Source organism: Euphorbia lathyris, chromosome 9, assembly GCF_963576675.1.
Source record: "Euphorbia lathyris chromosome 9, ddEupLath1.1, whole genome shotgun sequence".
NCBI lineage: Eukaryota > Viridiplantae > Streptophyta > Magnoliopsida > Malpighiales > Euphorbiaceae > Euphorbia > Euphorbia lathyris.
In genome coordinates, this window is record NC_088918.1 from 1,394,663 (window position 1) to 1,448,862 (window position 54,200).

At 33.3% G+C, this 54,200-nt stretch overlaps 2 protein-coding genes and 1 long non-coding RNA gene across 3 annotated transcripts; 1 reads left to right on the top strand and 2 right to left on the bottom strand.

Annotated features, from left to right (window-relative positions):
* Positions 1 to 8,960: 8,960 nt before the first annotated feature.
* LOC136206534 (uncharacterized) lies at positions 8,961 to 13,988 on the top strand. Its single transcript, XR_010676308.1, has 3 exons — positions 8,961 to 9,833; positions 11,115 to 12,376; positions 13,533 to 13,988. It is a non-coding gene; the product is annotated as an uncharacterized lncRNA (long non-coding RNA).
* Positions 13,989 to 38,031: 24,043 nt separating this feature from the next.
* On the bottom strand, positions 38,032 to 48,552 carry LOC136205885 (uncharacterized). The gene is made up of 5 exons (XM_065996726.1): positions 48,444 to 48,552; positions 48,289 to 48,360; positions 39,473 to 41,024; positions 38,735 to 39,268; positions 38,032 to 38,575 (listed from the first exon to the last, which is right to left on the bottom strand). The coding sequence occupies exons 3-5, from the start codon at positions 41,010 to 41,012 to the stop codon at positions 38,373 to 38,375; spliced, it is 2,277 nt and encodes a 758-aa protein (XP_065852798.1). The 5' UTR covers positions 41,013 to 41,024; positions 48,289 to 48,360; positions 48,444 to 48,552; the 3' UTR covers positions 38,032 to 38,372.
* Positions 48,553 to 49,987: 1,435 nt separating this feature from the next.
* LOC136205886 (gluconokinase-like) lies at positions 49,988 to 52,207 on the bottom strand. The gene is made up of 4 exons (XM_065996727.1): positions 52,036 to 52,207; positions 51,112 to 51,154; positions 50,757 to 50,836; positions 49,988 to 50,676 (listed from the first exon to the last, which is right to left on the bottom strand). Exons 1-4 carry the CDS (start codon positions 52,055 to 52,057, stop codon positions 50,276 to 50,278), a joined length of 546 nt encoding a protein of 181 aa, XP_065852799.1. The 5' UTR covers positions 52,058 to 52,207; the 3' UTR covers positions 49,988 to 50,275.
* Between the last annotated feature and the right edge of the window lie 1,993 nt (positions 52,208 to 54,200).

Sequence of the window (54,200 nt, forward strand, 5' to 3'; positions counted from 1 at the left end):
CATTCATGGATGGTAATAAAGGCGGCTTTTGGTATTCTTGGATCCATCAAGGCGTATGTACGCTCTCCTTGAGAACAATGACAAGTCTCCATTACTCGCTCTCATCGGGCGTATCTCGTTATGGCGTATCTCGCCATGGTCCACGTGGTGTGGCATAATGCTAGAAACTCCTTTATTTTCCTCATTATTTACATATTCACCCATGCATTAATCCTGCATTAATTATCATTAATTCCACATTAATCATGTATAAATATCTATTTTAAAAGGAATAATGGTTTGTCATTATCTCAATTAATTTTCCCTTATTCCTTATTCAAGAATAATTTGGATTGTTATCATCTATATAAGAATAACATCTATATTGTCATAAAAAAACTCGGTCCCAACTTGGGCCAGTTATAAATAGGAATAACGTCTCAAACGTTATTTGTTATACACTTTTCAAGTCTCACCTTTAGAAACTATGCCTCTATATAGTAATAATTATATATATATATATATATATATATATATATATATATATATATATATGGGTTCACTTTTAATGGTGACATGTTTTTTTTTTTTCACCATGGATGATTACTACACTAACAACCATTGGATTAAGATGTAATGTTCTATATTAAATTTGAATTTGATAATTAATGATAACTTTGACTATTGGATTATTTTCATTCATTCCCAATGCATGCACGTCTCATATTATTTATTTGTGATTCATTACTATTGCATTAATAATCCATATTGTTCCAAATAAATGTATTCATCCAAATAAATATTTAATTATACATGGCTAATTAAATATATTTCATTCTTGCTTGGGTGGAAACAATAATAGGTTTTGAAATAATGGCTAATTAATGAAAGAATTTAGATTTGGAGTACTTTTTTTTTTTAAGAGAGACGTGGCTTTTCTTTAATTATTCTTATAAAATCTATAAGTTATGAATTTTATATATTTCATCCTCTAATTTCCTAAAACAAGCTTCTTATTTGTTCTAAAATCTCTAATTCAATTTTCATAATATATAATAAATGATCCGAACTTCGTCTACGTGTCCACAACAGCTTGCTGGACCTTCCGTGTATCAACCTATAAAACAGAATCAGAGGTCAGACGAGATCGAAGTCCAGTGAATCGTATCTTGTGATTATATTTGTCTATATATAGAGTTTTTAGCCCGAGATCTTTACTAACTAGGAATCCTTATGAGCTGAGGATTTTTCTAGCCCGAGACCTTCACATGGAACGGTCATCTGGGGTAGATCGGAGCATTGCGAGGTAGAGGCGTTGCTACGTGCAATGGTATAGCTACACACTCGGAATGTTAGAGGAGTTATCTTTGAAACAGATGCCAAAAAAGTTGTGGATGCAATTCTCTCCACGTCTATAGACGAATCTAAGTTTGGAGACTTAATCGTTCAGTGCAAGGAAATGTTAGCTACAAATGACTCTTACTCAGACAAATGGATCCGGCTATAAGCTAAAGGGGTGGCCCATGTAATAGGTCAATCGTCTCGTTTTAATAGTTGTTTTTTATTCTTTAATTCTTTATCGAGTTTTATTACACCAACTATGTTACTTTCTTACCAATTGAGCAAGGCTTGCCCTGGTCTAGAGCCCAAGGTTGTAGGGGGTTCAATTGTTTTATTAGGTGTGTGTATAGAGAGAGTAAAAGATAATTTATACTAAAGTTAATAATTGTTTGAGTAGTTCAACACAACTCCCATCGAAAGATCTTATTCAATTCCCTTTAAAGGGTTCAAATAATTAATATTTTAAACTTAAAAGAGGCCCAATTGGGTTTTTGAATATAGATTGGGGGTTAATTTAAGAATTAAATTCATGATTGGCCTCTACGATATTCAAAATTTTATCATCTCATTTGGTAACATTTAATCTATTTGTTGAATTTTTGACACGTGATATATACACCTGGCAATTGATTTAATTTTTTATCATATAGATTTAGTATGTAGATATAAGAAATTAATTTTTTTCTTATTTATTCACGTATTAAGTCTATATAGAAAATAAAAATGAAAAAATATTGGTAAAAGGTTTAACAAATCGGTTATTTTTTTTTATCCAAAATGAGTTAAATGTCACTTATAGAAATACTCTAATAGGCAAATGTTATAAAAAAGTATCATATTAGCCAAATGATAAAATTTTGAATACCACATGGGTCAAATAGGGGTTTAATCTATAATTCAAAGAAATTGTAAAACATCCTTTTGATTTTGATTAAACAATTAAAACATCCTTTTGTCAAATAGGGGTTCACTGAACATTATGTACCATATGATTATTAATGAAATACTTTTTTATTTATCATGTATTGAAATATATTTTAAATTTTTTTATTAAAGAAATATTTATTTATTATTTCGTCTAGGGTCCATAAATTACCAGGACCGATCCTGCAACTAAGGGCTACTAATTAATTTTATGGATTAAAAAAATTTTATCTTCTCTACTTATGGTATATTTTGGAGTTTTTTTTAATTATTTTTATATGACTTGGACAGGAAAAAAAAAAAAATTAACCCCTCTGCTTGTACTTTTGGAGTACTACTAAAGAGCAAAAATCAACTATTTTTCTAGTTGGAAATTGCGAATTCGCATTTAAATAGGAATGTAAACATATCATGTATTTTAGTGCCTAAATTATCTAAGTTTGAATTTAATGAAGAAAATCTACATGAAAAAAACAACTTTTTGGTAACATAATGTGAATTTATTATAAATCATTATGCTACATTTATTTACACATTTATTATATAGTTACTTATTGATGGGTATTACCCATTAAAAAATAATCCATATATATATATATTAAGAATTCAAACTAAATTATAAAATATTAAAAAAACTATTGAAATTATCTATGAGTTGGAAACAAATTACAACTTGCAATTATAAATATTTAGTATTATCATTGATGTTTATATTTTTCTCATAAAACTCTTCCAATTATCTATATATATTGAAAACCTAAACTCTAAATTAAAATTCTAAATATTTAATTTGTTCCATTAATGTCTATTGACATACATTATATATAAATCATACATGCCTATGATAAAAATTTAAAATTTTATGTGTTGAGAAATTTTATTATATCAAACTCTATTTAGTAATAACCTTCCAATTGTTATACAAATAGCCCGGTCCCAAGTATATTCCTGTATAGAGGTTTTACTGTACATAGAGTCTATATAGACTAATATTAGGGGAGGGACGAAACTACTCGTGACCATGGTGATTCCGGCCGCCAGAGGGGCTCAGACCCTCTCGAACCCCTCCCTGTCTCCACCCCTGGATGTTCCTGAACTTTTAGATGTTCGGGATGAGATGATAAAATTAGATCTATTTATATATGCATTTTATTTTTTTTTTATAAGTTGAAGGCTGATGATTTTTTTATAATTATAAAAACTACCAATTGATTTTAACGCTTTTCAAATAAAGCAGAAAAACAAAAAAAAGAGAAAGTTAAAAAAAAAACTGAAATAAAAATAAAAATATAGTGTACTTCGGCGTGTATATAGCTCAGAACCGAGCCTGATAATATATATAATGTATAATATATTGTTCGGTGGTTTTCACCTGGTCAGATGACTGATCAAGGGAATTTGGTCAGTCACTCTTAAATTTAAGAGGTGTAAATCTGAACCGTATGATTGTTTTAATCTCCACCATATGATTATAATAAATCTAAATCTAATAGTGACAGACCAAATTCACTTTGTCAGTCATTGACCAAGTGAAAATTACTGGTTGTCCGTATGTCTAATTTATAAAAGGTTAACATACATATTTGCCCTTGTATTATCACAATGACATTTATCATGAAACTATATTATTATTTTTCCCCAAATCCCTATATTTGGAGCTTTCTCTATCTAAAAATCAACTCTCTCTCCTAACCAAACAACACCTAAATGACCTTAAAACGAAAATTTTCAAGAATTAAAGTTGCTTAGAATATCATTATTTTTTGATTTTTTTTTATTTTGGACCATCAATAGTCATTTTGGGGTGTTAGTTGAAATTTAGTGGCTATGGATGTAACAAAGTGTGAAATTCAGCGGCTTTTATATTATATTTTAGAATTCAGTGACTATATCGTGAAAATTAGAAAAGTTCAATGGTCATAAATGTAATTTACCTCGTGGAAATTTATATGTTAAAAGGTGCAATTTAGCTATTGATTTGAATTTTTTTAACATGGTATATTCCCCATCTCATCATGTTCCTATTTCTATTTTGTGTTTCAAATTGTCTGTCTGTTATTAAAACTATGGTTAATTATAATTACTATGTGATTTGGCCAATTTGTATAGATGTCGGGTTTGGGCATGAATGAAGTTATTTGGGATCATCATGGTCAATGGTTTAAGGGGTTTTGCGGCTAATCTTGGTATTTGCACATCTGTTTTAGCCGAGATTTCGGGGATCTACTTTGGACTGAAAGCGGCTTGGGATAGAGGGTTTAAGCAAGTGATTTTTGAGTGAGATTCAACTACAGTTATTCGTTTCATCATAGATCAAACTGAGGTGAACCATCCGTTGGGATGACTTATTCATCATTGCAAGCAAATCAGGGATAAGGATTGGAATGTTAAATTTGTTCATACTTTTCAGGAAGGAAATCGTGCAGGCGACTGGATGACGAATTTCGTAGGCTCTCTTACCTTGGATTATCATGAGTGTGGTGTCACTCCTACAAGTTTATAAGAAATCCTCTTTGAAGATCGAAGTGGTTATTTAATTGTGAGATTGGTTTCTAGTTAATTTGTTTTCTTGTTGTGTTGTTTCTGTGTTTTTTTTTTTGGGCTTTTAGCCTTCGTTTCTACCAATTTTTTTTTTTTTGTATGAAATGATAAAGTTTGACATCTAAAATTTTCAAGCAAGATTAATCTTACCCCATTTAACGAAAAATTTGAATAAACTGACTGTTATTAACTACTTGTAAACATTATGGCTAAAACCATTTCTCACTTAAAAAGCATTTGTTATTAACTACTTGTAAACATCATTAACTGATTTATTTTCTTTTTGTTTACTATCAATTTCAATTGACGTTATATACAAGTATCTTATATTAACAAACTTATAACAAATTGAATCTCTCCAATTAATTTTTTTTTTTTTTTATTATAGGTAAAGTTATAAGCTATTTATCTTTATAACTTTATTGATTAAGCTCTGAATTTTAGAACTTTGAATGATTAAGCCTTTAACTTTCAATTTTTACACATCTTGAGTAATTCTCTAACGGTTAGCTAACATGGTCGTTATTAAGAGACTCAATATATGTAAAAATCCAAATTCAGATTCTACCAAAAAAAAAAAAAATCCAAATTCAGATATTTAATTTGAAAAATAAATAATCAAAGTCTTAAAAGTTTAAGATCTCAATTATATGTTTAGTCTAATTTTTTTCTCCTAAACTACTACCTAAGTAAAATCAACCGAAAAGAGAAAAAATTAAAGTCGTAGCTACGAATCTAAGATCGATAAGGACATAGGAGGAACAACGGGTCGTTACAATAGCAAAAATGGAACAAAAAGCAATAAAAATAAAAAATGATATTTAAAAAAATAAACAATTATAAAACCTTTTGTACATTTTGAGGAAATAAAACCTTTTGTACTTAAAGTTCATTACTCTAAATTTTAGTTTAATAAACTCTTTAAATCTTTCAATTTGTTTTTATATATGAAAGTATTATTTCATCTTTTATCCTTTTAAATTGTTATTATTATTTTTTCTATTCTTTAATGTAACATTAAATATTATTATGCATTTTTTATAATTTATCATATTTTTTTTATTGATTTCATAGTTTATCGGAGATAAAAAAAATTACAATTTTATATAATTTTATTTTTATTTTGATAATTTTTAAAATAATTTTTACTCATTTTTAATGAATAAGTTACACCCTACTATATTACATTAAATTACATTAAAGTTCTTTTTTTTTGGTCTAAAAATTACATTAAAGTTCTAAAGAAAAAATAAATATTTATTCTTTTTATGTTAAATATTTAATTATTTTTTTTGATGAAAAATATTTAATTATTAAAATAGAGAGCAAATGGTAATTTTAATGTTTTAAATTTTTAGTCTAACATAACCATTAATTATTTAAACATTAGGACTATTTTTTTTGAATGAAAACATTAGGACTATTTATTCGGAAAAAAATAAATATATTACGTTAAAACAGGACCTTATAATTATTATTATTATTATTTTTGGTAGGGAGTTATTATTATTTTTTAAATAACCTTATAATTATTTACTTTTTATTAAATATAATTTAAAAAATAAATATATTTATAGAAGGATGGAGGGTAATCAAAGGGATGTTCCCTCTAAAAGTTCATTTAACCTAAATTTGTGCAAACTTTCCAAATTCAAGGAATGGGAAATTCAAATCTTCAATGTTTCCTAGTCCTCTTTAAGATTTTCACCCTAAATATAAAGTTAATCACACTTCCTTCATCTGAAATCGGTGTGAGCGGCAGCAATGGCAGAACTTCCCCAAGAGTTATTCATCGAAATACTGCTGTGGTTGCCGGTGAAGTCTTTGAAGCGTTTTAGATGTCTTTCTAAACCTCTATGCGAAATCATCGACAGCTCTAATTTTGTCAAGTCCCATCTCAGCAGGTCTTTTCAAAACTTCAATCACCGCAAACTAATTTTCCAGGACCGGTCGTGGAAGAATTTTCAAGCTTGTGATGTGAATTTGGATGTGGAAGAAGAGATTCTACACCTTGGAAGACCAGTCTCATCCTCTTGGAAGAAAGTCTATGGTTGCTGCAACGGTTTGATTCTCTTGAATCGAGCTGAATTAGCAATTGCTCTAAGGAGTCCATCCACCCGCCACTGTAGGTATCTTCCTAATTTCCCTAAATTCGGACTTGCTCTGTGGAATCCATCCACTCGGCAGTATAGGAATCTTCCTGATTTCCCTTTTGCAGTCCAATCTATAATTATGTCGGGTTTGGGTTGTGATGACTCTGTTGATGACTTTGTGGCTTTTTTTATGTTGCAAGCTCAGCAAAAGATTGAATTTGAATTTAGATTTGACATTGAAATTGAAGTGTGGATTTATGGGTTGAAATCAAACATTTGGAGAAAGTCTAAGGATTTCCCTTATGTGGGTAGTATTCAAGGTTTTGGAACTGGTTACTTTAGCAGAGATGGCAGTATTCACTGGTTATTCGATCTTTTCATCAACAACAAATGTCAATCCGAGATTGTGGCATTTGATGTTAGAAGAGAGACTTTCTCTGTGGTGCCTCAACCACTTTGCTCGATGAAATCATTGGAAGGCGTTTCAATGAGGTTGCATGTATTAGAAGGCTCTCTTTGCATTAGCTATTTCTCACCTACTCCGCTGCCTCAGGCTTATTTATATATCAGGGAGAAGGAAGGAGTCGATGTGTTTACTTGGAGAAAGTTATACTCTGTTACAGAGCCCTTATTGCTTGACTTATATTGGTTTAAGTCTGCGAAAGTTTTGGGATATTTAAAGAGAGGAAATAAGATTCTGCTTGATATGGGTATGCCTGGTATGATTTCATATGATCTTAAAGACAAACGTTTTGGGAAGGTTAAAATAGACAAGGATTCTACTTGGAAGGGTCCAATTCTTTGTCTTGAAAGTCTTGTGTCAGTATATGGTGATGCATAGCTATTGGAGTAGGCGCTTATGTTGATCCTATGTGCTTTGTGGCGAATCAGCGAAGGTTTTGTATTCTCAGACCAGGCTTTCTTTTTGTGATGTGGCTCGCTGTTGGTTAGTGAGATTGAGCTCATTTTATATAGTAATTGACTAGTTTGTTCATTTTTTATATCCTAAGGTTAAGTGATTCATAGTTGTAGAATCACTTGGTTCTTAAATATTGATAGAATTATATATTTCCTATTTAGTTACTGAATTTGTACTTTTTGATTCGTTATCTTGGTTATTCTCTCTTTTCAATTCTTATTTTTTTAGTTTCATGAAGTCGTACATGTACAATTAGTTAGTATAAAATTTTGTGGCAGAAACCAAAACCCATAAGCAAGTTAATCTTCAAGTTTTGTTTTGGTAATAGATTGACAATTAGTTGTTATGACTTTTCTTCTAGTACTAAAATTTAACTCTCCAAAATGCCTTTGTTTGTGGTCTTAATTATTCCACCAGCATAAGCTGATATTTTAATTGTTCTTGAAAACTAAAATCAACAGCAAGAAGACAATTTTGTGTTTATTCTTGGCTGCAGTGAAGGCTATTTCCATGGAAAGCTCCCTTACTATATTTAATTTCATATGTGATACTCTTTTTTTCTCATTAGTATAACTGATCACGCTTACAAGGGACAACATTAAGACTTCGGTTTTATCTAAATTCATAGCCAATATTTACTGACATGGTTAGGCTAATCCATGCTTTATTGAAATGAAAGACTATACCCTGTGGGACCAAAAGATGAAATGAATAAAAAGTCGAGTTTGTTGTTCATATTTCTTTCTTTGTTGTCCAATTTTTACTTGATAAACTAGCAGAATGAAAGCTTGGAACAGACATGGTTTTGTGTTTTGGTTGTTATAGTCCAAGGAGAGAGAGTGAATCCAAATAATTATGTGTTGAAGAAGAAGTTGATTGTAGCAGTAACAAGGCACAAGGTTAGTATTTACTCTCTATTTGGATACACAAGAATTTCAAATGACAGAATTCTGGATTTGAATAGTTATTATAATTATGAGAAAGGAGGTAGAATTGGGTATGTTATTTTCTTTCACGAGTTTCTTTGATGAAGAAGGGGTTGATACGTTGGTTTTATTACCCATATCCAAATTCCAAACCTTTTGGAACTTTTGCTGATACTGTTGGATTACTTAGTGGCATCTTTCAATGTATTTTTGTATCAATAGCCTACACATTTATGTATCATAAGTCCTTATCTGAGTGTCCATTGGCCTATTGTGTTGGCATTTGGTCTCCTATATTGTAGTTTTTATGGACACCATGCAGAAAACAGACTAACCTTGCATAACAGGAGATTGCATTTTCTCTGGCACAGTTTGGTACTGCCACAAATTACTTCACGTTGCATCCCAAGATTGGTAGAGGTTTTGGATCCTCAAGTTGGCCTTCCGGAGCTCAATGAAGCAGAGGTAGTGGAGCTTGTGGCATATACTGCACTTCGATCATTGCATGGATTTGGAAGGCACAAGCAGGGCCATGTATGATTGATGTGGTTGCTAATTTGGAGCCAAGTTTACCCCTGTGGCTGTGGCTGTGCAGATGTCTTGGCGAATCGGATAAATCACATTTCAAATATAGATGAGTTTGTTTGTGTCCTTCATCTCCTTAGTCCGAGTTTATATCAGATCTTAAAAACATTGACCTTACAGTTTAGAATCTAATTACGAAGTGTAATTTCTAATTCATGTTTAGTTTACATGGTAAAGTATATGAACAGTGTATGTTGTATTTTATGAAGAGTAACATTTAAATCTCATTTGAAAGTTTTATCACAAGCATTTGTTAAGTCTGTAACCTGCCTTTTGTCTCTGCTATCTGCAGAAAGAGAAACTAGAGCACAGCAAGCCAATTCTTGGGGCCCCAAAATGTAGCAAGAGCAGCACTTAGAATGAGGCCATTGAAATGGGATTCAAGGCTAGCCAAAGTACGCACACTCGTATTTGAATCAGCAGCGAGCTTCGGCACTCTAATGGACCCTTTGGCAAGAACATATTTTGGGGCAGCAGCAGCGGCTCGAGTCCTGGTCAGGCAACCACCACTTGGATTAACTCATGGTAAGTTCATTGGAGAAAGGCCTTAATAGATTTTATAATTGCTTGCTTTGTGTTGAATTAACTCTATTTCTGGTTATTTTACTTCTTGAACATGTTTTAAAACAATATTGAAGTTAAACTAAAATTAATAGTTACCATGAAAAGTTTAGCTTATTTGCTTAGAAACAGCAAGCAATCAGTTGGTTTGATTGCAATAGTTTGGAACTTCTTAAGTATTATGTATGATGATGACAAAACATAAGAGATTTATTCTATTCACATGCTTGAATCTGAATTAGGAATTAAAGAGGTATGTAGGATGAGTGTCACTGACCTTTGGATTGAACATTCTATCTAAATCATATATATTGAGTCCTGGTTAATAACACATTATTAAAACCATCAATTCTTTATCTGTATCTGAAATTACATTTTTTTAGTTTGACAGTTTCTAATCTATATAGTCATAGTCGACATATAAAAAACTGTTGTTGAGCTAATAAAAATGCAATTTCAAATATAACTAAACTAATGAAGATGCAATTTCAAACATATAATTTTATAAATAGAAACTTATTTTTTAGAGAAAATGAACTTTCTTAGGTACATAGGGTAAATTGCACTTATAATGAAAGAAGTTTGGGGTCAGTTTTATAAAGGCCTATTACATCTTGAGCGACCCCTGAACTTCAAAAAATCTACAACTATTTGAGTGCTTATTTATTCAAAATAAGCAAGTTGAGGGGATTAGTTGTAACGTTTTGAAGTTCAAAGGTCAGTTGCAGTTTTTGGACAACTTGAGGGGGTTGGGAATGTATTAGGCCTTTTATAAAGGTCACTGAACTTCATTTTGTTTTAATAAAGTCAATGAGCAGGACTCCAACCGATGCCACTGCCCCCAAAATATGTTCTCACCAAAGGGTCCATTATAGTGATGAATTTCATGCTCAAAACCATAGCACTGTGATCAATTCATGGAAAAATGCTACTAACATGGCAGCAGAGAAGTATGTAATTAGCAATAATTTAGAGTAGTTTTGGATGTATTATTAATCACATGTTCTACCGTGGAATAATTTGGAATATGTTATTGTGATTTGTATGCATGTAATAGGATGAAACTTAAAATGTGGTATTAGACCTTTCCTATTAAACCCTTGAGTGGTATTAGACCTTTTCTAATCTTAGATGGCCTGATTGTGAACAATTTGGAATATGTTACTTCTGTGATTTGTGTCTGTATAAGTGTAAATGTGTGGTATTAGATGTTTTCTTAAGCTCTACTTGATGACTGTCTGGAAGGTTGCTTCTATAAACAGCACGAAAGCTCTCTCCACCAATCTTGTTCTGCAGCGAGAAGTATTTGGTAGCAGCAGCAGCGAGCGAGCAGTACAAGAGAAAGTTGGCCTGTTTTCTGCATGATATCTTTGACTAGTGGTCCTCTTCAGACTCAAGACCCACCAATCCAATGTCTACAATTCAAATGCTTTCTTTTCTGCTCTGTTCCTTCCAATGCTTTTGATTATGCCCATTGTGCAATCTGACAGATTACAACACAGGTTTGGTTACTCTCTAATGTTGGCAGCCTTTGAATTGATGATATGGCTGTTTCTGATTGGTGGATTAACAAATTTTCTCTTCATTGTCTTCTGTTATATATATATATATATATATATATATATATGCCGATGAAGCTGCAACACTTCTTCTATTTATCACACTGCTGTATATGGTTATATAAAGCGTCAGTGTAATGTATTGGGAGACTAAAAGCCTCTGATCTCCATCTTATGCTTAACTAAATGCTTATGGTGAAGCCTTGATATGATTATCCAACCTAGATTTATATTAACTGTTCCATTTTATTATAGCTGCCACTGCCCCCAAAATGTGTTCTCGCCAAAGAGAATTAGAGTGATAAATTTACATGATGAATTTCATGCTCAAAACCATAGCATTGTGATCAATTCATGGAAAAATGCTACTAAACGAATTCATAACAAATTAGTCCCACCAAGGTTTGCTTGTTTGTATTTTGGTATGTAATCTATTGTAATAGCGTAGCATGGCAGCAGAGGTTACAGGATTATGCCCATTGTGCAATTTGAGAGATTATGCCCATTGTGCAATCTGAGAGATTACAACACATGTTTGGTTAGTCTGATCTTGGCAGCCTTTGAGTTGACGGTATGGTTTTTTTTTATTGTGGGGAATATTTGGAGCTCTTTCAGTGGAATATTTAGTGCTAACTTGAGGCTTTTCTAGATCAGTTGATGAAGGTTAAATGGTGTCCCCTCCAAACAAAACAGGATTATCAAATCCATACATATTTACCTGAAATTAATTCTGTCTGGGTACATAAGAACTTCTTTCATGTTGATACACTGACTTGATAAGCTAATGAATGTATCTCATCACTTTTATGAACACAGAATATTTTTTATGGATTACATCATTTAAATTGGTCAAGGTTTTGGGTTCGTGGACTCGTGCCCCGGAGCTCAATGAAGTAGAGGAATATACGGCACATCATTGCTTGAATTTGGAAGGGAGAAACAAATCAGGTATTGCTGATGTGGTTGCTAAAATATTTCAGAACATAATGAACATTCACTGTAGAATTAGTTATGCAACTTGATATAATTATAAAGAATTGAACTTTATGTGGTATTTGTGGAATTACTTGATCAAAGTCTTCATCTGCTTAATTTAAGGATTGATTACATCTATTCTTCTTTATATGTTTTCTGCACTCTTCGAAAATACCTTATATTTAATGAATGAAGAAAATGCAAGATATAGTGCTAATCTTACAAGCCTTTCTAAATTGTATATGGTGGCCAGAACTTTAGTAGTAATACAATAGGGAAGTCTTGGAGGTTTGATCCATACATCCGGGAACCAAAATGATGAACTTGGTTTAACGTAATTTGTTTTGGTTACTCCTTATCCAATCATTTTCGTGTCAGTATCGCCATATTTTTTGGGGATTTCTTCAATACATTTTAGGCATCATATATTTTTAGAAAAGTTCCACGGAAGTAAGCTGTAAAATATAAACATATGCAGGTGGTATTTAAGGAATGATCAGAGACATCATAATCCACACATCAAACATGATAATGAAAAGTCCGTCGATAAGTATTCCATCTTGAAAAGGGTAAAATTAAAGAGAACGAAAATAAAATGTCAAGATTAAATTTGACCTTTATGGAAGATGTTAACCTGGTATCTTAATCTTACTAAGTATACGCTAATCCTCTAAAAACTGAGTGAAAATCTGAGTTATCTTTGCATATGCCTTAGGTGTAGAGTATTGCCATCTGATACGTCACCTTGTTGTCCAATTTGTGCTGAGATATATGGGTGGGACTGCATAGTTGTGAAGATAGTTTATCAAAAATCTATTACCCAATTGATGCAAAAAGCCATTGAAAGAGGGCACCAACTAACCCAACAATGTCAGGATGTTGGAGATTTGATTACAAAGTAACATTCAAATACTGTTGTTTTCAGTGGCCAACATGAACAAGTATTACCATGATAATATAATAGTCAAGGAATTTAAAATGCTACTCCCTCCGGTCCATATTATTTGTCAGTGAGAGAAAAATTTTCTTGTTCTATATTATTTGTCAGTTTAGGTTTTCTATGTGAATTTTTTCTATTTTACCCCTAATAATGGTTTAAACACTAATTACTCCAACATAACTCATTCAGCTTTTTGGGTAGTATTTCAAGAACAATATCTTTACTTTTCACAAGTAAAAATGATGAAAAACTATACAGTACCACTCCTACATCCAATATGGAGAAAAATTCCCCACCACTTGCACAAAATTTGGATTTGAATAAGTCTGCTGATGACAATTTTGATTTGAAGAAAAATTCTCGTTCACTTACACGAAATTTTGATTTGAATGAGCCTGTCGATTATGAATTTGATTTGAACAAGTTCCCGGATGATGATGGAGAAGAAGGGTCGCTTGAAGATAAAGGATAGAGAGAAGTAGTAAGAGCCATGTTAAAAGCCTTGCTTCCGAAATTTTATTAAGCATATCATGTTTTTTTTTTGAAGTGTCTTGCAATTTCAGACTTTTCTGTTATCAGCCACAGCTAGAACAATTATCCTTGGATGCACAATCACAATCTATGTAGTAGAACTGCATTAGTAATTCTGGAACTGTTTTGTTATAATCTAAATTTATGCTTATTTGTTTGAGTGACTATTATTTGCAAAAAAAAAAAATAGTATTATTACGTTGTTATAAAATTATCTATAGATCAAGTCCTAATACTTCTAATTATCAGTTTTATTTTGCAAATTTATGTTTCAACTTGAGAATAGTAAAACTAGAGTACTTCAATATGTAAATTTTATAGTATAATTATATTCATACGCACACATGAAACATGAACTAATCATAAAATCAAAACATGCAAGTAAAGACAATCAAACACTACTCAAAACATGAACTGTTCTCTGATGGATTTTGAAAGCACAAGCAATACTCTAATTAAGATCCTTCAACTAACATGTTGAGAATTTCTTGCACCACTGTCGAATCACATTTGATTTGAGTTGGTAGACGACTTGCTCTTCGTAACATGTCTTTCTTCATATGTGGTGTCTTGTATCCATTTGAACCCTTTGCTTTCATTATTTCAACCATGCATAATTGTAATGACAAAAATATAAAATTAGAACTTATAGTAGAAAAATCTTCAAATGATTTCTCAACAGCACCAACGAGCTCTTCAAAGGATTTGGACACCATCTTGCTTTGCAAGCTTTGGACAGCATTAAAAAACCCTAGGTCCAAAATATTCAAATGCGGAGAATTCGGAGGTTGACAAATTAAACGAATATCAAAACCGTCCATTGTAGCGACTTGACGAAAGTCTTCATCATTAGGATTAATATGTGTCCTTGCATTGTCTTGTTGAATGAATATCGGATTTCTCACATCATTTCTTGGCCATTTTTCCTTAATTGCGGGGAGAACCTTTTCAATTATGTAGGCCTTAACAATTTGTTTTGTTACTGAAGTTATCGGCTTGATTTCCACGGTTCCCGCAACCTTGTTGACACTACTCCTTTTAGCCGGCACTTGAGTGACAAAAGGAAACACTCCTATTTTTCCTGAAAAGATTTCGTTGCCTTCTTCATCAAATCTTGGTCGAGCTACAGCAGCTAAGAACATGACTTTTCCAATGAAGTTCTTACTTTTGCAAGTTCGTATTGGCTCTTGTTCATCCTGCAACAAATAATAATTTTCGGATGTTTTTGTTATATAAAACCATTTTTCATCAATATAAACAATATTATGCATCCCCTGAAAAACAGGATCATGTGGTATGGTATGTTGATCGAGCATTGATAAGCAAAAACGTAATCGTGATATTTTATTCTCTTCCTTCAAGTACGATTTAATAGCATTTGTGTGACGTCTTATATCTCCATACTTCAAATGTCGAAATAATGTTGTTTTAGGCATCTCTATCCTAAAGGCTGAAGAAGCAAGGGTGGTTCGACGATGTAAAGGAATTTTATGAAACTTGTCGGTGTCAAATTCATTTCGCTTACGGCCACAATTTCCTTTCCTCCTATGGCATAAGCTAGCATTCTCATTGCCTTTGATAATCTTCCAAATGCGTGCAATAGTTCGTACACGAACTTTAAATATTTCTGCCAACCATTTTATAATCCCACGATCCAATTTTCCACCTTTCATATTTTGTAGAATAATTTGACGTATTGACTCGCGCTCATCATTGTTTAACAATCTGTATCGTTTTACTACTTCTGGAGTTTCTGGCATATCTATATGTGAAGAACCAGTGTTGTCATTCTCTGTTTGAAAAAAAAAACAATAAGTAAATCTACATTCAATTTCGACATTCTCTACTAAATAAAAAAATAAAAGTAATTGAGCAACTGTTTAAAACTAACGTACCATTGTCTATTTCTGGTTCATTATCAGCATCTTCAATAGTAACTGGGTCACTATTTAAGTCTAAAACTAAAAGATTGGGTGAAGGTACTTCATTTGTATTTGAATTTGGACTGAAATTTAGGCTTGGAAATCCATATGATGCTTCAGTAGCATGCAAGTAAACAATATCATCACCATTGTCATAATTGGCTGCATCTGCATTTAAATCTATTTCAATTGGAGGCATTTCGTGATTTTTTTGGCTGGACTAGTTCTTATATAGACACCAATATTTCATAATTTTAGAATAAAAATTTTGGTAGGAATGAAAATTTTGGTGGGAAACTTTAGCGGAAGAATGAAATTTTTGTTGAAAATTTGAAAAATAAAAATGAATCTTCATGAATTTTTTTTTTGGAGTGATTGTATTTTGGCATACTTACTAAACAAGTAAACATACGTGTGAAAATGCTCTCCATAATTTGAGAATTCAGTTTTTAAATAACTCCTCTAAAAATGTGCAAACAAATGGCAGCATTTAATCATTTTTCATTGTTAAAGATAAAGATAGTCCAAGGGGATCTCTCTCTATGGCAGGATATGGTTTCAATTTCAGATACTTAATTAGTAAGGGTATTCTAGTCCATTTTACATAAATTTAATGCAAACTAATCATTTTCTTAATATGTGGGTTTTTGTCAAATGTGACAAATAATATGTACCGGAGGGAGTAGTTAATAAACTATCCGGTGAAATTCCTTCAAATTTTCTGCTAACCACGCAAGTTCTCCAATTGAGTAATAATGAATTCTCGCATTTCTTCCCTCAAAATTTCACAAATTTGAGTCAGCTCGACTATCTTGATATCCATGACAACAAAATCACAGGTGAAATTCCAGGGGTTCTCTCTCGGATCTCTTCGGTTCGAATCTTGAATCTTAGAAATAATTTCTATCAAGGATCTATCCCAGTTAATCTCTCAAATCTCACTGCTCTTCAAATACTTGATCTTTCTGGAAATAATCTTAGTGGAAAAATCCCACCTAATTTAGGAAATCTTACAGGGATGATTCGTGATCATGATGCTTCCTCACCAAATATCATCACCTACAAGACCTTTCCTTCCCTTTTCTTCTCACAAGATCATCAGTTAAATGCTTTACAAGTCTTTTGGAAGAAGCTGCAGCAAGGTCTTCCCAGCCAGAATATTTATATGTACACATTATTAGACCTGTCAAACAATAACTTATCAGGTGAAATTTCTGATACTTTAGGTGATTTGAAAAATCTAAAGTCATTTAATTTATCAAATAACAAATTTCCAGGAGGAATACCAATGAGTTTTGGTAATCTAGAAAACTTGGAAAGTTTAGATTTGTCGAGCAACAATCTTTCAGGTGAAATTCCTCCAACATTTGGAAAGCTGTTATAGATAACATTATTGGATGTGAGCAACAACAAGCTTCAGGGACGTATTCCTAATGGTCCCCAAATGGGATAGGATGAATGATCCAAAATCTTATGACGACAATAATATTGGATTGTGTGGGATGCAAATTCAGGCTCGCAAATAAAAGTGCCAAGGCTACAACTAATCCATAAATTGTTAAAGCTTCCATAAAAGCCAGACTAAGCAATAAAGTACCTCGTATTTTTCCCTCTGCCTCGGGTTGTCTTGCGATACCTTCTACAGCTTGCCCCATGGCAGTACCTTGACCAACCCCATGTCCAATAGAAGCAAGCCCAACAGCCAACCCAGCAGCAATAACGGAAGCGGCAGAAATCAATGGATGCATGATAAGTTCCTCAGACCAAAAAAAATGGTTAATGATACAATCACAATCAACCAAAAAAATTCGAACTCTTCGTTCTTTTTCTTTATTTAATCTCTTTATTCAATTATTCAATATTGAATTCATAGTTACAAATGAAAAGGGGCCCTTTATTGAAATCCCTGTGACAATTCAAAGCCTCAGCCACCAGAGACCAAAACAGAAAATGAAAATTGGGAGGACTGGTTTTCATGGAAAACATTGGTGATTGGACTTCCTTCAGGATTTCTATCGACAATTTTGGTAATGTACATCTCAGGGTACTTCTATATAGCACCAGGACGAGGTTTAAGACGCAATATCAGGCTCAGGAATAATGTTTTTATGCTTCGTATCTGTATCTCTTGACCGTTTTCCTTAGCTGAAAATTATGAGTGCAACTTAAGTAATATTATTACAATGTTTCTTTTTTTCCCTAGTTTTTATTCATATGCTTGATTTTGTAATCTCAAAAATTTGTAAAAAAATTTCAATATAATGAAATTTAGACATTTGCAGTTGTTTGATCTACATGATTTTCAAGGTTATGAGGGTTAACACTCGAAGATGAAGGGACTGATTCTTCATGATTCATCCAAATTTGATAAGTTGGTTTTATGCCATGACAAACCAAGTTGACTTCCACTCCTTCTGGATCAAGTAAGGATTTATGTGAATGTTTACATCATGGATAACATATTTCACCATTGATAGACACTTTTTCAATTGCAGCCCTTATAAAATATGAGACTCCATTCCTACAAGCTCGTCTTTTTTCCATTGTATCATAAAAAACCTGGTCATAATACAAATTTCTAACACCAATTAGGGTGTCAACAAAACATTTCTAAGGCCAAGTGGTGATTATTAGAACAAATTTCAACTCAAATAGTAAATCTTGAATTGATAATGGATCAGAAATTACGTTTCCAGTACAAGATTTCACAATCTTATAGTAAATACACAAATTTCAGCCCCGAATTTTGAGATCAATAAGTCTAAATATAGTAAATACTTGACTAGAGCAAAAATCAAGCAAAACACATAGAAACAGAAGAAACCTACACTTCACATACAAACATACTCTACGTACAACAGAATTACATACTACCCACACTTCCATGACTATCTAGTAAAAATTAAGAAATTTAAGATGTCTAGACAATATTTTTAAGATATTCTCCTTCCATTTAGTAAATATTAGCATATTGACCATTATCAACCATGAAGAACAATATATAAAATGCTATTTTTATATTTTTAAAAGTTTAAGGTAAGACTCAACAGCTCAAATAGACAGGGTACATAAGCCATATTTTGCATTTTTCACTGCAGTTTTTACAGATTTAGACATGCTCTGATAAAAAATTTCAACTATACTACAGTTTGAATCCCCATCATGATAAAACTGTACCTTAAATACTAACTTCAATAAGTTATAGAAGCTAAACAATTGGTCGATTAAAGACTTGTCAATAGCAGTCTAAATGTGAAAACAAGCTGCATGTTGAAAATCAATAACCTTCAAAAATTGCATGGATCAGAAAGTAATGAAGCACCACATGGCTGCAATTATTTTTAAATGTTTCATCAAGTCATTACCCACCACCACAAATTTTGGCTCAGGGCATTCTAAATTTCTCACTATAGCATCTAACCTCTCCCCTCGCTTTGTATCTCACAGTCCATCTCAGATAGCAATTTCATAATATCATCCTTTGGCAATCTCATCATTTCTTTGGAAACGTCGAACCGAACCATCATTGTTTCCCAAACTACTCCAACACTAAACAGAGAGAGAATACAATTCACCACTGACTTGCGGACCGTATCTATATTCCGAAATCCGATGATATCAATTCTCTTCAAATTCACATCAGAGCAGTTTCCCACATGTCCAAAATCATTCAACATGTCAGGATCGTGGTATTGGAGGAAAAAAATAACTAAAAAGTGAGAAAAATTAACCACAATAATCACGAATTGCCTAAGCATGAGGGCATTACCGAAAAGCATGACAGAGTAATTACTATTTTGTTTAGAAAGGGCGCATGACGAAGCAGAGATAAGAATCCACTGTACTCGCTATTGCAAGGAGGAATACACAGAGTCAACATTTTGCTGTTTAAGATAAAATGAAACTTATCTCCCAAATCCAAAGGTGACACAGCCTACAATCAGTCACAACCACAATTTTGGAAATAAAAATTCAAAATAATACATTTTTTCCATGGAATGTCTAAATAGTTACCATCATAAAAAAAATCCCCATTTCTAGCTTCTTGACATCGTGCAGTTGGAGGATGAGGTCTTTAACCACATTTCTATAGTTTTCAATAGCTGAACTCCCAGAAGTTGTCGAATCATAAAGATCAATTGCAGCAGACACTACATGGGGTGAATTCAGTAATTTCAAATTGACACTGTTATGTGTCAACCTACCATGAAACTTAACGTGGTCGAGTTGGGGGGCAGAAATGTGGATATCGGAACTACAAATGTTGTCCAATAAGTTCAAACACAAGCTTTCTAAAAATATATGCTTAGTGTCTAAAGAGGATAACTCCTGGCTATGACATAGGAGACTTGGTCATGTAAGCATGGACCTCCTTGCCAAATTATCTAGAAAGCAACTAGTTGAGGGATTGCCCAAATTGAAATTTGAAAAAGATCAATTATGTAATGCTTGTCAGCAAGGTAAACAAACGAAAAAGTCTTTTCAAAGTAAAAATATTGTCCCAAGTAGTTCTCTTCATAAACATTCAGGTCTGGAAAATCTCACTCTTTTGAGGGGACTTCTTAGCTGGAATCTTGATTCAATCGGATGGTAACAAATAGCAAGAACGAAGATTATACGTGATGTATGACCTCTGCAATATCTGCAACTGCACTGATATGCTAAAATTTTATAGATTTGGTTCCAAACTTATAATTGAGAGTTGACACTTGAAGAGAAGGATTTTAAAAAATGTAATACATCTCATAAACGCTAAATTGAAATACGCTTCCCAAAAGCTTTAGGATGCTTATCTATGGAAATGTAAATTTCAACAGTACCATCGGGGTCTCACCAGCATTTCCAAGATAGTCACTAGCTGCCACCCTCCGGGAAAATGGATTCCAAACCAAACAATAGAATCAGAATTGAGGTCATGCAAACAATTATCAAATTCTTTATACACACAAACATATAACAACAAATCAAAATTTAACCTTAAGATAACATCAAGCAATGGTAAATACAACATAGCAACAAAGAGAGCTTTACATACATATATAAGCTTTGTGCCATTTCTTCCTGATTTGCCCCACCCAGTGTTACCTAATGCATCAATATCAAAATTAGTTTGGATCCTATCTTAGTTGTTACATCCTCAATTTAGTTCCTAATGAAGCAAGTAATTTGTATAAACATGGTTTTGCCCTATATCTATACCCGCCCTGACCCGGTTTAAAACAACCAATATTACCAAAAGAAAGGCCAATAATATCAGAAACTAATATATGCACTTCAAACTAGAAACTAATTAATCAAAATAGAATCTAATTACCCATTAAAAATAACAACAATACGCACGATCTTCTAACACGATAACCAACTTTTCCAACGCTCTTGCATTCTTCAACAGAAACTCAACAAATTTAAGCAAATGTTAAGTTTACCATCTTTCTCTTAGAGGTCAATAATTTTAACAATCTTCAAATGTAATGCCAAATAATTGAAAACATTTCCATTTGAATTCAAGTACAGTTAAACCTTTATAAATTAATACTCGATAAATTAATAACCTCTTTAAAATAATAATTTCTTCTGGTCCCGACTTGGGCTAGATCACTAATTTTATACTCGATAAATTAATAACCTCTATAAATTAATAAAATTTCATAGTCCCAACATTATTAATTTATAGAGGTTTTACTGTAGTTCTCTTCATAAACATTCAGGTCTGGAAAATCTTAGCATGGAACACTGGAAATAGAGGTTTTATTAGCCCCAAGACGTTGAATAAATTTGAAAAGGATGATTATATATCAATAAATATTTTAGAAAAATTATTAATAATAATTAGAGTTCGGATGATGTAATTGTAGAGGATGATCAAAGAGTGTGAGCTATGTCTAGTGGGGTAGTTGTTAGAGATATCTTTAGTTGAGCTGAGCCTAGTAGTGGAGAGGGAAAATAAGTTATGGGGAAAGGAAGGAATGATAGATAGAAGTAAGCAAAATGAAAAATGAAGTTTATATCTTTAAATTTCCAAATGAAAAGATAAGAGATTTTGATTATGTTTTGGAATCTGGTCTGTGGTATGTAGGAGATTAGCAATTGGTGGTGAGAAAGTGGGAGACAGAGATGCAACCATGGAACTTGATAACTTGAAAGTTCGAGTTTGGGTGAAACTCAGAGGTATTCCAATGGAATATATGAGTAAAAAAAGAAGTAAGTTACATTGCTAGTGCCTTTCGGAAGTCTTGATATAGTGCAACTGCTGATAATACATGTTGCTTTGAAATTGTAAAAGTGTGTATTGAGGTGAGTATGGAAGATGTTATCACCAGCCATAACTGTTATATAATCCATTATATCATCTTCCATGCTCACCTCAACACACTTGTACAATTTCAAGACAACATGTTTCATCGGCAGTTACAATATATAAAGGCTTCCCAATGGCACTAGCAACGTAACTTACTCATCTTTTACTGATATATTCCATTGGAATACTTCTAAGTTTCACATAAACTCGAACTTTCGAGTTATCAAGTTATCAATTTCTCATGGTTGCATCTCTAGCTCCCACTTTCTCACCACCAATTGCTTATCTCCTACATACCACGAAACATATTCTAAAACAAAATCTCTTATCTTTTCATTTGGAAATTTAAAAATATAAACTTCATTTTTCATTTTGCTTACTTCTATCATTCCTTCCTTTCCCCATAACTTATTTTCCCTCTCCACTACTAGGCTCAGCTCAACTAAAGATTTCCCTAATAATTGCCCCACTAGACATAGCTCACACTCTTTGATCCCCTCTGCAATTACATCATCCGGAACTCTAACACTGGAGAAGAGGTGAAAAGCTCCATCTGCAAACAATTATTATTATTATTACTACAAAATAAACTTGAAAATGATGATTATAAATTAATAAATATTTTAGAAAAAAGTACAAAAATAAACTTTATGATTTGAATCATTTTCACATATAAACTATGTTATTTAAAAATTGACAAATAGATACCTTAGATTCATTCCAGTAGCAAACAGAGTCCAAAAAGACTAAATGTGTTAAAAAAAAAGAGCGGAGCTTGGGTATGATTAGCAGCAACTTATTTTGAAACTGCTCAATTTAAAGATAAAATGCAAAAGGTTGGTTGGTGCAGCCATATATATTGGGATTGGCATACAACTTCGTGCTACTTTGCAGAGAATTCTACTCATTTTAGTAACAACTGGGATTATAAACCAAAAGTATCATGTGAAGAAAGTCAGATTTGATGATAATGTGCACTACTACAACTGACACCGAAACAGTTGATTATAGCCACGACATTGTAGTAGTGAATCCAGAACAGCAATCCGAAGAGAAATTAGCAGTACCTGACAAGCCAAATGTCAAGTCTCATTGCTCCGACAAGAATGTGCATGAGCAGCCACAGAAGAGCATTGTGATAGGCTTAAGAGCACAAAATTAACTCATTTGATTATGAACAATTCTTGGTTGCATCAATGAACTCTCAGGCCTCAAATTTGCAACCTCAGGCTTTTTCAGGATCAATGGTAACAATAAGTTCATCTATGGATCTACTTGACTCATCGGTTCTGATGGAAAACCGGACTTTTCACCTTCATACTTCCGAATAGGTTGGCTGTAATCAAGTTAAGATTTTGGTACTTGACAGGGAGTGTTTGAAGTAGCAGGTTTTTTTGCCTTTAGCAGCAGGTTTCCTAGCAGATGCGTCTTTACAATTTTGTACTCTAAGCCTATCACAATGCTCTTTTGTGGCTGCTCATGCACATTATTGTTGGAGCAACAACGAGACTTGACTTTTGGCTTATCCAGTACTGTTACTTTCTCTTCTGCATGCTGTTGTGGATTCACTACTACAATGACGCAGCTATAATCAACTGTTTCGGTGTCATCCTTGTAGTTGAATACTTGCACATTGTCATCAAATCTGACTTTCTTCACATGATACTTGCAGACAATTCATTTTTCCTTTAATCCTTTGAATATATTTTACTATGCATTTCCCATTTTAAGTTGGGGGAAAGAGAAACGAAGTTCTTACCCAAAAACTTAGAATTGAAAACTAACACTAAAAGAGGATTCCAAAGCAACTAAACTTAAACAATAAAAGTCATATGTGCATATCCAAACATCATGATATAAGAAATGAAACTATTATTGCACATGGAAATTAGAGAAACCAAATACAAAAAATATTCTATTGAGTAAAGACTCTGTTGAGGAATAAAGGAAGCATTTTTACCAGAACCAAAATTAGATAGTTGTTAGGCATTGAGTTATAAGAAAGAGAAGAGAAGAAGAAGAGCACAAGAAAGACAAATTAGGAGTGAGATTTTGTGAAGAAGAAGAAGGGAAAAACAATTTCATTATATAAGTCACAGCAGATTCTTTGGATTTTTTAATTTTGGTAACAATTGTTACAAATTTAATTATTTTAATAATTAATTATAAAAAATGCTAAAAAGAAATTTAATAGTTGTCAAAATTTTTTAATAGAAATTTAATATTAGTTATTTTTCTATTTAATCTGTTCAAATGTGATAATTAAAATAATAATTTAATTTCCTATTTAGCTATGTTGTGATATAATTTTATTTTCTATTTAACCATTTCAAAAGATTACAATTAAAATAATAATTTAATTTTCTATTTTCCATAATAATTAGAGCTATGTTAGTAATTTTAGGAAATTTTTTATTTAATGGAAATTTTTGTTAATTATAATTGATGGAAATTTAATAAGTAAGACAAAATTGATAAAAATTTATTATTAATTACAATTTCGTCGTTCCATCTTAATTATAATTAATCAAAATTAACTTAATTTTTATCAATTACAATTCATAAAAATTAGTGGATTTTAGTTATAATATTCTATTTTCTTTAAGAAAAATAATATTCTATTTTTAAAAATAAATTTAATAGTTGTCAAATTGATTGGATGAAATTTAATAGGAATTCAATATTAGTTATTTTCCTATTTAACCATTTTAGAATATTATAATTAAAATAATGGTTTAATTTTTTATTTAGCCATTTCGATTAATTTTATTTTTTTCAAAATCCTTGAAGTACGGACAAAATTAGTTCTAGATTGGTAACTTTGGAAATTTTCTTCAAACACTAATTGATGAATATTTAATCTGATGAAAATCCTTAGTAATTACAATTCTATCACCCCATTCTAATTAAAATAATCAAAAGTGAATCAGTTGATACATATTATAGGGTTAATATACATATTTGCTCTTGTATTTGTCCGTTTTAGCACATATACCCCTATATCAAATAAACATATAAATATATTCCTATATTTTTCAAATAACACCAAAAATACCCTAATCTAACAGACTAACTAACGGCGTAACAAAGTGGACTGTTTCTTCTTTACACATATCTTTTGTCCAAAGACAAACCTAGAGGTTGTCTTCTCTGCAGATCGTAGGACCTTCAAACCCCCTCTTTCTCTCTCCATATCTCTGTTTTAAATAAAATTGATTCTGGAAACAGTGTGCACTCTTCAAGTGGCGTCGGAGATGAAGAGTATGATTAATACAGAAGCAGATTCTAGAACATTAGGAGTTTTATAAGAATCGCGAGTAGCAATAATCAAACTTATTCCACCCGTACGAAGGTAAGGATTTACCGAAGGTTTAATTTTAAAATCGAAAATCCAGATTCATCGGAATAGAGAGACCGGGCTTAGAGTGAACGCTCTTCTTACAGAAAGTCATCATGGTAAATAAAAATGGAGAAACAGAGTAAACTCGTGTATGGGGAAGGAAGAAGATGAAAAAAAGAAAAGAGAAGAGACACAGGTGAATTAATAAGGGAAGGAAGGCCAAAGATAGATAGAAAAAGGTAAAGAGGTGAAAATTGTGAGCTGGACTGATAGAGGAAACGGTGCCGGGATCTTCAATTAATTCATTTTCTCAAAATTTCTGGTATGGGATTTCAATACCACGCTGCTGGGAGTCGAACGAAACACAAACAGAAGGGCTGTGGAGGTGGAGGTAGACGTGGATGAGGGGGTGAAGGAAGAGAGAGAATGGAGAAGACATGCTACGTGGGGCGTCTAACCCTTGCACTATACTGATTGGAGATCATGGCATAAAAATCACAAAAGGTTGAAAAAACATCACTCTTATTCTTTAAACAGAAAACTCATCCAAATCTAGTGAATTCATCAATGATTATTAAAAAATAACGGTGACCAAGACAAGAAACAACTAGAGCTGGCCCCCAAACATCTAGATGTAAGTTCTCAAAAATAAATGTGCTAGAGCGACTAATAGAGGGTAAAGGGCTTCTAGCAAGCTTGCCCAATGGACAAAAAGAACAATTGCTAACTGATTTTGAAGAGGATAGATTGTTTCCTTTGAGAACTGAGCTGACTGTCTGATTCTGACAATGTCCAAGCCGTGCATGCCACCTTTCAAAAGACACCTTCTCTCCGACTAGTGCCTCCTTCAGGGTGGGTGTAAGCACATAAAGCCAATCTTTACTCGGGTCCCGTAACAGGATTTCCCCAGTTGTTTGGTCCTTCACAAGAAAATGGTTAGGCCAAAATTCAAAGAAACATGAGTTGTCACGGGTAAATTTTTGAACAGATAGTAAAGATTTGGTAAGCTTAGGGACAAGTAGGGCATCATTAATTTTCAAATTATTGATATTTGAATTTCCAAAGTGAGAAATTTGCAAACCTTGACCATTGCCAAACTGAACTGTATCATATCCTGGATATGGCTGCATTTGATGAAGTTGAGTCGGATTTGCCGTCATGTGATTAGTTGCTCCTGTGTCTGGATACCACGGCTGATTAGGACCCATGAATGGATTTGGTGGCTGTTGCCATGCCATGTGTGCTTGTGGTCTAGGATTGTAGTGTGCTCTTGAATTGTTCTTTGGTCTTTTGCACTTATTAGCCCAGTGACTTGGATCACCACAATTGTAGCACTTGCCACTTCTTCTCTTCTTTGGATTATGCTTCTTTGATTGATTTATTTCCATGGTGGACACATTGGCCTCCCGATGTGCTAATACACCATCGGGTTGAAGCAGAGTTGTCTTTCTGGTTGATTGAATCATGCCCTCAACTGTTTTCAAACTGTGCAAAATCTCTTAATAGTTTATGTTTGTACCGCGCTGAGTTACAAGATTCTGGACAGTGGAGCGATACTCTTCTCCTAAACCCTTGTAAAGAACTGACAGTAGTAGATGTCGAGGGTAAGGAGTCCCCGAGGCAGCCAGATCATCAAGGATGGACTTCACTTTTTGCATATACGCAAGTGACTGACATTCCCCCTTGCTCAAGCTCATGCAGTTCGACTCCCATCTGAAACTGCTGGCTACCTGTAATAAGCCCGTAGGCATCCTCCAAAGCTAGCCAAATATCATGTGAGTATTTGAGATAGGCAATATCAGGAAACACCTCTTCAGTGATGGAATTTAGGAGCAAAGTCCTAACCACATTTTCTACATCATCCCATTGAGAAAAAGATGGATTTATGATTAAATCCGCAGCAGATGTCACAAAACCTGTTCTAGAAATAAATTTGGGTGGGGGTGGTGTTGAACTAAGAATGTGAGAAAGAAGATGATATGTTTGAAGGGTAGATTCCATGGACATTCTCCATGCTTTGTAGTTGTGCGGGGTTAATTTGATGTTAATGTTGATGTTTGTGGGTGGTTGTCTTGGTTGTTCAACATGAGTGGAAACAGGTTCTGGATGGACAGGATTGTTTGTAGTGGTAGGGATGGAGGAGGAAATAAAATTATGTCTAACATTATTTGACGGTGCATCAACAGTATTGTGAAATGAATTTGAGAAGAAAGATGGTGAGGGATCACGGGTTAATTGAGTATTGTAACAAAACGGTGAAGTATTAGATTCAGAAATAACCCGATGTTTGTTACTGGCTTCAGCTGCCTGATACGATGCTAGGGCAGCGAGAACTGATGGAGAAAATAGAGTTGGAGGTGCCAAGGATTGTTGCGATTGAATACATGGCTGCTGAACCGGAAGTTGTTGATTCCGTGGAGGCGGAACAGCCGCCTGATATGCCGCAATTGCGACTAGCACAGCAGTGTCAGCGGCGGACGTTGTCGGTGTTGGTAGCATCGCGGTTTGTACAAACCGTTGATCCCGAGCTGCTGACGCGGATGTAATTGGCGCTGGCTGCGCAAGGACGGCAGACGCAAGGGGCGCCTGGGCAGCGGCAGCAGATGCGAAGGGTGCAGGAGCCGCGGCAGAAGGCGCGAGGGGCGCTTGTGCGGCAGACGCAAGTTGCACCGGGGCAACCAACGCGGAGGAGGTTGGCGTAGGATGCGCCTGGGCATTGGCCGCCCGTGCGCTGGCCGCCTGATAAGCTTCGAGAGCTGCGCGAACCTCCGGCGGGAAGGAATCACTGACTGTGCGCTGTGGAGGTACAGCTGCCGCGGCTGTTGGTGCGGCAAGGAAGTCGGAGTCACCATTGACAAACGGCGAGGTGAACCGCCATCCCGACGATGCGAACGATCCACCGAAGGCGTCGTTCGTGTTTTGGCCAGCCGCGGAGGTGGAAGCGCCGGTAGAGGCGATCTGTACGGCGGCGACGCCAGCGGCGGTGGCGGCTGTTGCGGCGGCAGCGGCTTTGTATTGAGAATAGGTGGGTGATTGAGGATGATCAGAGGATTCGGAGGATGCGGAAGTTGATGCTACTGATACCATGTGGAATGTGTAGTTTGATATATGGGAAGATTATGGAGATAGAGAGATAAGTAATAACACAATAAATGGTTTGAATCACCTTAGTGATTATGGCTCAGAGACCTTGTATTTATAGTGAGCCAATAGTAGTTTGTATAGGAATACAATACACAAGTATAATCGTATTAGAACTCTACCTAGATAGGGTTATAGACAAATTAAAACTCTAACTAGATAAGAATCTATTTACAGAGATAATAGGAACATTATCTCTAACAAGGAAGAGCTTAAGAGAGAACTAAAAATGGCGGAAAGTAATCGGAATCTGATGAAGAATAATGGAGAGGGGTTTTGGTGGGAATCAGATATTGAAACAATGGAGAAGGAAGAACTTGAAGGTTTTAAGAAATCGCTTGAAGAATTGAAGAAGAATGTTTTGAATCGGATTGAAGAAATTTCAATTCCTAATTCTTTGAGTGATGGATCGAGGATGATAAACGAGTTTATAATGGATGGATGGAGTTCCTATTTCTTCAGTTCATCCGACATTGGAGGTAGGTTCTAGAATATTTAATCTTAATTATAGGATATTATTCTAGTTAATTAAACTTAATTTAGTTTAATAATCTTATGTTTTGGTGCTATTATCTTATATAATTGAACTTCTTTCTAGTTTTATTTTTCTTACTTTAACAAGCGTTGTGGTTCTTTAATGTCTTCAAGTTTATAATCTGTTCTTAAATTCCATGATTAGGGTTCATATTCAAAATATTAATTGATAAATTAATGTTTAATTTGATGTAAAATTTAATGTCTTCTTAAATTCCATGATTAGGGTAAAGTTTAGTAAAATCTCAGTGTAGAGGCTGATTAGGCTAAGTTCTTAATCAAACATGTTTTGAGTAGACCTGACAATTATCGTGTTTCGTGTCAAAATCGTATTATCTCATATTTATGTTCCATATGGTTTTATATGTTATAAATGCTAGAAACATGATTTTCGTTTCAATCGTGTCATGTCAGTCAGATTGGCTCTGTAATCGTGTTTTCGTGTCAGAAATTGCCACCTCTAGTTTTGAGTATAGGTGTAATACTCCAATTCAAACCATAAAAAATATTAGGAAAGGATAAGTGGTACTAAAATAGGTTTACGGTATGGTTTTCGGAGAAGTATCAATTTAGACCCCACATACAAAATAGCACAAATATGTACTAAACGTTAAAAAATGGTACCAATTCAGGTCTCGATAACGGAATGTGAGACGTTATTCATATTACCCCGTTAAGTTCTGTCAATTGTACATGGAGAGAGGAATCAGAACTTTACGGAGTAATATGAATGACGTGTCATTTTCTGTTATCGATGCTTAAATTGATACATTTTTTAAACGTTAAGCACATATTGGCGCTATTATGTACGTGGAGCCTAAATTGATACTTCTCCATAAATTTTAAACATATTTTGGTATCTTATCCCCAGAATAAAATATAGATTTTAAGTGATTCGATGTTTGCGGTGAATTACATAAGTGTGAGTGATTATAAGTAATCAAAAGCTAAATCAATCAAAATGAAAAAGAGCAAGGACCACAAAATTATAAGTTTTTTTTTCCTTGAAAGATGGACGTCTTTTGTCTAATTAATGTTTAATTTTATGTATTATTGTTTCGCAGTCTTGATCACATGTACTTTAATGAGCATGTAGAATTTGCTCATTCACCGTTAGATTTAAGAGCTCGTTTGGTTCGCGGAATAGAGGGGAATAGAATAGTCTATTTCTAAAGAATAACTATTCCCACATTTGGTTGATTTTTTTTTATGGAATAGCTATTCTTCAATTTAAGTTAGGAATAGCCTATTCCTAATATTATATTTTTGTAATTTACAAAATTATCCTCCATTAAATCCTCAATCTTCTCTCTAATCACTTTCCCAAATCTTATAAATTTTGGTCAATCCATAATTTATATCATATAAAACGTGAAAAATGGAAAAATGACGAAAACGTTAAAAAATGTAAAAATACGAAAAATATGAAACACGAAAAATGTGAAAATGTTACAAACACGAGAATATGCAAAAAATAAAAAACATGAAAATGTGAACAAATGCGAAAAACACGAAGACGCAAAAAAAAGCAAACACACGAAAAACACAAAATAGGAATAGCGCGAAAAAGTGACAAAACACGAAATATTAAAAAACGTGAAAAATAAAAATGCGAAAATACGAAAAAATACGAAAAATTCTAAAACACAAAAATGTGACAATATGTGAAAAACATGAAAATGCGAAAAACGCAAACAAAACACGAAAACGTTAAAAACACAAAAATATGAAAAAATACGAAAAACATGGAAAAACGTGAATAACATGAAAAAGTAACAAAATACGAAAAATACAAAAACGCGAAAAAAAAACAAAAAGGGGAAAACCCGAAAAACTAAAACGTGAAAAATCGAAAAAATGCAAAATAAAACACAATAACATGACAAAACGTGAAAAATAAGAAAACGTGAACAAATGGAAAAAACAAGCAAACTTGGGAAACACGAAAAAAAAATGTTATAAACGCATTTTTCATGTTTTTAACACTTTTTCATGTTTTCGTGTTTTTCGATTTTTTCACGTTTTTCTTTTTTTTTTCACATTTTCGTGTTTTCCACTTTTTTCATGTTTTTGTGTTTTTTACGGTTTGCACATTTTTTTGTGTTTTTTCATATTTTGCATGTGTATTTTTTTTGTGTTAACACATTTATAGGTTTTCGCGTTTTCACCCTTTTCCACTTTTATCTCATTTTTTTCTTTTGTTTGTGTGTTTTTAATGTTTTTTTTGCGCTTTTACATTTTGTTTTTTTACCTCTCTTTTTTCGTGTTTTTACAATTTTTCCGTTTCATGTTCTTATTGTTTTTTAGTTTTTAATGTATTTTTCGTGTTTTTTTCGCCTTTCGTGTTTCTCATTTTTCTATTTTTTTATATATTTTTTAAAATAATATATATTAAATATTTGAATAATTTATAGTAAAAAATAAAATTTTAAAAGAAATAAGAAATTACATTTGAGGACAATATTGTCTTTTTAATAAAAAAAATTATTTATTCCATTCTACTTTATTCCACCAACCAAACATAGGTATAGTAATTCCTAAGAATTTCTATTTCATTCTTTGCTATTCTATTCCTTTGGAATAACCATTCTATTCCATTTCATTCTATTCCGCGAACCAAACGGCACCTAAGCTTATTAGAATCCTAAGGTGGAGATTCAAAGCATCCTGATGCTTAGATTTAATAAACCTAGATCTAACGGTGAATGAGCAAATTCATTTGCTCATTAAGGTGCATGTGAAAAATCCTGATTATTTCATTGTTTGATTCAATTATCTGCTCTCAATCCGCAAAAAATTCGAGCGAAAATGACGATTTAAAGTTATTTTGTATGTTTTATTTGTTTTTACCAATTATCCTCTAATGAGGTAATATGCTTCTTATTTTCATTAATCATATTTATTGTCCCGGTCCACTCTATACTTATATTTGCACCGAGAATTAATGATCAAATAGTTTTCTATTCGGAGAGAGAATAAACTCCAAAAATGATGATTTTATAAAATAAAAAAATTGGTTTAATAGTAAATAGGGTAATTAATTTATTAGTCCCTATATTTTGACAAAACATACTGTTTAGTCCCTGTATTTTCAAAAACACATGATAAAGTCCCTAACCTTTTTCTCGATCAACTGTTTAGTCCCTAACATTTTTCTCTGTGAACTGTTTAGTCCCTGCCGTTAGACTCTCATGAAGATTTTGTTAGTCAATTTGGATTTGCGTTCTTCTTTTCATCTATTTTCCTTTCCTTTAAACTCTAATGCATCTGAAATCAACTTGAGTGTTCCTCTTCTTAATTTTCTTCTTAATCGTTCAACTTCGTAAGCATTAGGTCTATTCTTTTTCTTGTTCTCCACACAAATAGCTTCTTCTTCTAAATTAGATTTCCTTTTCTAAAGTTTAAAGATAAATAGTAAAAGGTAATTTAGTCATTTCCGAAGTCATAAATGGTAAAAAAAATCTAACAAACAGACGGAAGGACTAAACAGTTCACTGAGAAAAATGTTAGGGACCATACCATGTGTTTTTGAAAATACAGAGACTAAACAGTGTGTTTTGTCAAAATATGGGGACTAATAAATTAATTACCCTAGTAAATATAATATTAACAAACTTTAATTCTTAGAATTTCCATATTATGGTTTTTAACATCGTCCGGTTTATTTAAATTCCATAACTAGGGTTGATATTGAAAATATTAATTGATAAATTAATGTTTAATGTGATGTATTTTTTTCAACCTAGTACTACTGTTTCATTATTTGATTTAATTTAATTTAGGATGCTGTATAAAAATTAGAAAAATGACACCGTTTTCAGCCCTTTGTTTGGTTTCAAATTTGCACCCAGTTTTTTATGTATATTTTCAACCTATTATTATTGTTTCATTGTTTGATTTAATTTAGTTTAGTGTCATTGCTAAAATTTAATTTAGGATGCCAAAATGACTCCGTTTTGGTTCGACTACTGAGTATAGTAAAAATTCTGAAATACATTGGCCTAAACATCTATGTATTTGTACCAAAACTTTCAACTGTATTCTGAATTCTAAACGAGTCTCTATTCTTATCCAATTGCATTTAATTACCTTCTATTTTTCAATAGAATTTGTGTCGAAAATGGGAGACACGTTCTCTGCCACGTGTCAAAGTGCTCGTTACGTGGCCAAAACAATGCCAAATAGACAAATAATTAGGAATCTTTTAAAGTTCATAAGACAATTGAAGCTTTAGGGTTATTAAATATAATTAGATAAGAATAAAGGATTATTAGTGCAATTGGAAAAAAATAAGGGTTATTTGAATGCGACTAAACAAAAATAAAGGATTTTTAAAGAACTTTTAAAAATTCAGGAGAGCGCAGTTGAGGTTCTGGTCAAATATAAAAAGCAATAGATTAAATGTTAGACTTGTCCAAAATTCAAACTTTCAATACTTTAGACATATTAGATACTTAATAAATCCAAATTTCTAATTTTTTTTTTTTGTCTGTTAGGCCTCTCTAAATCCAAATTTATAATTTTTTTTGGCATGTTAGGCATCTCTAAATCAAATTTTCTAATTTTTTTAACCTGTTAGGTCCTGCTTAAATCCAAATTAGTAATTTTTTTGGCCTGATAGATCATTTGAAATCAAAATTTTTAATTTTTTGAATTTGTTCGGCCCTTTAAATCCATTTTTTTACTTGTTAGGACTCTTAATAGAAATCTAATACTTAAAAATTGGTTTTTGACCTTTCAAATTAGAATATGCATATATATAAAAAAATTGAGCAAGTTCGATTTAGTAAAAAAAAAAAATTTTCCTTGCGAATGCACATGTAAATTCGGCCTCCAACCGGGTAATCCTTTATTCGCTACTGATTATGGTATTTTTTGTGATAAATTAGTATTTATGGTTTTAGATGTTACAAAAAAGATTTATTTAGTAAGAGTGGAGGAAAGTTTTGATACATGTGTTGAAATTGATGATGTCCTGGTGATAATTAAGTTTCTACACTTACTAATAACTCTGGAATCTTCAACTTATATATTCTGAGTAACATACTTTTGTTATTTTCCATAGGAATTTGATGTTTTGCTTGTGAATTTTGTCAAAAAAAAAAAAAAAATTTGATGTTTCAAATGAGTTTTTTTTTATTTTTGTCCAAATTGCATTTAAATCGTTAATAGATAAATAATTATGAATTTTTGAAAGTTCATGGCAATTGAGTTTTAGAATTATTTAATGGAATTAGATAAAAAAAAATAAGAAGTTACTGAATGCAATTAGAAAAAAAAAAAGTTGTTGAATGCAACTAAATAAAAATAGAGTTTCTTACCAAAAAAAAACTAAATAAAAATAGAGAATTTTTAAGAACTTTTAAAAATTGAGGAGGAGTTGAGGTTTTGGGTTAAATATAAAGGGTGTTGCTACTTACCGTTCCTATTTGGACAATTTTGTCCTTTTGGAAAAAAAAAAAACCAATTTTGGTCTAGGTGGGTGCCAGATCTGCCCAGCCAATGGGCTGAGCGGATCCAGCACCCGTCCCACCATTGGACTGGGTGGATCCAGAAGCCGCCCAGACAGGGCGGGTGGTATATCCTCCCAAGCCATTGGCTGGGCGGATGCTGGATCTACCCAGTTGTGGGACGGGTGCTGGATCTGCCTAGCCCATTGGCTGGGCAGATCTGGCACCCACCTAGACCAAAATTGGGCCTAGGCACAATCGTAGACCTTTTAGTGACGGAAAATATAAAATTCTCTAATTTTTTGTCACGAAAAATGCTAATCGTCACAAAAAAATATGCATTATGTTCATGATTTTTTTAAGAAAAAAAATATAAATTTTATTGTTTCCGACTCATAATCATCCATTTTCAGGATTCGGATTGTCGCATATCAATTATTTTCATAATTTCAATTATTATTGTTCGAGTTTTTGATTTTAGAGAAAGAATTTTTAGTTTTTTTATCAAAAATTATGAGAATGGCAAAAAAGTCCAAATGGGACGATAAGAGGTAATTTGAGACGGTATTGAGTAATTCACAATATAAAAAGCAATATATCTTTGCAAAAATATTTTTAAAACTTTTATCTCAGAAAAAATATATAATTTGCTGGTGTTAAATTGATATTTATTCTCTATAACTATTTTTTTAAAAAACTATATACAAGAATATTATTTTAAATTTTCATAAAAAAAAGAATATAATTTAAAATAAAATCTCGAGCTCTTAAACATTCGGCATAAAATGTTATTCTGAATGTGCAGAATGTAGTAATCATTTGTAATCTACGGATAAGGTGCAAAATATCCTAACATTTACTATTAGGACCAATTTTATTCCTAATATATAAAATTATGTAATTTTACATTTTTTTTTATAGAAATTGGGACGAGAAAGAACTTGGACGGGGTGAGCACCCATGTCCCAAGAACTGTCTTTTCGGCTATGGATTTTGTCATTTACACTTCACATGTGGATTATTTTATCACTCATTAATAATAGATCACAAATATATGATTAGACATAAAAAAAAATAAAAATAAGGGTTAAGGTGCAAAAATACCCCTAGAGTTTTGGATCAGGAGCAATTTTACCCCTAACGTCTAAAATGGTGCAATTTTACCCCTAATGTTTGTAGGCAAGAGCAATTTTATCCCTAACGTTGATAAATTGGATCAATTTCAGACTAAACGTTGATAAATTGGATCAATTTCAGACACTATTATAAAATAGTCATTTTTTTCTTTATTTTGCACCAATTACATATCAATTTGTTCTAAAAAAATGATATAATATTTTTTGTAATTTAATAATAAAATTGGAGATTAATATTTATAAATTCGGTGAATTTTTTGAATTTTTTTGTGTAATTTGTACAAAATACATTATATTTTTAATATTTTTTTCTTATTTTTTTCACATCCCAACATATGTTTGTGATTTGTTACTAATAGAATAACGCATGTGTGAAGTGTAGATGACAAGGTTTATGACCGAAAAGACAGTTAAGGGTAAAATTGCACCATTTTAGACGTTAAGGGTAAAATTGCTCCTGACCCAAAACGTTAGGGGTATTTTTGCACCTTAACCCAAAATATATACTGTTTTTTTTGTACGAGTTGGACAAAAAAAATTCAAATATTTCACGAAACTTATAAATATTAATCTCCAAATCTATTATTAAATCACAGAAAATATGAAATTTTTTTTTAGAACAAACCAATATGCAATTAGTGCAGAATAAGGAACAGAATATCTATGTTTTAGAATAATGTCTGGAATTGACCCAACTTGCCAACTTTAGGCGTAAAATTGATCTTGGATGCCAACTTAGGGGGTAAAATTGCACAATTTTATATGTTAGGAGTAAAATTACTCTTAACAGTAAATGTTAGGGGTATTTTTACACTTAATCCCTATAATCTAACTATAAATTTGATTAATTATTTTAATACTCAAAACTACTGTTTTTGAAAAATAAAACCACTAACCTTTGAAATTTACCTTAATCTTATTAAATAAAATAGTTTATAGTAAGTTATAAAGTTTTAACTTAATTGTACAAAAATAAAAATAGAGTTTCTCCATAGTCAAATTGAGAATCCTAGGGTTTTGTTGGATTTAATCCCTAAAATAATTAGAAACTTTTAAAATTCTAAGAAGATTTAAAATTTTGTAGTTATTGAATAAAATTGGAAACAAATATGATATTATTGAGTGTAATTGGACAAAAATAAGAGGTTATTAAATGACATTGGCTACTTTTTGTCTCTGATATCGTCTTCTTCGAGTTATCCTCCAAGCATAAGCCCCTATATGTATTACTTAGCATCCTAAGTATTAACGATCTTTCTCATTTCTAGCATTAAGCTTGTTTCTCATTTCACAGAATAATGCTCTCAAAGGAATAATAGTATGATAAACACATGAAAAATGAGGATCAAGATGCATATTGGATGTGGCTAGAGAGATCGATTACAGCCCCTCCAATAATTCCCAGAAATATCCAAGTCATTCTACAACTATGAATCACTTGACCTTAGGGATGGAAAATATGAACAAACAAGTCAATAACAAAGAATAACTAATAGTCAATTACTATATAAAAAGTGTTCAATCTAACAAATCAACGGTGAACAATCCGCATTTCTGTAACAGACAAACTATGTTCCAAATTAACAGCCACGTCACCGAATGGAAGGCTGATGCCAGAATACAGAACCTTCGCTAATTCACCTGTTATACCGTCAAAAGTTCTAATGAAATGAACACAACAAGGCCGTACACGTGTTATTCTTGGTCTTTTAACAGCTATGTTCCACAACCTAATGATACAAGACTTTCAAGGCAAAGAATTGGATCATTCATACAACAATCCATGTAATCCATGACTGAGACAGATCAAAGTGAAGTTAAATTCAGCTACTAAATAGGCAATACAGACAAGGAAAATATCTATATGTTATCATGTCTTGGGAGTAATGAATGAATTACTTTCTTCCTTTTGTACCTTAATGAAGATTAACTCAAACGAATATGAAAAACCAACTGGCAACTGCAGATTAAATGTATTTCAAACAATTAATGCTTATCAAAAAGCTGATCAATCCAACCCCAGCCAATGTGCAGCAGCTGATGAATCCAAATACTGGGTATAATCAGCAGCTTGGGTACAATTTAAAGATAAATGAAAAGGGTTGGTTGGTGCAGAACAAGTGTCAAACGAACTAGGGGATTTTGGGAGCAAATAGGGGCAATTTTGGAGCAGCAGCCATTTTGGGATTTTGGCATACAACTTGGTGCCACTTTGCACATAATTCTACTCATTTTAGTAACATCTTCTACCAACTGGGATTACCTTTCAATATATTTTACTATGCTACCTTAACATCACAATCACATTTCCCATTTTCATATTCAAACAACATAAATGCAAATCAATTACTTCAATTAGTAATTCAATACTAAAAATGTTGTCCAAACATAACAAAGGACGCATAAATTGGAAAACATGATTCATTCTCAGGTGTGTAACTGTCAAGTATTAGAGACCTCCAACAAGGGATATATATATAGTTCATTGCATTACTTAGGAGCATGGAAATGATTAGTATGTAGAAGCGTTTTTAAAGTTGTTTCTGTAATCTAAATCAGCACTTGACAAAAACTTTACATGCTCTATTTTAGCAAAACTACAATCTCTTTCACCTCGGCAGCATCCATGGATTCAAATTCATTCATGTTTTGATCCAGCAGTAGCATAATCATGTGATTACGGTGTACCTGTCCTAGCACGCTTTCTCTTACCTTCGAATAGCAATCCATCCCGGTACTGGCGTTGAGTGTTGAAAGAAGCAGGGGTAAGCAAGGAGGCAGCTCTGCTGCATAATGCTTTTCGATTTTCGAGCTCAGTAATGCGACTAAATCTAGCTGCATCTATGTCTTGCTTTCTTTCAATAAGCCTCTCTATAATCTCTGCATAACACAAGAAAATCAGTGAAACCAACTATCAAAGAAAAAAGATGCAGCAGATAAAATTAAACCAAATTATAAATTATAATTAACCAAGAGATGCATATTACAACTATAATACCAGAGCTACTAGATGGGGAATCCATAGTTAGAAAATAATACCGGGAATCTTATCTGTGAAATCTAGGAGCCGACATATATTAGGAGCATTTCTCTGAGAAGCAACAGCCAGAACAAGTTTTAAGATCTCCTCCCCTCCAAAATGGTGCACCAGTTTATATGCAGCCAAAAACATTAGAAAAGCCCAAATTTCGGTTAACTTCTCAGTTCCCGAGCTTAAATTTGCTTTCCAGGAAACAACCAGCTTTGCAGCTTGGGCTTTCACTGCAGGACTTATTGTTGGTGAGACTTCAATCAGCCTCTCCATTAATAGAATCTTAGTCTTCACACTTGTATCTAGTCCGGCACCACAATTTTTGCTACAATGGGAATATGAATCTTGCATCACACACAAAACAAACATTGCCGGGTCTGCAGATGACTTAAGAGCAGCTAAAACTTCATTGGGCAACGAATCATTGTCGCACATGTCATCTGTTAGTATCGACGGAAAAGTCTTTTCATCAATGCTAGTACTAGACTGAGAATTTGCAGTGCAAGAATTATCTGGTTGATGTGCTTCCAGATGAAAATCAACTGTCGCATGGAGAAAGAATACATTAATCAGAACTAATTTCATAAGAATTTTCAAGTATGATACCATTAATAGCAATTATGAGTTCTAACATTTCTCACACAAAGCATCTATATGTTGAAAATGTCCTACCAAGTTTTAGAAACTAAGCCTATATTAAAGGGCTTCTATACAAAGTTAGGGATCATGAGCGAAAAACAACTTACAAGGTTCGAACTTCTTGAGACATGCTTCAAACTGTTTCTCTTTCATTTCAAGTTTCCTTGAGCGTTCTTCCAAAGTAGTTTTGAGTGAATCAAAGTGCTTCTCCCTTTCTTCGTGGTCTTTACGTAATCCACAAATCGTTCTTTGCATTGAATCATATTCTGCCTCTTTTGAAATAAGGTCATTGCAGCATTCCTTCAAGGATATTTTCACCAATTCAAGGTTCTTCTTTTTTGACTCGAGCTCCGTGGAGCATTCTTTCAAGGATATTTTTACCAGATCAAGGTTCTCCTTCATAGGTTCAAGCTGCTCACTTCTCTCTGTGATGGACATTTGAATTGATTTCAGAAACTTTTCCTTCAATGCAAGTTCTTCATTTCGCTCTCTAATGGATTCTCGAATAGCATTGAATTCCCTCACTTTCAATTCAAGATCTTTACAGTATGTTCTCATTGTTGCTTTGAGTGAATTGAAATCTTCTTCTTTTGATCTAAGTTTTCCAGTAAGCCATTTTATGCGCTTTTCGATAGAAACTAAATTCTTCTTTTTCCATCCAAATTTTGATGAGAGCTTAGTAATAGACTTGTCAAGAAACTCCACCTCTGTCTGTTTCTTTTTCAGCTCTGCAGAACACTTGTTGATAGCCTTATATATTGCATCTTGGTGCTTCTCTTTAGATTGAAGCTCTTCAGAAACTGAATCGAGATGTTTCAGTTTCAATTTGAGCACTTCGGAGCAATTATTCATGTCATATTGCTTCCGTTTAGCAAGTACTTCAGTGCTTAATCCCTGCAGTGTTTCCAACTGCTTCTGCTTCAACTCAAGCTCAATATTGCAATCACATATGCAACTCTTTACCATAGCCAAACCCTTCTGTTTCAGCTCAAGTTCTTCATTGCAATTTGCAGCATAAGTTTTCACCTTTTCGACTTCCTTCTCTATCACTTCAAGCTCCTTTTGCGCTGATTCTAACTGCTTCGTTTTCACAGCAAGGTCTTGGCAACACTTTTCATGTTTTCCTTTCACGCAAAGCAATTTCATATCTTCTGAATTGAGCTGCCCAGTACGTTCTTCTATAGACTTGACAACTGTACTCAATTGGTTCTTTTTAATGGTGAGAACCTTATAGTGTACTTGAAGTGACTCCTTCACCGACTCCAATTGCTTATTTTTGATAGAAAGGTTCTTGCAAGACTCCTCAAATTTCACCTTTACCAAACCCAAATTCTCCTCATGTGATTTGAATTCCTCATTTTGTTGTTCTATCGACTTCTCAATTGTACCCAATTGCATTTTTTTCATAGCAAGCTCATTATGCATGGAGTCCAGTTCTTCCCTTTTCAAATTAAGCATTACATCAATTTCTTTTAGAGCCACATACAATTGTCTTTGTTTTGAATTAAGGTTCAAAGAGAAGTCCTCAATCCACTTTCCAAGATCAGAAATATGTTTATTTTTCGATTGAAAACCATCAAACCTTGTCTTCCGTATGCTTTCTTGCTTTAACTCAACCGGTTTTATATGGTCAGCAATTTTCTCCATTAGAACAAAAACCTATGAAACAACAAGCAATTTTATCATGAGTTTCAAGCATACAAATCCTCTAGAGGAAACCCAGTATCATAAAAACAAGTGCAAAATCATACCTATACAACAAAAAACAACAAGAAAATCAAGCAGAATTAGAACTAGACCATTGTGGCATAATGCTCTCTCTAAATGAAACAATAAGCACCATGAATTTAGAACCTGGTATCCATCTCTACAACAAACCCCATAAAAAAAATTAAAGAAAAGTGTACCTTTATTAGGAATCCAAGAAAGAAAAAGTGTTGCCTTTGCTTCAAAGTCTCCTTGACTCAGAATGGTAATGAAGTTTGTGGAAACCCTAGCAGATGAAGAAGAAGAAGAATAGTAGAAGAATGACAACTTAGGAGTGGGTTTTGGTGAAGAAGAAGGAAACCGAAATATGGCAATGGCAATAACAAAATTAATGGATTGTTTCCATTTTACTACATTAAATCCCTTTAATTAAATTATTTTAATATTTAATTATGAAGGAAGATCATAAGAAATGTTTTTTAGTCAAAAGTTAATTGGAATGTAATATTAGTTATCTTCCTATTTAGCCATTAAAAGATTACAAAATAATGATTTAATTTTCTATTTAGCTTATTTACCTAAAAATTTCCTATTTAGCTATTATGGTATAATTTTATTTCCTTCCAAGTACTATCAAAATTAGTGCTAGATTAATAATTTTAGGAATTTTTTAATTCAACTCTAATTGATGAAAATTAGGAGTGGGTTTTCCTTAACAATGAATAGTTTCAAATTTAATTATTTTAATATTTCATTATAAAGGAAGATAAAAAGAAATTTAATAGCTGTCAATTTTTAGTAGGAATTTAAAATTAGTTATTTTCCTATTTAATCATTTTAAATATTACAATTAAAATAATAATTTAATTTCCTATTTAGCTATTTTGATATAATTTTATTTTCTTCCAAAATTCTTGAAGTAATATTAAATTTAGGAGAAATTAAAGCAATATTAACTTTAAGAATTTTGAATTATTTTGAATAATATTTAATCTTTTTTTTTTTTGAAAAATTTGGCCCATATTTTAGTAAAAAGTTAATTTGAGTGTACTATTAGTTATCTACCTATCTAATCATTATAAATATTACAATTAAAACAATGATTTAATTTTTGCATAATAATCTCAGTCCTTTCACGTTGTCCAAAAACTACAACTGACATTTAACTACCCTCTCAACGTACTTATTTGGAATAAATTACCTCTTAAATACCACTTGGCCGCACATGATTGGAACTCCAAAATGTTATAATTAACATCTTGCTATCACGTACTGCCATATGGCATTTCAACAGTTATTTGTCTCGTATAAGTAAGTTAAAAAGGTTAGTTGTAGCATTTTGAAGTTCAAATGATCCGTTGCAGTTTCCGAACAACTTGGGAGTTGGGGATGTATTAGACCATTTAATTTCCGATTTAGCCATTGTGGTATAATTTTATTTTCTTCCAAAATTCTTGAAGTACGGTCAAAATCAATGCTAAATTAGTAACTTTAGAATTTATTTATTTTTGTTCAACTCTAATTGATAAGAATTTAATCTGTAAGATTAAAAAATTGATGAAAATTATTATTAATTACAATTTCATTGTTTCATCTTAATTACAATCAATCAAAATTGATTTAATTCTTTTATCAATTACAATTCCATAAAAATTAGAGGATCTTAGTTATAATATTCCATTTTTAAAAAGAAATACAAAAAGAAATTTAATAGTTGTCTATTGATTAGGAATTCAATATTAGTTACTTTCCTAATTAGCCATTTCGAAATATTACTATTAAACAATGATTTAATTTCCTATTTAGTAATTGCGATATAATTTTATTTCCTTCCAAAATTCTTCAAGTACCATATTAGTGCTAGATTAATCATTTTAGTGATTTTTTTATTCAACTCTAATTAATGAATTTTTTTGTTAATTACAATTGATGGGAATTTAATCGTAAGACCAAAATTGATAAAAATCATTATTAATTTCAATTACATCATCCCATCTTAATTACAATCAACCAAAATCGATTTAATTTTTTATCAATTACAATTCCATAAAAATTAGTGGATCTTAGTTGTAATCTTCTACTTTTAAAAAGAAATACCAAAAGAAATTTAATAGTTGTCAAATTGATTGGACATAATTTAATAGGAATTAAATATTAGTTATTTTCCTATTTAGCCATTTCAGAATATTACAATTAAAACTATACTTAGTCATTTCAATAAATTTTATTTCTTTTTAAAGTTCTTGAAGTACCGACGAAATTTGTATCAGATTAGTAACTTTGGAGATTTCTTTTTTAAGATAAAGTTGATATATAGATCTGAAATCAAAGCGTTACACAGAAAAGGAGGCGGCTCCTGCAGCCAAACTCCGAGATCAGACATAGAGCCTACAACACAGACTAACACATGTGCAGTAGTATCCCCTGACATTACAGTTAACTAAATCTTTTAATAAAGATTTACGGTCATCAATAATAAAGCCTGGAGTGGAAAAATTAGGGGTATTAGATAATAACCCTTGTACCACGAGCTGGGAATCAATTTCAACCAAAATGTCACTCCAGCGATGATCCTTAATCCAGCTCAGTACCTTTCGGCATGCCAGAGCTTCGGCAAGTAGAGCGTCCTAGCTGCACTGTAGAATTCCGTTGCAACAGGCCACAAAATAACCACTTTCATCCTGAGCAATCCAACCGAATCCCACAAGAATCCTATCAACAAACAGAGCAGCATCAAAATTTATCTTGATTTTGCCTATCGGCGGAGGCAGTCATTGTGAAGAACAGAAATGACCAGATGCCATAGATTTTTGACATAAAAGACGGGCCTGCTGCCACCGGGATTTCAGAGTCGTCGTGTTACTAAAGAGCACCGATGCCGGGGAGAACACTTGGTTCCACGTCCAGTTATTGCGATTGCCAGATCAACCAACATAGCATCATCGTTTCTTCCATGGTGCAGCGGTTGTCGGATTGACACACTACTTCCCAAAATTGTTTAAAGCAAAGGACTGTGGCGCTAATATCCCCGATTCTGGAAAAATTCCACACCGTCCTGGCCTTCTCACATCAAACCAAAGCATGGAGAACGTCTTCAGAGTCTGCATTACACCAATTACAACAGGCCTGAATTGGAACTCTTAGGAGGTTAAGTTCCTTTCTTGTAGGCAGACAATCTGCATAAGCTCTCCACAGGAGAAACGTACCTTCAGTGGAAGCGCAAGATTCCAAATAGAACTCCATGCCACATTCAGGACAGCTGCAACATCAGTAGAGGGGCACAAATTTAGACGATAACCACTCTTCACACTATATACCCCAGACTTTCCATAATACTAGTACCAGGAGTCTGATGTGATCTATCGAGGAAAGGGAATGGCTTGAATCAATGTGCGATCTCTTTCATTAAACAGATCAGCCAAGATATCTTCATCCCACTTCCCAGTATGTGTACACCGAAGACCTGCTACCACGGTCTCAACCATATCGCCCACCATCTCAGATTCAACAAGTGGATTAGCCGCTGGCAGCCACGGGTCGCCCCACACCTGAGTACTCATTCCGTTTCTGATGGCTCGACAAGCACCTTGAGCTACCAAATCCCGACCGCGAGTATACTTCGCCACACAAAACTTAGGATGTCTTTGAGCGATGCTTCAAGAAAGGTTGTATTAGGGCAATAGCGTGCTTTATAAACCTTTGCCATAAGAGAATCTGGATTTGTTAATAGTCTCGAGCCTTGTTTTGCAAGAAGAGCCAGGTTGAAGTGATGTAACTTCCTAAACCCCATTTCACCAAACTTTTTTGGAATACAGAGACGGTCCCAAGATCGCCAGTGAATTCCCTTCTTTCAAGTTCCTTCACTGCCCATACAAAAGGAATTCATCGTACATTCAAGCTCGTCACATGTCGACTGGGGAATAAGAAACAGACTTATAGCATAAGCCGGAAGTGATTGCAACACTGACTTAATCAGAACCTCTTTCCCTGCTCGCGACAGGAACCATACCTTCCACCCTCTGAATCGTTTAGTTACGGCTTCCGTTAAGTAGTTGAAAATTTATGTTCTACTCCACCCCACAATACACGGCAAACCAAGGTATTTTTCAGGAACAGCGACATATGGGACCCCCAAATTGTAGCTTAGCTCTTGAATCAGATTTGGACTACAACTCCCGCTGAAAAAGATGGATGGTTTTGTGAGGTTTACCTTCTGAATAATCAGGCAATGATTTAAACAAGACACAATATGGAATATCAAAATCAAGAGATGAAGAAGGTAAATGATTAATGACATATACAACAGTTTCAAACGCAAATGACCAAAATGAGGGTGGTAAATGCGCATGATTAAGCATAGTCAAACCAGTTTCCACAATTTGTCTATGTTTACGTTCTGCACAACCATTTTGTTCAGGGGTGTGTGGACAGAAACATCTTTCTGAGACAAATAAGTAGTCAAAGCACGATACTCCCCTACCAAAAAAAAAAAAGATTCAAACATTTTAATTGGAACCCAATCGGATTGAAAGATTTAAACTGGAACCCCGTAATATTTTTCCACAATCGTTCGAAACTTTGTGAAAACATTGAACACATCTGGCTTCTTCTTCAGCATATAAATCCATGTATATTTGATATAATGATAAAAAAAAATACCACATAATACGAATAGCCATCAAAAGATTGAATTCTAATTGGTCTCATACATCCGAACAAATCAATTTTAACGGTTGAGTAGCAACAAAAGATGAAAGAGTAAAAGACAATTTGTGACTTTTGCTAATTGAACAAGCCTCACAAAGAGAGGTGGTTTTATTATCAGAAGAAACAATAACATTAGAGTTTAATAAATTTCGAACTACTGGAACAGTTGCATGACCAAACGAGCATGGTAAGTAGATAAAGCAGCTAAATGTATTTGAACTGGTATTGGAGAAAAAATTGGTAGGTAGTAGAGCCATCTTTACTTTGTCCCTTGAAGATGGTTTCCTTCGTTGCCAAATCCTTAATAACAAAATAGTCAGAAAAGAATTCAACAGAGATATTGTTAAAAGCAGTTAAAGAAACTTAAATGAACCCACCGAGTGAATAGAGAGTTTAGAACTGTTACCAATTATGACTTCTTCAGGACCTAATACTCCGAGTGGAGATTGAGATTTTCCAGATTCGATGTCAGATGATATGTAGCTCCTACATCCATAATCCATGACTATTGGGGAGGGTTCTGATTGGCGGCAAGATTAGACTCCGGATTCTGAATGCTTCGATTTGGTTGATAATAAGTAGGTGAAGAGCAACTATGAGAGATGTGCCATTTTCCTTTGCAACTGTAGCATGTCAATGTGCGAGAAACTGATGGAGCAAACTTCGTACCCTGATTTCCATATTGTTGTTGAGTCGATATAGCGTATCCATAGTTGCCATAGCCGAAATTTCCATTCCATGACTGATTGCGATGTTGTCCTTGTTGTCGTCCTCCTTTGCCTGTCCGTCCACGGCCACGACCTCGTGGCGAAAACGCTCTGCCAGCTGCATACTGAACAAATGGTGCGACAAGAGAGATTTATGTTTTGGCCTCCTTATTAATCTGGACTTCCTCACTCAAAAGTAACCTATACACCTCGTTATAAGTAATTGAAAGCATTCGAGCTTCAAAGGCTCTCACAAACGAACGGTAACTAGGCCCGAGACCTGACAGAATACAATCTACGAAGTCATCAGAGGATATTGGTGGTCCTAAAGTAACCAGTTGATTGAAATATAATCGACTGGACTTGCCTGTCCAATTGTTGCCATACTGCAAACGCATCACAATCCGAGGAAGGGGATTTGGTTCCATCGACATGGTTGTATAACCGACAACCTCGCAGAGTTAATTCTAGTTGAAAACTAGTAGATGTAAGCTTGACGGACAAACAGTGAGAGAGATTTGGCATAGCACCAAGGCCGACGGATATAGTTGAAGCCATCGAAGCAGTTGAATTTGATGAAGTCGAGGAAGAAGACGAGTTGGAACTAGTCGCAAGGATTTCTTTTTTTGTTTTGGTGTTTAAACCTTAAAAGGCACTAATAGCATATAATAAATAACAACTGTGTTATTATTAACTTAAATCAATCGTGAATTACAAGGATCTCTATTTATAGTTTGTAAATAGGGTAAATAATTTATTAGTCCCCTAGTTTTTACCCAACACACTGTTTAGTCCTCCTATTTTGAAAAACACATTATAAGGCCCCTAGCTTTTGCCAATATTAACCATTTGGTCCTTTTCTCTAGTTTTTTTAGACTTGTAATCGTTATATTTTAGTAGCATAAACAGATATATATAAAATAACAAAGTAACATGGTCAACTTGTATTGTACCGTGGCAGTCATAAAACCGAGATATGTTCGGTTAAAAATCTAAAAAAATAGATAAAAAGACCATAAAGTTAATATTGGCAAAAGATAGGGACCTTAAAATGTGTTCTTCAAAATAGGGGGACTAAACAGTGTGTTAGGTAAAAACTAGGAGACTAATAAATTATTTACCCTAGTAAATATAAACCTAATTGATATACATACACAACACAGTCTCCTGACTGTGTTTACATTATCAGTCTCGAACAGGGAACTGGTGTATTCTCAACAATTGTCATGTTTATAATCGTGTTATGTTTGCTTGTGTATTCCAAGATAATCAAGCAAAACTGGTTATTTTAAGCGGGTTATCTCTTCAAATTGTGTTATCGTATTTTGAACTAGTATTCATGTTAATTTCAGTAGTGGAAAGTCAACAGAATGCCTTTAAGAGATATAACACCTCTAGTTGATGGTTTTGTACGTGTAATATGTTAAGAAATATTACCAAATTGAAATTTTAAGACTAACTTGCTTCTGAGTTTTAGTTTCTGCCACAAACTATGGCTGAAGCACTCTGACACGATATTGAACAGGAAACCAACAGCACACTGAAAAGGCACAAAGAGATGGTAATGACATGTTTTCGATATGATTTCAAGATGGCCATTTCTAAATAATCTTTTCTTCTAGCAGATTACTTCCCTAGGAAGATGGAACTGAATAAAAGATGGCGGGACTCAACTTCTCATTAAACTGTAAAATAAACACAGACAGACAGACGGACAGAGATTGTGACGTATAATCATATCAACTACCACTAAAGCATTTTTACAAATATTTCATTTAAAAAAGGGTAAAGAGAATATGCACCTGAAACGAAATCCATGACAAACTTTGATTTCCCAACCCTTCCAAGCTGCAAATTGTTTCCTTTCCATTGTCCTAGTCAAGAAATTACTGATCAACAACCATAATTTCCTCATCATCTTATTCCTTTGAAAGTGTTGGAATTTATATATATATACCTCGAATTTCAGCTGGAAATTTTTCACTGATCTTTGAATTTTAAGACCAGCTCTGCCCCAACCTCTGTAGTCTAGTTTATAACGCCTTGAAATTCCTCTTCCATAAACCAAACAACAAAATCAGAATTGAAGTTGTGCAGACAACTATCAAATTCTTTATACACAATCAGAAATCAACATTTAACCTTAAGATGACAGCAAGTAATGGTAAATACAACATACAGAGCAACAAAGACAGCTTTACATACCTATATAAAGAGAGCTTTGCGCCGTTTCTTCCCGAATGGCCCCACTCAGTGTTACCTAATGCATCAATGTCAAAATTAGCTGACAATCAGAATGTCTTTAAAATAGATTGGATCCCATCCCAGTTGTTACATGCTCAATTTAGTTCCTAATGGAGCAAGTCATTTGTATAAACATGACTTTGCCCTGTACCCGGTTTAAACCTGCCGTGACCCGATTTAAAACAAATATTACCAAAAGAAAGGCCAATAATTAATAATTAATTCCTCAATCATCTAGCCTTTTCCATTCATTTTTATCCCTATATGACATGCATTTTCTCCTTTAATATCAGAAACTAATATATGCACTTCAAACTAGAAAGTAATTAATGAAAATAGAATCTAATTACCCATTAAAAATAGCAACAATAGCACGATCTTCTAATACAATAACCAATTTTTCCAACACTCTTGCATTCTTCAACAGATACTCAAGAGGTCAATAATTTTAACAATCTTCAAATGTAATGCCAAAGTGAAAACATTTCCAGTTGAATTCAAGTAGTTCATAAACATTCAAGTCTGGAAAATCTTCATGCGGAGGACACTTGAGATAGAGGTTATTAGCCCCAAGAAGTTGAATATAATGGCATTGCCGCGACAATCTTTTAATCTCATAATTTTGGTTTATTAGCTCATTAAACTATATTCTTAACAAGTTATATATATAGCATTTCATTTTAAGTTTTAACATTATATTTCTTATTTGTAGACAACATGAAAATTGAGAAAATCATGAAATGTTAAGACTTGCAAAGTTGGTCACTATTGTCTATACACATTGCAACAAACACCATAATGCTTGGATTAAATGTGAAGTGAAGACTGATTCCAACAAAACTTACGTACCTCAGTGAGCCGCAAAGCTATAACCAATTTCTCAAGCTCGATGAACTGTGAAGAGCATGCACAATTCCAGGAAGGTGCTCAACAAAATTAGGACCGCCATCAAAATTAAAACATTTGTTGTTTACTGATGGAAAAGATATACGTCTCAAACTCCAAAGTTGGTAGACTCTTCAAGCATAATGAAAATGAAAATTCAGAAATGGTAACATACTTCTATTTAAAATTTGAATTAGCTGAGAAATAAAAAAATTTGCTTAGAACTTTTTTTTAAGAGTTACCTTGATAAAACATCACCCAACATTTAGCTCGTGAAGTTGCTCAAGAATCATCCTCCCCAAACTTTCACCATACAATTCTTATTCTGCAGAACAATCAAAATCAAGAGTGACACAGATTGATGACAAAAGATTTATCAATTTAATTGTTTTAATATACAAGGAACACGGATTCAATTCCTTAAGGTCTGGACATGAAATTGCAATTGCATTAGTTTCAATACCTACTAAAACTAATTTCTTCAAAGAGGTTGAATCAATAACAACCGGTTTGAATTCCTCACAACCTATTAATTCCAACAATTCAAGTAACAGACAAGGACTACATAAACACTCTCAATAGCTTGAACAGCCACCAACAAGATTCTATATACTAATCAGTTGAAGTAATTACAATCTCTTCTTCATAATCATAATAATGTCAATACTTTTTGATGATGATATTTACAATTGCTTGAGGACTTAAAGTGGCATCAACTTTAATTATTCTTTCACAATCATCTATCTGCAGCAACTCAAGCTGCGATTGCAAAAGAGAGGCTGACATGAAATGACTCCCTTCTGCAGCTCTTTTACTTAGTCGCTCTGCAAGTACCTCAGCTTTGGCATCCAGCAGTACGAACTTAACTGCACCCATATAGCTTCCAATTTCATAAATTGGATCAGCTGATCGTAGAATTTCTCGGTATCCTTTCTGCAAAGAAGAACACCCAAGTACTACAGTTTTTCCACCAATCATGCTCTCCCTTAAACCATCCTTTAGACTTTCCAGCCATGGAATTCGGTCTTCCTCTGACAAAGGAATGCCATTCCGCATCTTTTCTGTTTGTTGTATTCAAAATTTAGAAATTCAAATAATTACATTAATCAACTTCTCAAAAAGACAGTGCACATTTCCACACCTTTGTTAGATTGCGAGTGGAAATCATCGGCATCTAGAAAAGCACAGCCCAAAACTTTGGCCAGCATTTCACCTATTGTGCTGTTGAGGCATCAGTGCATAAGTCAGGATTCATGAAAGAGAAGCATGAATTTCATGAATCATGAGATTTTATGAATAATATAACAAATAAAACTGTCATTCATAGGGGCTTTTAACATCTCAAGATCATTGTGCAAGAAGTTGTGGTCACAAATACCAAAAGAGCAAATTTACTAAGAAACTATGAAATTAAGAAGCCATTTTCTTTGTAGAGGAAAATAACAAATTCATAAGAAGGTCAAACAAACAAATTAGATGCCATAATAAAAACTTACGATTTTCCACAACCACTAACACCCATAACCACTATTGTGTTACCTGTAAATGGGGATTAAGAAAATGATCAGTAAATAGAATTGACTAAAGCCATATAATATATTTGCACAAAAATGAATATATATACTACACAGATATATATTTACTATTGGTTTTGCAGCTAAGAAATTTACAAGGTGGCCACCGATCAAGAGTAGGGGCATTGGCATGGAATAATCATATCCTCACTACAGGAGGAATGGATGGCCAAATAACTAACAGTGACATGAGAATTAGATCATACATTGTTGAGAAGTATATTGGGCACCAACAAGAGGTTTGTGGGCTTAAATGGTCAGCTTCAACAATTGGCAATGATAACCTTGTTCATATAAGCCCACAAACCTCTTTGGCTCAGCTGTGGAGTCATTATTCCCTTCTCTATGTCCATCTCCCTGCCTACATCAGTAAGCAATCAAACTATTCATCACATAGATAATTAAGCAAAAGGTTCTTCAAGAATGAATAACTTCATGCTAATTTTGAATTCCTTAGAAATTATATGGCAAAATTATAGATTCTCTGCTAGATTCATAACAAAATCTATTTTATTGAGCTTCCTCTTTCTCCTATAAAATCTTGTCACTCAATTTTTCTGATATCATCTTTTCCCAAAAAAAACAAAACAAACAGAATTAGGATTAGCAGGGGCGGAGCCAGGACTCAATCCTGGATGAGTGAAGAAATCAATCTTTTCCAAAAGCACAAAGTAAATTGATAAGTACAAGTAAAATTAACCTAATCGTTATCAGAAACGTATCTTAGCTAGAATTGCTACGAGTATTTTAGTAAACTACAGCTACTTCACTAGATTCAGTTTAGAAAATAAGAATCGAGTTATGAGAAGCAATCAGGAAACCGATCTGGACAGGAGAAAATAGTACCTTCATCAATTGAGGAAGCCATGGTTTTTGAAATTTGATCGACGCGAAAGAAAGTCTTCAAGGCGAAATGAGAAACGAACAATGTGCACAGAATCTTCCCAGAGTGGAGCGAGAAAGAGAGACTTCTTTTTCTTTCTTTTCTTAGCGTGGGCTGGCAACTTTGGAGAGGATGAGATTGGGTTAAAAGCAGACCCGGTAATTATGTATTTGTGTGTGTCATTTTTACTATAGGGCCCTTTTTTACCCCGTAGGGATGCAAACGGGGCGGAGCGGGACGGGGAATGCATTTCCCATCTAGTTAGGGATTCCTCATTTCCATTTCCGTGAGTTACTATCCCCATTCCACGGGAATCTCCATCCCTATTTAAAAACACTTCTTTTTCAATTCCACATCCACATCCCCGCGGGGAATCACCATTTATAAACAACAACAACAAAGTCTTAGTCCCGAAATGATTCGGGGTCGGCTAACATGAACCATCATATAAAACCGTGAAAATCAAGTCGTGTCAGCGACACAGATTCGCTCCCTCCACTCCGTCCTATCCACTACCATATTTTCCTCAATTCCCAATAAACTCATATCACTCTCGATCACCCTCCTCCAAGTTTGCTTAGGTCTTCCCCTACCTCTCACCACTACATCCTTTTGCCACTCTTCGGTTCTCCTAACCGGCGCATCAAGCGCTCTACGTCTCACATGGCCAAACCACCTTAGTCGGTTTTCTCTCATTTTATTCTCAATAGATGTGACCCCTACTTTTGTCCTAATTATTTCATTACGCACCCGGTCCTTTCTCGTGTGACCACACATCCATCTCAACATACGCATCTCCGCCACCGACATCTTATGGATGTGGCAGTGTTTCACTGCCCAACACTCCGTACCATATAACAATGCTGGTCTAATTGCCGTCCGGTAGAATTTTCCCTTCAATCTATTAGGCATGCCGGGATCACAAAGGAAACCCGTAGCACTCTTCCACTTCGACCAACCAGCTTTAATCCTATGAGCAACATCTCCATCTACTTCTCCATCTGTTTGGATAATAGATCCTAAATACCGGAAGCAATCCGAGGCCTGAACAACTCTCCCATCTAGGATGATTGTCCCTGCCTCCCTACTCCCATCTAGGAATCACCATTTATATTAAAAAAAAAAGATAAGGTACCAAAATAGGCCTAACGTTTTTGGAAAAGTACCAATTTAGGCTCAACGTTCAAAATAGCATCAATATAGGCTTAACGTTTACAACATAATATCAATTTAGGCTTAACGTTTACAATATAGCATCAATTTAGGCCTCACGTACAAAATAGCACCAATATAGGCTTAACGTTTACAAAATAATACGAATTTAAGCTTAACGTTTTATAAAATATATACAAATTTAAGTTAAACGTCATAATTAAATTAATCATGTTATATTCTTTCCATGTTAACTTTATATGTTATCTTTTTATTTAGTTCTATATTCTTATTTATTATAATACAATTAATTAGTATTCTTGCCCATTAAAATCTTATATTCGTTTTTCATAAATGATTCCATGACTACTAGTGTTCAAAATATTGTGGATATTCAATTACTTTTAGTTTGCATATATTACACGAGCCATGGAATTTAAGAGTCATTTAATGGTTGATAAAAAAAACAAATATAAGGTTTTAATGGGCAAGAAAATTAATTATTTGTATTATAATAAATAAGAAAATATAACTAAATAAAAAGATAACATATAAAGTTACTAGAAAAAAATATAATATGGTTAATTTAATTGTGACGTTTAGCTTAAATTGGATATATTTTGTAAAACATTAAGTTTAAATTCGTATTATTTTGTAAATGTTAAGTCTATATTGTTGCTATTTTGTACGTGATGCCTAAATTGATGTTATATTATGTTAAGCTAAATTGATATTATGTTGTAAATGTTAAGCCTATATTGGTGCTATTTTGAGCGTTGAGCCTAAATTGGTACTTCCCCAAAAACCTTAGGCCTATTTTGGTACCTTATCCCTGAAAAAATCATTATATATTTCTATTCTCTACTCATTTCCAATTCTAGGTTTTGTTCGAAGAATGACAGAGATACTGTGTCTTTAATTTAGTTTAGATTAGGAAAAATATCCATTTAGTCCTTGGCTAATATTTTATTTATCT

Bases quoted from the DNA above. Each gene is read 5' to 3' on its own strand.
- LOC136205885 (XM_065996726.1), bottom strand. From the start codon at position 41,012: ATGGAGAAAATTGCTGACCATATAAAACCGGTTGAGTTAAAGCAAGAA. The intron at 39,269-39,472 runs GTAAGTTGTTTT...TCCATGCGACAG, and splicing joins TCTCAAGAAGTTCGAACCTT to TTGATTTTCATCTGGAAGCA. The intron at 38,576-38,734 runs GTATTATTTTCT...TGTGTTATGCAG, and splicing joins TTTCACAGATAAGATTCCCG to AGATTATAGAGAGGCTTATT.
- LOC136205886 (XM_065996727.1), bottom strand. From the start codon at position 52,057: ATGGCTTCCTCAATTGATGAAG. The intron at 51,155-52,035 runs GTACTATTTTCT...CCCCATTTACAG, and splicing joins GGCTTCCTCAATTGATGAAG to GTAACACAATAGTGGTTATG. The intron at 50,837-51,111 runs GTAAGTTTTTAT...ATGCCTCAACAG, and splicing joins GTTAGTGGTTGTGGAAAATC to CACAATAGGTGAAATGCTGG.